General features: G+C 41.3%; 7 protein-coding genes across 8 annotated transcripts; 1 reads left to right on the forward strand and 6 right to left on the reverse strand.

Annotated features, from left to right (window-relative positions):
* Positions 1-12,223: 12,223 nt before the first annotated feature.
* LOC121775912 (TNF receptor-associated factor homolog 1a-like) lies at positions 12,224-18,043 on the reverse strand. Of its 2 annotated transcripts, none has more exons than XM_042173000.1 (10): positions 17,892-18,043; positions 17,411-17,567; positions 16,681-16,792; positions 15,944-16,032; positions 15,792-15,860; positions 15,586-15,715; positions 14,508-14,666; positions 13,512-13,860; positions 13,142-13,254; positions 12,224-12,679 (listed from the first exon to the last, which is right to left on the reverse strand). In XM_042173000.1, exons 2-10 carry the CDS (start codon positions 17,523-17,525, stop codon positions 12,550-12,552), a joined length of 1,266 nt encoding a protein of 421 aa, XP_042028934.1. In that variant the 5' UTR covers positions 17,526-17,567; positions 17,892-18,043; the 3' UTR covers positions 12,224-12,549. The 2 variants fall into 2 exon arrangements, with proteins under 2 accessions (XP_042028934.1, XP_042028935.1); XM_042173001.1 differs by lacking the exon at positions 17,892-18,043 and adding an exon at positions 17,699-17,864.
* A 2,271-nt stretch (positions 18,044-20,314) lies between these two features.
* On the forward strand, positions 20,315-20,728 carry LOC121776861. Its single transcript, XM_042174016.1, has one exon. It carries the CDS (start codon positions 20,315-20,317, stop codon positions 20,726-20,728), a length of 414 nt encoding a protein of 137 aa, XP_042029950.1.
* Positions 20,729-21,184: 456 nt separating this feature from the next.
* LOC121776862 lies at positions 21,185-22,264 on the reverse strand. The gene is made up of 3 exons (XM_042174018.1): positions 21,971-22,264; positions 21,454-21,909; positions 21,185-21,373 (listed from the first exon to the last, which is right to left on the reverse strand). The coding sequence occupies exons 1-3, from the start codon at positions 22,262-22,264 to the stop codon at positions 21,185-21,187; spliced, it is 939 nt and encodes a 312-aa protein (XP_042029952.1).
* A 250-nt stretch (positions 22,265-22,514) lies between these two features.
* LOC121776863 lies at positions 22,515-23,245 on the reverse strand. The gene is made up of 2 exons (XM_042174019.1): positions 22,628-23,245; positions 22,515-22,535 (listed from the first exon to the last, which is right to left on the reverse strand). The coding sequence occupies exons 1-2, from the start codon at positions 23,243-23,245 to the stop codon at positions 22,515-22,517; spliced, it is 639 nt and encodes a 212-aa protein (XP_042029953.1).
* Positions 23,246-34,441: 11,196 nt separating this feature from the next.
* LOC121777913 (enoyl-CoA delta isomerase 2, peroxisomal-like) lies at positions 34,442-35,508 on the reverse strand. Its single transcript, XM_042175245.1, has one exon. It carries the CDS (start codon positions 35,437-35,439, stop codon positions 34,696-34,698), a length of 744 nt encoding a protein of 247 aa, XP_042031179.1. The 5' UTR covers positions 35,440-35,508; the 3' UTR covers positions 34,442-34,695.
* Positions 35,509-42,550: 7,042 nt separating this feature from the next.
* LOC121776864 lies at positions 42,551-43,372 on the reverse strand. The gene has a single exon (XM_042174020.1). The coding sequence runs from the start codon at positions 43,370-43,372 to the stop codon at positions 42,551-42,553; it is 822 nt and encodes a 273-aa protein (XP_042029954.1).
* A 13,189-nt stretch (positions 43,373-56,561) lies between these two features.
* LOC121776865 lies at positions 56,562-57,476 on the reverse strand. Its single transcript, XM_042174021.1, has one exon. The coding sequence runs from the start codon at positions 57,474-57,476 to the stop codon at positions 56,562-56,564; it is 915 nt and encodes a 304-aa protein (XP_042029955.1).
* Between the last annotated feature and the right edge of the window lie 14,048 nt (positions 57,477-71,524).

Consider the following 71,524-nt stretch of genomic DNA (forward strand, 5'->3'; position numbering starts at 1 on the left):
TCCTAAATATATCCAAGAATCTCGAGATTTGTGCGTCTGTCTTCTTCTTCTGCACACATTGAGGATAGGGAATCCTCACGTCAGTGGGAGTGTGAGCTGCTGCAGGTGGTGTAGGTAGAGTTGTGGCCACGTTCTCCTTAGGTGGGGAAGTAATATGTACTATCTCGGTCTCAACTTCCTCGACTAACTCCTCCTCTTCAGGTCCCTTTTCTGTTACTCTATCCTCTGATGGCATTGCAGGTCCATCATAACTTTTTCCACTCCTCAACTGCACAGCTTTGCAATCTTTGGGATTTATAATGGTGTTCGAAGGGAACTTTCCCGGTTGAGTAATAGTACTCACAGTCTGGGAAATCTGGCTGATCTGTGTGTCAATGTTCTTCAAATGAGTGGCCATACTCTGCACATCTGTCTCAACCTTCTCCATTCTTTGGTTGTTCTGTTCCATGAGCTTGTTGGACTGTAGCATGAAAGACTTGAGTATGTCTTCCGTGGTCATCTTCTTCGGATCATCAACCACTCCATTGGTAACCGTGAACCCCGGGGGTGGTTGCAGAGCATTATTGGGGTTCCCATAAGAGAGATTGGGATGCCCCCTGTTCCCAAACTGATTATATCCTCCACCCTGGAAGTTGGGACGTTGGTTATTGTAGTACCGGTTGTTGCCCCCTTGATTCACATAGCTAACGTCCTCCATATTTCCTTGGGGCTCTTGAGTCGGTTGCCCCATTGCCATGCAGTCAAACTTCATAGTCAGCGCATCCAGCTTGTCAGATAGGGCGCTCGTAGGATCATGATCTGTAGTAGACGCTACCCTATGCACCTTACTCCTTTCATTGCTCCATCCTTCGTCATTAGATGCAAGTTCCTCTATTACTTCCATGGCTACATTTACTCATTTCTTGAGAAAATTACCGCCTGAGCTCAAGTTCAACTCCCTTTGTGCTTCAGGCACACATCCCTTGAAAAATGTAATAACTTGGACTGTCGGGGTTAACCCATGGTTGGGACACCGTTTCATCAAAGATTTTAACCTCCCCCATGCATCTCTGATATTTTCTGTAGGAGTCATCTGAAATGCAATGATCTCGTGTTGTCTCTTTATAGCTTCACTAGGGGGGTAGAATTTCTCCAAAAAATTTTCCACCATAGCATCCCATGTTCTTATCGATTCGGGCTCCAAACTATCCAACCAATCCTTTGCTGAATCCTCTAAAGAGAAAGGAAACAGCCTTAGTCGAACCTGCTCATCTGTCACTCCATTCATCTTTGTTGTGTTGCAAATCTGGATGAACTTGGTGATATGCTTGTTAGGGTCGTCAGTGGATTTGCCCCTTAAAGCAATGTTCTCCGCCATTTGGATTAGTCCGCTTTTCAGCTCAAAAGTATTAGCCGCGATGTTGCTATGGACAGTGGGATTCGCCTGGCCTTGGTATACATATTGATTCTGCACAGGCACAGGTGGTCCACGGTTGACCTGTTGACGCAACTCCTCCAGCTGTCGTAGAAGCTCAGCATAATTGGGAGGAGGAGGTGGTGGACCGTTGTTGCCCCCTTCGTACTCCATCAGACTAGGAGAGACGGGATCAAACAGAAGATGGTCCTGAAGTGGTGATCGGATGGGTGAAACGTCCCTTTGAACTGAGGATGCTCCTATGTGGTTAGGTGACGAAGCTTGAATTTGCTGTGTGAGTCTCCTATAGGCGTTCCTCTTCCGATTCGTTGCTTCAATCTCCGGATCGAAAGGTTCTAGAGGCAAGCCTTTAGAACGTGTGTGCATACACCTGAACAAGAAACACAAATGTGAGAACTCAAAAGAATAAAATTTAAAGTTAAACAGTGAAGTCTGAAGTAGTAATCTTGATTATTATCACGATATCAAGCTATATAACACAAAATTGTCCCCGGCAACGGCGCCAAAAACTTGACTCAACTTTATTTTACCCAAATAATACCCGCAAGTGTACGGGGTTATCGTAGCAAATAGCAAGCAAGAGTATATCGTATCCCACGGAGACAATTAAATGTAAACCTAAGTACCACGAACAAATTTCAACTACTATCCAGACAATCAGAAATTTGGTTTTGAAACTAACAACTACTAAAAGCATGTAAATTCGGAGAATAAAATAGAACACTTAAACACGAAAGCAATTAAGAAAGATGTGTAAGATGGTGGAGAAATATGCAGAATTCAACGATCCGATGCACAACTCATAGCCTAACCCAATTGAAATCGATTTACCATTTAAAGTCTCTAGAATTATTGAAACAATCACAGTTGTAGATTAAACCCCCTCCCGAGGTGAGAAACCTGTAGATTAAGTGTAATAATTGAAGTCCCCTTCTAATTCTTAGACCTAACTCCCAATGGATCGATAAGATAACGGATTCCACTCAAAACCTCAACGCTCCCGAGTTCTATTGAATTAAGGTGTGAATTACTCTTCTTTCAAGATTAATTATTTCATCTCCCGATTACTCTAAGAAATCCTATACTCCCAATTGGTGATCAAGCAATTGTTAGGAAAAGCACAAGAATAAATCAAATAATTACAAGAGCAAGATAAAAACGAAATCAATTGGATTGAAACTATAAATCAATGCATCTTCACCAAGAATCCCACATAAAGTGTTTAGTTACTCATGTTCAAGGTAGAAAACAAATAAAAACTAAAGAACACAACGGAATTCATGATACAGATTACAATTGGCGGAGGAATCGAAGCTTGAATCTTCAATCTTCTTCCAAGAGTGTTTCCGAGAGAGAAAGAGTGTATTTTCGCCGCTGCTGTTCCCCCCTCGAGTGCCCTAGCTCTTGCCTCTTTATTTTCTTTCAAAAATCGCGTCTGGAGACTTTAAAAATCGTCAGTTCATCGGACCCGGCCGGGTGGAATTATTGTACAGCAAATTCACCCGGCCGGGTGAAACTCTGTGGAGTCTCCGCCTTATAAAGTTTCCACCCGGCCGGGTAGAATTATTACAAAGGAAATTCACCCGGACGGGTCACTATCACCCGGCAGTTTCTGGTCTTTAACAGGCTTATCTCTTCCACCCGGCCGGGTGGCTTTTCAGCCACATATACTCACCCGACCGGGTGGACCTATTTTTGTTCCAATTTCCCCTATTTTTGCCTGAAACACTCAACAAACACGTGAACTCCGAAACATAGAGTAATTGGCTGGAAATAACACTTTTGAGCACAAAAACTCAACAATTAGGCGCATCAACATACCAATCACGACACTATAAATACGAGTTTGTCAGAGATCCCATTGTTTAACTTGAGGGGAGTGTTAGAAGAAATCAAGGAAGATATGCAAAGATTATGGAATCAATTATAATTATTCTTTCCTGATTTATAGCTAGGGTAAATCATATCATATCATACCATATGTAAATATTTCTCAGCCTATTTAGGTTTGTAATTCCCTTCTCTGTAAATACACTTGAATGAATATATGAAACCCTTTCTCAACAAGTACAACACATAGGTTTATATGCACTCGAGAGGGGACCCTTTGCGAGGGCTTGAGTCTTACGAACTTAAGGAGTTAGAATCTAATCTATTGGATGGAGACTTTGATAGTTAGAGTCTAATCTACTGAATAGGTGTACTCGAGAGATGACTTATTCTAGAATCGCGACTTTCCTAATAATCCTAGAGACACATAAAGGTAAAGGTTCTGTGAGATTACTCATCACTAGGTTGTAGTTGTTGGATCCTAAAGTTTTACATTCATTCGTCTGCTTTGTATTTTATTGGTTTTTATACTTTCTTTTATTTGTTTATATTTTTCTAGTTTAATTAATCAAACACAAAACTCCGTGTTTCTAAATAGTATATGACGCTTAGTATATGATAGTCAGTTGCAATCTTAATCCATGTGTTCGATATTATGGTACTGACCTTTAGCTATGCTAGATCAACCATGTAAACTTGCAGGTATTTTTAGTGCTAATAAATAGTGCATCAGTGACAAAGTTGTTATAAAGCTTTTAGTTACTTTGTGTTTTAATGTCGCGGAATTGTATGTACGTAGTTAATGAGAGAATAACTTTAAAATTAAATTAAGTCGTTACTTTTATTGAATCCTTAATTTCAGGTTATATAGTTTCTATTCTGTCGTGATTTTGGAGTATTAATTAATAATTTATTTAATCACTAGAGGGGGTGAGTAGAAGTGACTAAGACAAAATTGTGACGGGTAAAGTGAAGAGACGAATGTGGCTGGCAGCCGAGTGCTGCGATGGAAGAGGGGGGAGAAAGAGAAACAAGGAAGAAACGATGGCAGTGGCGTGAGGGCTAAGGAGAAGGTACACCGATGGAAGCACGTAAGGCCAGGCCTTAGATGAGATTGATTGGTGCTAAAACCAAAAACTTTGGCCACCATGGCCAATCTCAATGCTAGTCTCTGCTCTAGATGGCATGAAGTTTGAACTTTGTATACACTACGGATCTAGGTGAGATTTACTTGAAGAATTCCTTTTTTTGTTCTAGTTCAATCATGCATACCAAACATAATTTGAATACATAAAAATATGGATGTGAAACACATTCAAGACCTAGAAAACACGAAGTGTTAAAGATTATTTTCATTGTGAAAACGACCAAAATTTTTGTTGCAAAAGTAAAATATATAAACATGTGCAGAGAGTCACAGAACTCCAGCTTCGACAATAAAAATAATAATGTTAATAAATAGATAAAGAAAAAAATAAATTTTCATTAATTAATATTCATGTATTAGCATCAATTTTGATTATATATAGCCAAAAGCCCCAAATGCACACAGTTCCCCCACATCGAAATAAAGTAATAGTTTTGAACCTTAGAGCTTAGGAACATCCACCCCAAACACTACAAACCAATAGCCCCGTTACAAGCCTTAAAGCCCTTCAGGAGCCGCACGTGAGATCTGAGTCCGAAGCATCCGTGGTTCAGTATATTGAGAGAAAACAGTCCTAACATCCCCGGTAAGGAATGAGTGACTGAGCGAATCCGGTGTTTGGCCGCGAGTTTGGGTGATCTTGACGAGCAGATATACTGACAGGGAAGGAAAGGGGGCGGCAGAAGTTCAAGGCTGTCTAAGGCCGGATTGCACCTGACCCTAAGGGGAGGGATGGTTGAAAATATAGCCCCGATCAATGTGTTTAAGTGTTTTCGTGTCTGTTTATGTGTGTTGTCGTTGTTTGTGTTTTTCTTTGCGTCAAAGTTTAGAGTCTAGTTTAGGATAGAGTCGGTCAGGGGTGTAACCAGGCTAGAATTCGACTTATTTCTTTTTGTTTGTTCTTCACTCTTGAGGACAAGCATGTGGTAAGTGTGAGCAATTTGATAAGTCGCATTCTAGGCCTTGGTTACTGGTCAGTATACGTGCATAATTGGAATATATCTGCAAAACAGTTGCTAAAGTGTGCAGGAAAAAGGTTCTAGTCAGTGTGAAGAGGTTCGGATAACTCAGGTGAAAAGAGCGCCAGAAGGGTGCAATACTGATAAGGATGCATGCCAAAAAAGGCTCGAGCTGGAGAAGAAGGATTGCTGGGAAGGATCAGCCACAAACAAGGGCAAAAGAGTCATTTCACGAAGAGAGTCTACCCTAAAAGTCAAGGGCAGGCCTCCCTATAAAAGGAAGCCACTTTGAGAGAAAAGAGGAGATCGAACTTCCACACTTAGTTAGAATTTCTCTCGATAGATCAGTTCCTTCAGCATCGTCCTACATCTTCTCATTCCTCGCCACAGCCATGGTCACCTGAAGTTCCATCAGTCTGCCGGAGATTCGCCTTCCGTCATTCCAGCCAGTTGTTTCCGTAGTAGTAGCAATTTCATCGCCCGGAGTGGCAAAAACAATCTTTATTTGCTTTCTTAGTTAATCTTTACTTGTTTCCTTACGTTGGATCTGTTGCACTTTCAGTTTCCGTTTGCTTTAGAAGAGTTTCGTTTAGATCCAAACGCCTTTTATGCAATGAAGTTGTTTTTATGCATTTCTTTCGGTTCGATTCTGTTTCATTCTGCCTAGGTAGCTTAGATCTAGCTGTTGCGGTAATTTCTAAGTGTTAAAAGCATGATTTCATTTGGAGTTGTTCGATCTGTGTTTGTTAGTTAAGTTGCTGCCTAGATCTAATTTCTGAAGTGTTTAAGTGCGAGATCGGATTTACGTGATTCTGCCACCTTGCATGTCATCCAGTATGTGTGGATCTTGATTTCGCCTGTTTCATCTTCTAATTTTCTGGTGTTAATTTGAGGATCTGAATTGTGAAGTTGTTAATCTGCAAATGTTATTCATGGAATCTGAGTTTGTTTGATTTCTGCATATTTGTTGAAGACGATAACATCCACATCTAAGTTTGGGACCACTTTTACTTTTTTAGTTACTTTTTGCTTTTGTCCTTTGCTTTTCATGTTGGTACCCTACAGACCTGACAGTGCAGACTCCTAACTACCTCTTATTCTCTATTATTCCGTTTAGCCTTTTATAGTAACCACCTACTTTCCACATGTCTCTGAAACACTTTGTTCCCCACTCTCACATACACAGCCACACGTCAATCATTTTCACACCTACTAGTGAGTAGAGTACCACCTTAAATTCCCACCTAGATAGGATCTCAACCCAAAGCGTGGTAGCTAACCAAACCCTTCCAGAATATCACCACAATTACCAAAACGCATCATCTCTGTGGGATTCGACCCTTACCTCCACTATACTAATCAGTAGAAGTGGGTTGAGGAATTTCTTTGATGGCCAGGTTTAGGCTTAGCTGGGGTTTCTATCCTGATCAGTAGGATACATCCTCGCTTTACACGACACCTGCACACCTGTTTCCATTCACTTAAACAACCCGATCTTGCGTCTGGTACAACTCTACTTGGACTTCAACTTGTTGGGGCAGTCAAATTCAGCCGTTCGGACATCGATGACAGAACTTTACCTCCTTTGGTACGCCAAGCGCGGGAGGAAAGTACATCTGGGTTTCTGGACAGCTTATCAGTGCCATCTCATTGCCACCCATCCCGCGAGAAATCTCTCCATCTGCCATATCTTGGGAGCATTCGTAAGGAACAACATCACTATCTCGGAGGCCGAAGGCTTATCTCCCTTGATCATGGTGGACCCTCCTAGCCCGTTTGATACGTACTTTTCGTCCGCACGAACACTGTCTATATCAGGGAAGGTGCCTCGCATTTTTACGCGATGGGTGAGGAGGCTATCCCGGCTGGAAGAGTTCCAGCAAGCCAGAGCACGCAAGCTCAAGCGCAGAGGCAAGAGAATTTGGAGAGGGCAGTGGCAGAGCTAGCAGATGAGAACCGGCAAGCCAGGGCGGAGTTGACTCACCTGAAAAATGTGATGGAACGTATTCTGAAGGAGTTAGTGGCAGGAAAGATAGTTCGCGGAGATGGTACAAGCGGCCATGGAGGTCGGAATGATGAACCGCAGGTAACCGAGAGAGAAGGGGAAAAGCTAGAAGAGGAAGGTGACAATGAACCGGCAGAATCTGAGGAAAACCAATCTGATACCGAGGAAGAGGAACCAGAAGAACGACCTGCACCCAGTCCTGCCCCGCGGAGGAGCAGGAGAAACATGTGACCACACCACTGACCAGTTAGTTTTCTTTTTCTTTTGAGTTTCATTTTTCTTATTTCATTTGTGTTCTGTTGTTTTTAAGTAGAGTAAATTTGTGTAGTATATGTGCAAACCTCATTCATAACCATTAGCCTATTCAATAGTCTAAGTGTGAGAAGTAAAAGGTTTGCTACTTTGGCTCATGTGTTTATGTTGTTTTCTTTTCGTGTGCATGTTAACTCACACTTAGCCTACTGCGTAGCCTAAGTGTGAGGAGTTTATGTATATATGTGTTGTTTTCGTTGAGCTCTGTTTAGGTTTACAACTCTCCCACTTAGCCTATTGCATAGTCTAAGTGTGAGAAGTTTTTAGCATAAGCACGTGTTGTTCATGTTTTGGTATGTCTGTGTGTTAGCCATACTAGCCATTCCTTTTTTCCACTTCACAGCCTTATTCGAGGGCAGACACTTGTGAAGTGGGAGGGGGGTGCAATTGCCAGTATGACAGGTATACATGTGTAGTCTGTGTTTTTGTTTGTGTTAGTGTTTTTCTAGGTCTAGTTTTTTTTGTTATACTATTGATTGGGCTTAAAACTCAACTGGTTCGAACTGGCGGTAAGGGGAATTGAGAGAGATAAGACATGCTGGACAATGGAAACCACCCCCCTTAGTATCTCCTAGTCAGTGTAGATGATGCAAGTATGAGAGAAAAACTCATCCTTAGAGCCAGACACAAAAGCCCTCTTACAAGGTGAGTTATAAGCCTAGTGGAACCACTTTCCACCAAACTAGAAAAGAAAAGAGTGGTTGCCACAGGATGCCTAGGGTAAGGTGACCGCGTGTAGCAAGACCTGAAGGCAGTAGGAAACCCCCCTCCAAAAAAAAACCACCCTTAGAACCCTTTTTCTAGCCATATCTACACCCATATATAACCCCCTAGCCGCTGGGACTGTGTGTGCGCGAGGCATAAGGCAACTGACCAGAAGGACATACAAGAAGAAAACCAACTGGAGAAATAAAACAAGAGGCAAGGCGGAAAATGACCAGGAAGAATTCCAGGTCCCAAAAAAATAAGAAGGAATAAGGGTGGCGAAGCCACAGAAAGAATGTTGAAGAAAATGCTCGAAAACACTTGACCACAAAAAATGAGAAGGAATAAAGGTGGCAAAGCCACAAGAAAGCTACTGACCAGTTGGAGGCCAAAACCAGGAAGCGCCCAGCCGAAGGAAGCAACAGCCAAAAGCCCCAAATGCACACAGTTCCCCCACATCGAAATAAAGTAATAGTTTTGAACCTTAGAGTCTTAGGAACATCCACCCCAAACACTACAAACCAATAGCCCCGTTACAAGCCTTAAAGCCCTTCAGGAGCCGCACGTGAGATATGAGTCCGAAGCATCCGTGGTTCAGTATATTGAGAGAAAACAGTCCTAACATCCCCGGTGAGGAATGAGTGACTGAGCGAATCCGGTGTTTGGCCGCGAGTTTGGGTGATCTTGACGAGCAGATATACTGACTGGGAAGGAAAGAGGGCGGCAGAAGTTCAAGGCTGTCTAAGGCCGGATTGCACCTGATCCCAAGGGGAGGGATGGTTGAAAATATAGCCCGATCAATGTGTTTAAGTATTTTCGTGTCTGTTTATGTGTGTTGTCGTTGTTCTAGTTTAGGATAGAGTCGGTCAGGGGTGTAACCAGGCTAGAATTCGACTTATTTCTTTTTGTTTGTTCTTCACTCTTGAGGACAAGCATGTGGTAAGTGTGAGCAGTTTGATAAGTCGCATTCTAGGCCTTGGTTACTGGTCAGTATACGTGCATAATTGGAATATATCTGCAAAACAGTTGCTAAAGTGTGCAGGAAAAAGGTTCTAGTCAGTGTGAAGAGGTTCGGATAACTCAGGTGAAAAGAGCGCCAGAAGGGTGCAATACTGATAAGGATGCATGCCAAAAAAGGCTCGAGCTGGAGAAGAAGGATTGCTGGGAAGGATCAGCCACAAACAAGGGCAAAAGAGTCATTTCACGAAGAGAGTCTACCCTAAAAGTCAAGGGCTAGCCTCCCTATAAAAAGAAGCCACTTTGAGAGAAAAGAGGAGATCGAACTTCCACACTTAGTTAGAATTTCTCTCGGTAGATCAGTTCCTTCAGCATCATCCTACATCTTCTCATTCCTCGGCACAGCCATGGTCACCTGAAGTTCCATCAGTCTGCCGGAGATTCGCCTTCCGTCATTCCAGCCAGTTGTTTCCGTAGTAGTAGCAATTTCATCGCCCGGAGTGGCAAAAACAATCTTTATTTGCTTTCTTAGTTAATCTTTACTTGTTTCCTTACGTTGGATCTGTTGCACTTTCAGTTTCCGTTTGCTTTTGAAGAGTTTCGTTTAGATCCAAACACCTTTTATGCAATGAAGTTGTTTTTATGCATTTCTTTCGGTTCGATTATGTTTCATTCTGCCTAGGTAGCTTAGATCTAGCTGTTGCGGTAATTCTAAGTGTTAAAAGCATGATTTCATTTGGAGTTGTTCGATCTGTGTTTGTTAGTTAAGTTGTTGCCTAGATCTAATTTCTGAAGTGTTTAAGTGCGAGATCGGATTTACGTGATTCTGCCACCTTGCATGTCATCCAGTATGTGTAGATCTTGATTTCGCATGTTTCATCTTCAAATTTTCTGGTGTTAATTTGAGGATCTGAATTGTGAAGTTGTTAATCTGCAAATGTTATTCATGGAATCTGAGTTTGTTTGATTTCTGCATATTTGTTGAAGACGATAACATCCACATCTAAGTTTGGGACCACTTTTACTTTTTTAGTTACTTTTTGCTTTTGTCTTTTGCTTTTCATGCTGGTACCCTACAGACCTGACAGTGTAGACTCCTAACTACCTCTTATTCTCTGTTATTCCGTTTAGCCTTTTATAGTAACCACCTACTTTCCACATGTCTCTGAAACACTTTGTTCCCCACTCTCACATACACAGCCACACGTCGATCATTTTCACACCTACTAGTCAGTAGAGTAGCACCTTAAATTCGCGCCTAGATAGGATCTCAACCCAAAGCGTGGTAGCTAACCAAACACTTCCAGAATATCACCACAATTACCAAAACGCATCATCTCTGTGGGATTCGACCCTTACCTCCACTATACTAATCAGTAGAAGTAGGTCGAGGAATTTCTTTGATGGTCAGGTTTAGGCTTAGCTGGGGTTTCTATCCTGATCAGTAGGATATATCCTCGCTTTACACGACACCTGCACACCTGTTTTCGCTCATCATAAAGTAAGAGAAAATAATTATGTTATATTTTTCCAATAAAGGAAATGGTTCCCTTTAGGCGGGATATCCCCAAAAGAAATGCGAGTCGCATGGTAGAACATATGGAGCACATATGCTAAGACTTCAACTAGGGAAAGAAATCATTTTCCAACTAGATTAGGATGGTGAGTATAAGTAATTATGTTATTTTGCATGAAAAAATGAAAAAAGAAAAAGTAAATGGTTCACTTTAGGTTGGATATCCCCAGAAGGATTACAATTCTTTTATGGTAGGACAGATGGAGTACATGTTTAGAGACTACAATGAGTGAAAGAAATCATTTTTAACTGGATTAGGATGGTGAGTATACATACTCCATCCGTCCCTATGTGTCACACTTTTCTATTTTTGTTCGTCCCTTATTAATTGTCCAACGTCAGCGGCTCTTCATAGGTATTCTTTCTCTGCCCTGCCCCGCTAGTTTTCTTGCCCTTCCCCCTTTCCATGACTTGTTGAGTTGTTGTCGTCTCCATTGTACTGATTTCATTGTCATCAGTGTTTGCCCCTTCCCACTCAAAAAACTATCGTTCGACTCCGTTATCAGATGAGGTGAAACAATATATAGAGAGTCGGTTTCCTAGTCCATCGGGCTACTCTGGACCTAGTTACTATTGAAGGTGCAATTGTTCATCTCGTGGTGTGGATCAAGGTTCTTGAAGAGGTTATGCAAACCCATTAAATTTTTTAATGTGAAAATGATATGGATTGAAAGGGATATGAAGTAAAAGAATGGGAAAACGTTAAAATAAAGGTGTATCAATTTTTAAGTTCGAATAAAAAAAATGAAAAATCTCACCCACCACCCTAAACCCCCCCCCCCTGCCTATAGCGGCTTGCACCCCCATAATGGCGTCTCCAGCAGTCACCCCTCTCCTGCAGCTTGTCGTGATGCCCCTCCCCAGTCGTAGGTGGAGCCCATCATTGGCCCGTTCCGAACCCCCACAACGAGGACGGCCAGTGTGCCTCTGTTGGCGTAGCAGCTCCCCCTCAAATGTCTCACGCTGAATACTCATAATCAAAACATACAAGTATCCTTTTCACATTAAAAAGTACTCCCTTTCTTTAAATTCGACCATCAAAAGTAAGGCAATCAAACATAAATATAATTAGACAAAAAAAGAGCTCAACAATAATTAGCCCGAATTAACAAGTTGAATTACGCCCATAATTCATTATACAAAGTCAGCAAATTTCCTTCTTTAAAGCGTTCGCATGTTTTCACAAAAATAATTAAAATGGAAATTTCTATGATTGATTCAATCATAAGACATACTACAATATGAGATAAATAAAATGGAATTTGTTTATGATTGATTTAATCATAAGATTAAAACTGAGACAGATAATCGCAAGTTATAATGTAAATTTGGCATGACATAAAAAACCAAGATATATTGTCATGTGCCTAGTTTTCAAAAAAAAGGCAACGGAACAAGAGATAAAATTAAACATGGTAACATGATAACCGAACAATCCCTAAGTTGACACATATAACAATGATATACTAAATTACGACTGAGTTATTTAGTTTGGTACGAGGTTGTCGCGTGGAATAAATCGAAAGATTATAGAATTAACTGCCATTCCAAGTCTTCAATAAAACCAAAATTACTTCATGCATGCAGTTTGCCATGAGCTTCCCCCAGCATCACCAAGTATAACTTAACAAACCTGTTTCTTCTTTACTTCTTTTTCTTATCAACTCCTCGCCTGGATTTTCGCTCTGTTTCACCAAGACATGCCTCCTCTTCACGGATGAGTTCTTCTTGCTTCTTCAAGACAACATCCTCTTGGTATGCAGCCTCAATATTACTGTAATAGCAACAACAAGAGCAAACAATTATCAAACGAAACAGCAATAACACTTAAACATTAACATAAAGTAAAAAGTAGGAGACGAATTGCAAACTAGTCATTGGGCAAGTATGAAGTAATGAAGGAGCAAACAATATATTTTGAGAATAAAAAAAGTAAACACCAGCAGGAAAATGGGGAACTTTTTACTCGGTGCAGGAAAAAATTCTTAAGAGTAAACTATCCATTTAAAACCTCCAATATTCCTCCCCCTCATTCTTTTTACAGAGAAGAGGCAGGTATATGCACCAGTAATATGAATAAAACAACAGCTTCTCTCAAGTCGCAAGTAAAGTTGTTGAAAAGACAAATCATTGTGTGTTAAAATCTACTCAAGCATATAGCTTCAATAAAATATCAGATGTTTTTAGAGCCATAAGCTCCTAATCTTATGTATGAGTGCATAATCAAGTTGTTTACCTGAATATGCGGGATAAGACAAATATCTCAATAGTTTGGCGACCGCATTCAGTAAGTCTCCTCTCATCACGTTCAATAGAATATTTGTTGAACTCCTCTCCTACAATCCCATCCTAAAACAACAGAATCTAAATAAGAAATTGTAACAAAAATAGGTCGTGGAAGATATATATCCAAAACAATTTTCAAAACCAAATGGAAGGAGAAAAAAAGTATTAACAACAAAAATAATTGACGGGATCATGGATGGTGGTCATAAAATTGATTTTCCCAACATTCAGAATAGTAGCAGCTATAAATAAAGCAACTCACTGAAACAAATTAAGAAATGGCTACAGAAACACATATAGTCTGACAATAAAAACCAGACCTTAGTACGGTTTTGGGGATCCTTCTCATCCCTTGGAGGCAAACGTTCCGTAGCAACCCACTCAAGCAATAGCAATACATCATCAGCCAAAATGAATGTATCATTCTCAATGCCAACTATAGGAATTGGTAATTCTTCTGCCTCTAAATACTTGCTACTACTCTTCTTACCCTTATTCTGACCTTCAAGAGCTTTCAAACCACTATACAAAGTATCCAAGACAAGTGTAGATGTCACCTCCTTTTCTATGAAAAATTGCTTCACAACAACTTTCAGAATGGACTTTGACTTCTCTCGTGACATACGGCGTCGGTCACTTTGGTCCATACCCAACCAGAAAGCACAGAAACTGAAAATTGATGGGAAGATGTAAATACTTCGCTGGTATCACACCACTGGTTAGCGATCAAGTAAAAAGAAAACAGCTCGCAGAAATTGTCAAATACAGGAACAAAATACTATGAGATATCAGTTTCAGAAAAAAATTATTGCAAGGATACTAAAGCTGTCATCCACTCTAGGGGATATATAATTAAGAAATACATGGGATTTTCATTCAACCTTAACATAGTACTTTTAGTTCAATGGCCTTACAGGGATCTTTACCTACAAAAGCAAAGGATATCCACTTGTTCTCGACAGCCAAATTTTCATTTGCATATGAGAATACATGTCATGCACAGACGACTCAATTCTGAATGGATATTGGATACACCTTTTCAAGCATCTACTAGAAAAGAATACACTTCAAAAAATATGTTGGTGCCTGACGATATAAATCAAGCCCGATTAAGTACTGTATTAGATTTGATGAGAAATAATATTTCAAGCTGCCATTCAACAAATCTACAATGCCATTATAGAATGATCAAGGTAAATGATGCAAAGTACTGCTTTTGAATAAAAAAGAAGCTTAATTAAAGAATATTTAAAACAGTGTGTTCACAGAAAAGAAGAGTATGATGAATAGTAGAATCAGAAACATGCAAACAATACCTAGACCATTTAGCTTTATCCTCTAATAGCTTTCCGAGTTTTGTCCTACGTTCTTCCACAAAACACCGACAAATCTGTTCAACGTTCTTTAAATAAACTGTTATAAGTTCTCTCCGATATTGACAGTCAAGGCAACGAAAAGGTCGATCTAGTCTTCCCCTGCAAGTAGCATTAAGGTTTACAGTGGAAATGATTAACCAAGTTATGCTGATAAGTTCAAGGGCGTTCACATATGCATGCAAGAAAAGAAGATAAAAGCAAGTAACTAGTCATCATGTTCTTTACATAAGTCTAAATTTTATTTGAAAGCTTTTTGAGTAATAACAAAATACTGGCTTTACACCATAATACCATATCCACTTCTATTGTTTCAATTGTATTCTTTGCAAAAGTCCAAAGTTTATTTGAAAACTTTTTTGCAAAAAACAAAATACTGGCTTTACACGAAGAAAAAGATATTTGGAACTCCCTTAGTCACGGCTAAGATGACATATTTCTTAGTCGGCACGGAATTTTAGGAGTGGTTGGTTAGTACTTTGTTTAATTGGAGAGAGAAAAGGTGGGTGTAAGTATTAAATGGAGAGAAAAAGAGAGTTGGATATTTTAATTGGATAGAGAAAAAGTGGTTGGGTGTATTCATTAGAGAGAGTTGTTTTATTGTTTCTAAAAATAGAACTGTGTCATCCTATTTGTAACAAACTAAAAAGAAAAGTGTATCATCTTAGCTTGAACTGAGGGAGTAATATTTAACTTACAGCTAAACCAAGAAGAAGGCAAGGAAGATTAGCTAGCTTAATATAGACATCATAGTTTAGTGTGATTTATCAAAGGAAATGCTCATATGGATAGTGAGAATTGCATAGTGATATTTCATTTTCCAAATAGCCTGACTTTTTTTAAGACAATCAAATCCTTGTGCTTTCAGAGAAGCAAAGTTCAAGAGACTGTCATATTAAGCATAAACACAAAAGGCTCTCATTCACAGAACATGAACAGATCGACTTTCATCTCTTGATTTCTTACTAATAAAAAATCTATGATGTAACAAATATTGACAAACGAGATATGGATATTATACCTGATAACCTGAACTTGAGCTTTAATTATCAAAACATCAGCATCAATAAACCCATCCTGCACCTTTGATAGCTCCATAAATTTCTTCCATCCCCAGTCATGTTCCTTCTTCCAAAAATGATGCAACGTATCTTCAAGTTTTGATCAAATGCGTCAATTTTAAGGTTTTGGTGGTAGAGATATAAATTATAATAATTGAATAAATACCAGAATATCTAGACTTTTTTGGATCTTTATTCACAACAGAAATTGTGAACTGGGCAAAATGACTCCACCCTGTTCATAGATGAAACCAAGTCATGCAAGTTGCAAATCAACAAACTAATGTTTCTATGCATTACCACAGTAAAGTGGTATACCTGGAAGAAGCTTGTCATGATTTGCAACACAAAGAAACAAAGAGAGGTGATTGCAGACATCACAGCCATGTGGATAAATCAAAATATACCTATCAAACAAAGAGAGGCATAATAGATTAGTTTGCAGATCAACATTCCTAAATGGATAGTAAATGACTAGGAATAATGCAAAATAAATGGGTTGATCAAGCAAAGTATAAGGTTATTTACTTAGGACCAGGTTGATTCAATTTAATAAGGATAATTACCTAGGACCAAGTCGATTCAATTTAATTTTTTGAGTGAATATTTACTAGTACTAATTTAATTTTGAAGAAGCATTACCGATGGAAAAAGCCAAACCCATACTCATATCTGCTAAAGCCTCTGGAAACACATTTGAACTCCAAAAAGGAGTTTAAAATTATAGTCTATAAATAAAGAAACACACAAAGAATCCAGATATATAGCTCCCTCTTTAATTTACTATACCAAACCAGGCTAGAAGTCTATAAAGGACACCAACTAAGTTTACTGACATAAACAAAGGTCAGATGCCTCATAATGGATTACTATAATTCACGTTGCATAAAAATAAATTTTTTTGCATTAAAGGTTAAAATCAAATCTGGTCAACAAAATCAGCTTAAATAATAATGTCATAACAATGACTCCGAAGTCAGCAGGTCAGATAATACAGCTGACTGAGAATCTTTACGCACTGCAATGGCAGAAGGAAAATTGACAGGAGACCATACCATTTGTAGCCTCCAACTTCAAATGCATTGCTACGAAGTTCTCTTTTGTTGATTTGAGAAAATTTATAAATCTTCCATGTATACATTCCAAATAAGTCGGATGGCTTTGGACCTGCAGCATAATAGTGACAAAATAAATGTTGCAAGGTTAGAGACTTTTGTTTGAACAAATGATAAAGATGATATCAATATCCAAAAAACAAAAGTTCAATAGATCGCAGTTTTATAAACAGCTCAAATTGTGCGGTTCAAAATCTAAAAGGAATGCTGCGTGCTTTTTAGCAAGAGAATTCTCCACACCAGGTTGAGTTAAACTTAGAAACCAAGAACATTTCCAAAGCTTTCGGAGAAAGAAATACCACCTTAACCTAGGCATAATGTTAATTTGAGATCAGTAGTATATGTTACTCCCAGATCCACAAAAATTGGAATTTCTCTTGTACAAAAAGATGTATATAATTTTGGATTCATCTTCCTTACATCTATGATGTAACTTTAGTTGCAACATATTTTCTCTCAATGATTCATTAAAGGTCTCCTTCAATCCCTGAGCTTAATCAAATGAATAGAATTCGGAAACGAATATCGAGATGTTGCAGACAGATATCGAACAGAATTTGCAATATTCAACCAATATCATGCATTTCCTATGCATCAATTGCCATGAGCACACAAGGAAGATGATGAATTCAGGTTGCCAGGAAATATACAACAGAAATAAATGGCACACCTCCATCATCGTCACTGTCCCAGTAAGAGGGCGAAGTTGATAGACTCCCATTTTCAACCTGCTCTAAAGACAATGATCTTCCAGCTCCAGCCTCCTTAATTGCAACTCCAGCCATTTCCCCCAATCCGTATTATCCACCACACTTCCTCTGTATCACCTGCTTTGATTGTATCAATTGACAAGTCACCAGATGATTATACATAATCAAATACGCATTATAGAAACATTGAATTACAGTAATCAAACAAATAAATACAACGATCAATCCATCAGAAATACGAGAATTACAGTAATCAAACAACGATCAAACCAAAATTACAACGATAAATTCCAGCCCTTAATATCCTCATAAAGTCGAAAAAAACAGATCAGATTAGGCAAGTCTCGATAAAACCTAATTCCTACAGTCCAGAAACAGTAAGAAGAATCGATAAAATCAGCCCAAACAATATCCATTTTTGAAGACACTAGTGAATGTTACCAATCAATAAAAAAATGCAGCAGCAGCATACGAGGAGCAGCGGAGGAAATTTTTTTTTATTAGTCCATATTTATAGAGGTCGATTTGTATGTACGGAGTAGTATATTTTGGAATTTGGAGTAGGGTTTACACTGATTTTATGCACAGCAAGCCCATCTATATGCCATGATGTGAGTAATATAAGTCTAATATAATATGGAAAGTATAGACATCTAATATATTGAAATTTTCTTCACTTTTTGCCTTTATTTCTTTCATGTAAAATTTTGAGGCATATAAAATTACGGTTCTGTTCTTCTGCTTTATTTTATATTTTAAAATTTTCTTTACTTTTTTATATACTATTCAAAATTGAAATTAATTAATATATATACTAACAAACTTACTAAATTTAATCTTTTGTTAGTAGTATATTAGTTTATTAATTACATCTATATTTTATTTTAATAGCAAACAAAAAAATTATGTTTAACTTTGTTAGCATGTATCCGAACAAAGTTTGGAATTAAATAAATTAGTATACGTTTAAATTATGTTAACTTTCTTATCATATTTATTGATTAATTTTAATTTATAGTAATACTTTTAATAGTATATATAAAAATTAAATAAATATTAAAAATAGAAAATAAAACAGTGGAAGAAAACTCTAATTTTATACGCATCAAATTAAAATTTCAAATGAAAGAAATAAAGGCTAAATAATTGAGTAAATTTTCCATATATTAGGTGTATATAGTTTCCATATTCTATATGATTATTGATGTAAAAAACTATTAGTTGGGCGTACCATGTCATATTGCCAATTTGGTGTGTCTAGACTAGGGAATATTTTCTCAAAGTTCTTATCGTGAATTACAATCTCTACAATCTCTCTCCTCATTACCGTGAAACATAGGCCTGTCAAATTGGGTACCCGCGGATACCCGATCTGAAAATTTCAGGTACCCGATCCCGAATTTCTCAAAATCTAATACCTGATACCCGATCCGAAAATGATTTCGGGTACCTAGATACCCGACTCAGGTATCCAGTCCCGATTTTGAATTTTAATTTTAATTTTAATTTTATTTTTTTAACAAAATTAACTACAAACTTTTAGAAACACAAACTTGTAATAGTTAGAATTTGATACAAACTTGAATTAGTTCGATTAAGAGAAAAAAAACTACTACAAATTTTTAGAAATAAAAAATTCATAAGTTATAGCATCCATCATTCATCAATAATAAACATCACAATTCATATAAACCCTAAATGTGACTTAAGAGTGAAAGATTTAGGGACTAGATTTAATTATTTAATTTTTTAAATAATAGAATTAATACATAATTTATTAAATTTAATTTTTTTTAAAAAAAATCATGTAATTCGGGTAATTTGGGTATACCCGATCGGGTATCGGGTTATCCGATATCTGATAATTCAGATATCCTATACCCGAACCCGATCCCAAAACTCGAAAAATCGGATATCGGATATCCAATTACCCAATATTTCAGGTTCGGATATTGGGTATCCAATACCCGATATCCATTTTGACACCCCTAGTGAAACACATTCAAGATTCATAATTACATAGTAATTTATAATACATTATATAAATGGTAGGTAATATATCATTGAATAAAGTAATAATTGCCTTAAAAATCACCAACTTTGCCCGAATTCCGTTTTTTTCCACGACCTTTAAAATTGGCGTATAAAGTCACCAACTTTGTCGGGTCGCTGGTATTTCCCAAATTGAACCGACCCTGTATTTTTCGGCAACTAAAAATCCTATGTGGCATGCCTGAATGTTGACGTGTCTGGTATAAAAAAATCTTGAAACGACGTCGTTTCTTAAGGATAAAACGACGTCGTTTCATCCACTAACATGCAAAATTAGGTTAAAATATTCACTACAATTCAACCCCAAATCAAACACTCAAAGTCCCTCTCGCGATTCATCCACCCGCACCCATTGTCGATTCTCAGAATCAAATCGCGATTCATCCTACAAATCTGCTGCAATCCCGATTGTCCTTGAAATCCCTTAACAAAGTAAGAGCATAGTTTCATTTTAGGGTTCGATTTAGGGTTCAATTTTAGGCTTCGATCATTTTGTTGAAGATGCGATTGATTTCGTTGGCTTTAGGGTTCGATTTAGGTTTCAATTTTAGGGTTTACTTGTATTACCGGGTTTAGCGTTCAATTTTGAATACGCGATTTTGTGGTTCCCGATTTGTAGTTGGATTGGGCGATTTCGAATGTGCAATTGGCAATGTGTATTTAGGGTTAATGACTGTTGACATCCCGGATGTTAAGTTTGCAATTTAGACTTGTATCGGTGTTAGGGTGTTGTATAAATGTTGAGCTTGCAATTTAGACTTGTATTGGTTGAATGGACTAGTATGAATGTTCAAATGCGATTTTTTCGCAGGATGTCCACTTCTTCCCAGAATTCGAGCAGAACTTGGCCGAGGTTTGAGGCAGTCGTCTGTGATCACGGTCTTGAAGCTGATGTGGTGACATCCAATACGGATGCCAATCTCGGACGACGCTTCTATCGTTGCCAAGTCTGGAAGGAGGACGATTGCAAATTCTTTCGTTGGATTGATCCATCATTGTCACCGAATCAAGAGTACTTCTTTAAAAATTTGAAGCTGGATAGGGACAACGTGCAAAGAACATTGAGAGATAGAGTTGCTAAGCAGGATGCACTTGACGAGAGCGTCCGTTCTAAAACCGCCGAAGTTGAAGCACTCCAAGGTGTTGTCGCAGATTTGCATCGTCAAAATCGGAACCTAAAGGTTGTCATTTGCATTTTATGTATCGTCATTTGGATATTGTCGTAGCTTAACTAATAGAACTCCAATGTAATAGTACATGCAAGTTGAACTCAAGTGTAATACACTACGGAACCAAGAATATTGTAGTGATTTTTCCCCTATGAATACATTGAGTTATTGAGTTCAAAAACAGCTTATTTAACATTTGCATCATACATCACTTTTGGATCGCTCCTTGTTCTCCATCTTTCTCTATGGTTAAAGTGCATAAAATTTGAAGCTATAAGCATTAGGAACTTGTAATGGATGGAACCTGTAACAACACACATGTTGTACACATAATAGTTTCGATGCAAGAACACACAAGGTGAAATCATAATATTTTTCTGCCTCAAAATAACATACACGGTTTACACATAATAGTCTGGTGTCCACAAAAAACCATTGTTTTCATCCAAATACAACTACTTCCCAAATCGAAAAACATTGTTTTCTTCCTAATTCAAATACTTCAACCAGCTTTCAACCATTGTTGGTGTTGCTTTCTTGCGTGGGGACTGAGCCATCAACAACTCCAAGGCCTCCTCCATGGCCTCCAGTACGGCCTCCATCACGGGTTCCACGACCTCCCCTTCTTCCAGATCTCCCTGTTATTGCGATGGTACCACTTTCTGCATTGAATGGTGTCTTCCGAGGCCTTCCCATTTTAGCCTACAAGTTGAGTACATTGCAATGTTAGTAAAAATTGGAACAAAATAGAGCGTACATTGATTACAACTAGAGTGTAATACCTTTGGCTCTGGTAAAACTTCAACTGGATCGTTCTTGCAAGTTCTGGAGTTGTGACCTTCTTGTAAACACTTCTGGCATGTCATCACACAAATTTTCCTCATTCTATTGGGTCTGACTGGATCCTTCTCGAATGGGTCCCTCATTCGCACCTTCTTGGGCCTACCAGGCATCTTCTTCACAGGTGGAGGTACAACCGGGTACCCCTCAGCATGAGGCCAGAGCTTCTCCCCATTTAATGCTGGCAACCCATATCCATAGGCAGACTTGTACTTGCTCAAGGAGAAGTACCCATGTACATAATCATCCACATTCTGCTTGAGGAAATGAATAGCAACGCATGCATGGAGACAAGGGATGCCAGTCAAATCCCATTTCCTACACCCACATTGCCTTAATGAAGGAGTCACTAACCTATCGTCAAAGTGACTAACTTCAAATTTCCCCCTCCCCCCCAACTGCAGGAATGGTAGTACAGTTTCTACTTTCATAGACCATAGCTTCAATTTTCTTCCTCACCTTTGGACACACATTTGAATTTATCCTAGCACTCTCCATGTCTAAACTCTTTCTGTATAGCCTCTCCATCAGTTTGGTTCTCATTTCATCTAGCATGTCTAACACATGTTTACTCCTTGCCTCAAGAATGTAGGCATTGAAGCATTCACACCCATTGTTCAGAATGGTATCAGAGCAGTTGTCAGGAGTTAGAAATGCCTTACAGAATCTGCTTGGGTTCTTGTCCATTAAGTCTGCATATGCCTGTCCATCTTCCTTCTCGAGCTCTCTGCAAGTAATCTCATAATCTTCCATGTAAGTACTTCTAACAAGCTTCTAGAAAAGCTGCTTCAAAAGTGGACCTTTGTGAGTTTTTTTCCAGTTTGCATAGATATGTCGTGCACAGTTTCTATGCTCAGCCAGTGGAAGTAGACTCTGTACAACAATTTTAAGTCCCTATCAACCAACATTGTTAGTGTCAACATAACAAATTATACTGCATTTTCACAAATTATACTGCAGTTTCAAGAGTGTCAACATAACAAAGCCCACAACAAATCACAAATTAGACTGTATTTTCAAGTCCCTATCAAGCATAATTCAAAAGTGTCAACAGAACAAAGCCCACAACAAAACACAAATTAGACTGCGTAACAGATATGTGAGTATATTATATACCTTTTGATGATCACTGATAATTGTAATGCCTAGTCCTTCACCCAATGTCAACTCCTCAATCAGAATTTTAATAAACCTAGTCCAGCATAATTCATTCTCAGCTTCAACCACAGCCCAAGCAATGGGGTACATTTGATTGTTTCCATCAGTCCCTACGACAGTGAGCAATATCCCACCAAGATATGTCTTGTGGAAAGCCCCATCTAGACCAATTACAGGTCTACATCCTTCCTTGAATTCCTTTCTCAGGCCACTGAAACCGATGTACATAGCCTTGAAAACAGCACCAACATCTACATGTAGTTCAAACCTCCCTTCTCTGTCAGACTTACTCAACTCCAGAATGTAGCTCCTCATTTTTGCATAATGAGCTTCAACCGTTCCCCTCAGCATGCCAATTGCCTTTCTCTTGGAGTGGTATAACCTCCATTTGGTTGCTTCAAATGCAAACCATTGCATCAAGTCCTTCCCCAACTCCTTACAGCTGAGCTCTGGCCTAAGTCTAAACACATGCAAGTATTTTCTGGCAATCCAATTTGAGGTCACAATCTTGTTTCTCATAGCCCTAGGACATGTGTGCTCTGGTTCAAGTTTCTTTATCACTACAGAACCATTCATCTTCACTATACTCCCAGAACAGAACCACTTGCAAGGACTCTTGCAAGCTGCCTCAAACGCCTTTCTACTTGCCCTTTTGAAGTGTATCTCCCAACTATTCTCTTGCAAGGACTCTTGCAAGCTGCCTCAAACGCCTTTCTACTTGCCCTTTTGAAGTGTATCTCCCAACTATTCTCCACTGCATTGTCTGTCAGAGCATCCCTTGCTTGAAAACCATCAACAAATCTCATTCCAATGCACAATTTCAAATTCTTATGATCACGCCGTGGATCATACATCACTTTACCATGCCTTTCCAACCTTCTTCTCCCTTCATCCTGAGAATCAGTTGAACTAGAGTATATGTCACCTTCTTCAGAATTCTCATCCTCAGACACATAGTCACTTTTCTTCCCTCCACTGACCAGGCCATAGAAGATGTCATCCGTAACAACAAACTCTGTTTCTTTCTTTTCTTTTGCCTTCTTCCTCCCCTGTATATATTCCCCATCCTCAGACACTAACTCCTCAGCATCCATGTCATCATCAGTTTCATCATCCTCAGAAGATGGTATATAACTCCCATCATCCTCACTGTCATGTCCCATACCCACTCCCATATTTTGATCAGCCATATCTCCCACACTCTCATCAGTTCTAGCTCTCTTTTCCACAGACACATTTAGAGCTCCCACATCATCACCCAGATCCTCAGCATTGTTATCCTTGCCTCCCACATCATCCCCCAAAACATCAACATCAGAATTCCTATTTGCCTCATCCTCCACAACACCCTCTCCCACATCTTTATCCATATAATACCTACCTCCCACATCATCACCCACACTCTTTCCAAACTCCTTAGCTGCAGAATTCCTATCCCCCATCCTCTCACCCACACTTTCAACCACTGACTTCTGGGAAGACTGGAACAAACTCTTCTTGATACTACTTTCAACACTTTTCTCCACAACATCTTTGGTAGAAACTGACTTCAACTTGCCAGCCTTTGAAGTTGTTTGCTTTCTACGCCTTGTGGTAGACATGCTCTTATTCACAGACTCAACATTACTCCTTTCCACTGACTCCAACTCAACCACTCGACTCCTTACAGCTCCATCACCCATAGTGTCCCCCCCACCCACGGATTGATCTTCATCAATCTGCTCTAGTCCACCCTTCTTCCCACCTACAATATACACATCACATATTTGATGCTTCACTGTGGTCAGAAACTTCAGCATTAACATCACCTCTGCGCCACCCTTGATGTTAATAAACTCCATTCCCCATTTCTTTTAAGCATAGTCTATCCCAGCTATCAAACCCTAGTTTGTTCAGTTCATCGACTAAGTCGAAGTAACCAAATCTATCTAGTTCAAACCCACTACCTTCCCACATTTCCCCACCTATGTATTTCTCACAAATCCTCCCATCAGGAATGAAATTCCCCCATGGTAAATACGAAGCACAAAAGGTTTGTTCGGATTCGGCTTGTCTGGCCAGAATCCCAGCCACATCTTCATGTTTAGGGTTTAGGAAGCCTTACACACAACTCGTGCCCGTCCGTCGCCGTTGAGGACGCCAATGGACTCGTCGTTGTTGTCGATTAGGCCGTCATCGTCGCTCGGTCGTCGATTAGGCTGGTCGATTGTCGATTAGGTTTAGGAAATTTGGGGGCGATTTGGGGGTGGATTGGGGGTGGGTGGGGTGGGTTTTTAGGTTTTGTAATTTTAATTTTGAAAATTTATTTATTTTTATTGCACAGTCAATTATGCTTGACCATGTTAGCCGCCACGAGACGCCACATCAACAAAGTACGACACGTCAGCTCGCTCTTTCGCCGGAAAAACCGTCGTGGGAAATCGGCGACTAAATGCAAAGTTGGTGACTTTATACGCCAATTTTAAAGGTCGTGGGAAAAACCGGAATTCGGGCAAAGTTGGTGACTTTTAAGGCAGTTATCCCTTGAATAAAATCATCAAGTATTCAAGTCATTACCGTGAATTGTAAAATACTCATCGGTTCCTATTAAACTAAAAACCCAGCCCTAAGCCCAATTGCAAAAACAAAAGAACACAAAAAAATAGCATTGCTACATCTCGTTTTATCTTTTCTTTCATCCCTTTCTTCTTCCTTCCCTATTGCCCATCATCCTCAACTATAATCAAATTAATTCAATACAAATTAGTAAAATTAAAATAACATTAGCGTTTTAAGATAGGATGAATCGTAGGGCACAATTCCGGACGCCGTGGGGTCAGGGGCTGTAGGGAGGAGTTTTTGCCGGCAGTTCTCCAAGGATGGCGGTGGGGTCGGGCCACCCGACCCCACCTGCCCCCGCCGCTTGCTATTATTACTATTATTTATGTTGGCTTGTAAGAGTCTCCACTATAAGGCGGACACTCCAATAGCCCCGCCCACTTCTTTGTCCATAGCCCCAATTTTATTGTCCATAGCCGCAAAAATTTGTTTCCGCCACTATGGTGGACACTTCCAATATCCCCAAATTTTATAACTAATTTTTATTTTAATGTTTTAGTTTATTTTAAATCAATTATAATTAAAATTATCGGAATGTAAATAATTAGAAAACGAGATAATTGGGATCGAATATTCGTAAACAATTGGAACCAAATAAAAAAGATGTATAAATTTCTATCTCCAAAAACGTGCAATACCCCTCTTTCTCTCTCCAAAAGCGTGACTACCTACTCCTCCTTCCTTCCTTCTTTCTCCTTCCTCCTTCTTCCTTCTCCAATCTCCCTCTCCCTTACTAAAAATTGTCGAAATTTTTTTTAAAAAAATAATAATTCGAAGGGGGCGGCCGGCGCGCCTATAGGCGCGGTGATCGGGGACCGGCGCGTCGTTGCACAAAACACGCCGAAGGGCTGTCCGCCCCGGAAAATTCATCCGCCTCGGGGCGGACGTCCTCCAAACTATAACTCGGCGGGGCAGCGGCGGGAAGGGGGCGGCCGGCGCGCCGTCCCCATAGTGGACACCCTAATGTTCAGACACCAATGAATGAAAGAAATGTTAACTATAGTGCATGTTTTGAGAGTACAATAAATAAAATAAATCTGTTTCCAAGTGGATAAAGAGTAAAGACGATGAGTATATTGAGGGATATGATTGTTGAAATATATTGACATTATCATTTTGATTTGTACTCTAGTATCCAGCTTAGTTATCCTATGTAAAATTAGTCCAGATTAGCAAGTTTAATTACGCCAATAATTCGCTATACAAAGCCATCAATATCATTCTTCTTCAAAGTAGTGTTAGCTTAGTTAAAATGAGATAAACTAAAAAGGAATTTATCTATAAGGGCATCAGCAGTGGGGCGCCCTAAGGCGCGCCACGTCATCAGTTTTATCCTCCTACCTCCCCACCTGCAGTGGAGCGCCGTAAGGCGCGCCCTATGGCACGTCACATCATCATTTTTTTAATATTTACAAAATCCATACGAATTTAAAAAAACTAATAAATTAAAATACGAATTTCAAAAACTTCATTTCATTTAATAAAAATTAATACATTACAATGCGAATTAAATAAAACGCAAACTCAGCGACGGCGGTTACGAGCCCACACTTCTTCAATCATGTCGCTCATGAGCTGCGCATGATCCTGTTGGTTGCGCATTGAGGCCTGTCTAGATAGAACCTCATTGAAGCCTAACGGTAACCCTCTATCGGGTGTCTCAGTCGACCTGCCGGACGAGCTAGATACACGGTCATCTTCATTCCAATCGGTGATGCTTCCGCCTTCATTCTCGACTATGATGTTGTGCATGATTATGCACGCATATATGACATCGGCGATGACTTCCTTGTACCAGGAACGAGTCGGCCCTTTCACAATTGCCCACCGTGATTGGAGCACACCAAATGCTCGCTCGACATCCTTCCGCGCCGACTCCTGCTTTTGCGCAAATAAAACCCTCTTCTCACCAATTGGACAGCTGATCGTCTTTAGGAAAACTGGCCACAGTGGGTAGATGCCATCGGCCAAGTAGTACCCCATATGGTATTGGCGTCTGTTGGCAGTGAACTCGATGGCCGGGCCGTTGCCGTTACATTGCTCGGTGAAGAGGGTGGACGAGTTGAGGACGTTAATGTCGTTGTTCGACCCGGATACGCCGAAGTAAGCATGCCAGATCCAGAGTCGATGGTTAGCGACGGCTTCGAGGATCATCGTCGGGTGGCTTCCCTTGTATCCACTTGTGAATTGGCCTCTCCACGCCGTCGGACAATTCTTCCAATGCCAGTGCATACAGTCGATGCTCCCGAGCATCCCAGGAAACCCGTGCCTCGTCTCGTGCATCTGCATCAGACCCTGGCAATCAGTGGTAGTCGGCTTGCGCAAATATGTGTCGCCATAGGCCTCTACATCCCCCGACAAAAGCGCTTCAGACACTCGCGACCTGTAGAATCCCCGCAGTGGAGGTACTCGTCAAAAAGGTCCGCCGTGGTGCCGTATGCCAACTGACGAATAGCAGTCGTGCACTTTTGCAATGGTGTAAGGCCGGGTTTGCCGATGCCTTCCTCCCGAAACGTGAAGTATTCATCACGTGAAGATAATGTCCGAACAATGCTGAGAAAAAGGTACCGCGACATTCTAAACCGGCGGCGGAAAACAGTCGGGCCCCATCGTGGTTGATCGGCAAAATAGTCTTCAACCAGACGTCTGTGAGCTTCCGGGTGGTCACGTCGGACATACGTCCTATGTCGAATAGGCCTATGGACTTGCTCAGCCGCCTCCTCCTCGCGCTGCACTCCCGCATAGCATGCCGCCATGGCCTCTTCAACGGCTGCATCTAATGCTTCTGACGTCGAACTACCGGACTCAGACGAACTAGAACTATTGGTGTCGTCGCCGAGATTCATTTTATTTGGATGTTGAGAGAGAATATGTAAAGAGATAGTCGATATGTCCGTATGTACAAATGAATGAGAAACGAGATTTAAATAGAAAATAAAAAATGCGTGCCATCGTCCGCGTAGCCCACAGTGGGGCGGACGATGGCGCGGCCGATGGCCTATCGTCCGCGGCCATCGTCCGTGCTATACTCCGCGCCCTTAGTATAGGGCGCGACGATCGTCCGCGGCCTATGTCACGCACCCGCAATGGGGCGGACGATGGCGGGCGCGGACGATGCGAGCCATCGGGCGTGCCATCGTCCGCTCCATTGCGGATGGCCTAATTGAATTAAATTAATCAGAGAGGTGAAGATAAGATAAGTAATTATGAGAATCTTTAACATTGTGTAGACCGGTCAAGATATGGGCCAATTTTATTTTAAAAATCAATACTATTACGAATAACCCCCTAAGACACGATATTAGAGTCATAGACTAAATTACGATTGAGTTATTGTTTGGTAAGGGATTGTGGCGTAGGATAAATCGAAAGAATTATAGTACTAATAATAACGTGTATTCTTCGGCTCCATCTACTAATAATCGTCTTATTTTGCTATTTTCATTCATCTGTCTTATTTTACTATTTTCATTCATCAAAAAATAAATGTCTTATTTTGCCGGTCCACTAATAATCATCTTATTTTGCAATTTCATCCATCTGTCTTATTTTGCTATTTTCATTCATCAACCAATAAATATCTTATTTATTATTATACTACTTTTTATAATGAAATCTCATATTCCACTAACTTTACTTCATTCACATTTCACTATAAAAGTAGAGTAAATGCCAAAATTGGTCCTACACATCTGACCTTTTACGATTTTGATCCTACACATTATAATTTGAATGGACGGATCCGTTAAATATTAATAGTCAATGATTTTTAATTGAATTTTGACTCATATACAACCTTTAAGTATGATTATTAACTCCTAAATTATATACTACTTAATATTCTTTAAGTTATAAATTGAACTGCTGTAAATTTCCACGAAGGATTTCAGTATAACCTCCCCCGTCACATTAATCACAATCGAGCAACCGATTATAGGGCAAATCAGCTCCACCCTAGACGTGCACAAACCGAACCGGACCGCCGATTAACCGGCGGTTCACAAACTGGAATCGGATGGCGGTTCGACTGTTCAAGCGGGCCGGTTCAGGTTCAAAAAAGTGTGAACCGCAACCGGCGGTTCAGCGGTTCCAACGGTAGGATTCCGACTAGAGCGTAGGTTTTCAGGCTAGGTGTGCAGAAAAACCGGCGGTTTACGTCAGAAAATGGCGGTTTCTGACGTAAACCGTCGGTTTGAACTGCCGGTTTCCGACGGTTCAGCACCTTTTTCAGGTGGCAGTGTATAGGCATGAAAATCGGTCAGAAACCGCCGGTTTTCGGCCAGAGTACCGGCGGTTTCCGTCAGAAACCGTGGACTGAACCGCCGGTTCAGGTGGTAAACCGGTCGAAATTTGAATTTTTTTTTATTTCTTCCAATTTTACTCATATAAATACCCCACTTCCCTATCATTTTTACTCACCCCATTCTTGTCTTAACAAGGATTTCCTTCTCAATCCCAATTTCTCTATTCTCTATCCTCATTCTCTCTAATTGCTCAAGTTGTTTACTACTGTATTTGTTGTTGCGTTCGTAATTTACCATTTATTCAATACTCCATATTCCATACTACTTTCATTTTGCAGTATGTCTTCTTCTCGTGGTGGACCGGGACGTGGTGATCGGGGCAAAGGAATTGCCCAAGATCAAAGTAGTCGTCCCCAAAGATCAAAGCGACCTAGTCGTCGAGAAGTTATGGAAGAGGTTTCCCGAGTGGCGGCTGAACGCATGCAAGTAAGTTCTAAAAAATTAAATTATTTTTACAATTCATAATTTCATAAGGTTGAGTTTTTAAATTTTTTTTTTGTGTTCCTAATTAAAACTTCAACTTATATAATATTTATAAATAGAAGAAGATCATAGGATGACCATGTTACTCGCTGAAATGCATCAAGGTGGGGAGGGGCGGTGGTAGTTCCCAATAACAACATGACAAGTACGACGTGTCTATATAGTCGGACTCGGACAACAATGATGATAGATCTCATTCTCATATTCCATCTAGCACCGGCGGAAATGAGGACATGCCTCCCCCTCCACCCACTAAAAAAGCATTGAAATATGATATTTTTGTTAAACACTACAAGAAGGTCCCGGTGGTAATTCCAAGTCCTAATGATCAGCTCTCTCAAGAAGAGACATCGGCATTTCATGCATATTGTAACTATTGTGATAAAGTCTACAAATTTGCGAGTGGTGGGGGATATGACACCCTCCGTCGTCATTTGGTGACAAATCATCCGGTAGAATGTGGCACTGCCTATACCCAAACCCAACTAAACTTCCAACCCGGTGGCTCAGGTTCGTCAGGTACGCCTCTTTTTAAATTTGATCCTAAAAAATTTTGCTGACGTTATGACTAGATGAGCTGCAATGAAACATTTTCCATTTAATGTTTATGATGACAAAAAATTTGAGGTTACTATGCAAAGTGGTTTGAACGTAGCTGTCAAAAGAGTAGGTCGAATGACCGTTCAACAATCTACCGTTCGACAATGTTTGGAGAAAAACGTTGAATCATCTCGTTATTTACTCAACTTGGGACACAAAGTGAACATTTGCTCAGATGTATGGACTGATTGTTTTAATAGACATTCATACATGGGCATTACGGTTCACTTTGTGGATAATAGTTGGACTTTGAACAAGCGTTTGATTGGTTTTAGAGAATTTGAGACACCACACATTGCACCCAAAATTGCTTATTTAATTATTCAAGTTTTGAATGAATTTCAATTATGCAATAAGATATTTTCTGTTGGTTTTGATAATGCAACTGCTAACACTGCAAGTATTAATGACTTGATTGCGGCTTGTGCTCCGGTTATTGGTGGTAAGTATTTTCATCAAAGATGCATATGTCATATTTTGAATTTATGTGTACAAGATGCGCTTGAATTATGGCAAAATCATGTTAGTCCAATTAGAACTGCAGTTAGATTAATCCATCAAAAGCCGCCTATTGGCAAAACTTGGAAGAAGTATTGCTATCAAAAGAAGGTAAGATATACGAATTTTACCATGGATGTGTCTCATAGATGGAATTCGACATATGATTGTCTGAATTCTACTTTGACGCATAAAGATTCTTTGTGTGATTTTTTAGAACCTATCCCGTTTCTGATTTATATCTGTCGCATAGTTGTTGGGATCATAGCGTGACTTTATTTAAATTGTTCAAATATTTCAAAAATGCAACTGTTGAATTATCGGGTGTTTATTATTGCACCGCTGTTCGTGTTTTAGAGCATTGCATGTATATATCACTTGGTTTTAAAATTGCGATGAAAAATGCTTCCTCTTCTCCTGAATTGATGTGTGTTTTATATTATATGATTGAAAAATGACTTAAGTATTTCAGTGAGATTCCAACGGTGTTTTTGATTGCAAAGGTCTTGGATCCAAAATGGAAATTAGCCGGTACCCCAGGATTTTATATTTTTATTATAACAATTTGAGTTCTATTGATCTTGTTCCACTTCAAGCATTGCACGCGGATACCAATGACCAATGGGGAGTAAACCTAATCAAAACATTTCAAATAAACCTCCCGGACCGGTCAATTATCCAACAAACCTTCGAGTTTAACTTGCGTGCTCTCTACACCGAATATGAAACGTATAACAGTACCACCAAGTCAGAAGACCGGCGGTTTTGAACCGCCGCCGGAACCGGAACCGCCAGGGACCTTGGCGGGCCGGTTCAGGTTCAAGGAAATCTTGAACCGTGAACCGCCGGTTCCGAACAGGAACCGGCGGTTTTCGAACTGTGTGCATGCCTACTCTACCCCCTGCAAAATGTAGAAATTGCCCCTTCCCTCGATGTAGACGTCATCCATGAAATTCAAGTTGGAATTGAGCTCGCAGGTGGTGTTTAGCGATCTGATTCCCTTTAAATCGTCGCAGGTGAGGGGCAGCGGGTGCAACGGCGGAGGAGTGTAGCTGCCGCCGCAGAAGAGTTTGGGGGAGCAGGAGTAGTCGAGGATGGAGAAATCGGTGGCGCAAGAGGCAAGTGCGGGTGGAGTGGAAGCAGCAACAAAGAAGAGGGGGAAGATAAGCGAGGGGAATAGGGCACCCATGAGAGTTCATAATCACTTAATTATTAAGTCACTAAGAACTGGGGCTCTTCTTTTTTTTTCACTCACGCTGAGAGATGAGAGTAAAGGAGATGAATGTATAATTTTTTCATTTTATTTAGAAAAAATAATTTTATTTTTGAAATAATTAAGAATTATCATTAAAATGATTAAATGAGTCAAAATCCAATTAAAAATCGTTGACTGTTAAAATTAACGAATCCGTCCATTTTGGACTAATTGTGATACGAGTTGAAATGTATGGGACGAAACAATTCAAAACATAATATTTAGGACTAAAATCGTAAAATGGTCATATGCTTAGGACCAATATTGACCTTTACTCATAAAAGTATAAAAATATGACTTACTCTGTCCATCAATTAATAGCCCTATTTTGCCTTTTCATTCGCCCACTATTAAATATCTCATTTTTTTTACTATATTTGGTAATGGATCTCACATTCATTAACTTTATTTCACTCACATTTAACTGTAAAATCAATGTACTCCATCCATACATCCTCTAAAAATAAAAACTCTTTTCTTTTTAGTATATTCCCTAAAATAAAAACTTTCTATTTAAAGAAATTTCTTTCTTTCTAAGACCCATTTTTCACTATCACACTTTTCTTTTTATCTCTCTCTTACTTTACCATTTTTGCATTAAAGCTCGTGTCATTTTTAAAAATCATATTTTTAGGAGATAGATGGAGGATGAAAGTAGGACACATATTCCAGTTCTACTTTTTTATTTTGATTTTATGACTCGTTACTAAAATTAAAAATATTTTTATTTCATTTACTTTTTTCACTTCACACACAAAATAAAACTGTACAAAATTCTGTCCACCCAAAAAAGACTCCATCTTTTATGAAATGGAGGAAGTACTTCTTAAAACTCGTGTCCAAGTAGGGGTGGGAAAAATCATGGGCGAATCTAGCCTATTAGGTGGTGGGGCAAATGCCCCTCCTCAATTCTTGTTAGCCTTTATAAATTTGTTATAAATTTTTAAATACATGTTCAAAATTGCACTTATTGCCCCTGCTCAAATATAAAATTTTTTCCTATATATCATTTTGCCCCTCTTACAATAAAATCCTGGACACGCCCCTAGGAAAAATACCGACATACCAAAATACCGGACTTACCGTACCAAAAAATACCCAAAATACCGATTTTTCGGTATACCGTAATTTTTGGTACGGTAACGGTATCAAATATCCTATACCGCGGTATACCGTGGTATACCAAATCTTCAGTATATACCGTACATGCGTTATACCGAGGTATACCGAATCTTTGGTATATACCGTACATGTGCACGAATGATTGGCCTAGGAGATAAGTTCAGTTTATATAAGGATCCAACTGATGATGATCTTGAGTTATATAAAGAAATGACGAAATTTGAGAAAAAATAAGTTGTGTTACTTTAATTTATTATGTTTCTTTGCCTTATATACTGTATAATAATTTTTTTTTATTTTGTAAATGCAAACATGAGTCGAGTATTGATCACTTGAAATTTTATTTTAAATATTTTGGGTATATGTTTGATTGTTTTGGATTTGAATTTATTTTATTATTTTAGACTTTTTTTCAAATAGTAGAACACTTGAAAATATTATTTTATATATTATTGGATATAAAATTATAATAAATTTTTTTATAACAGACATAATGGTATTACAGTACGTCGTATTGTATTTCGGTATATCATAAAAGTACGGTATACCGTAATACGGTACGGTATATCGCAATAACGGTATGATAATGGTATTGAAACTTATCATACCAAACTTTCGGTATACCGAAAATTCAGTAAAATATCAGTATGAAATTTTGTCATACCACTACATTCATTACGATATGCGGTATAACACTCTCGATACGGTATACCGTAGCGATTTACCCTAACTTCAACCAAAGTTGACAATCTTGATCTTGTATTGATGTATTAAAGATAAAGATATTATCTAGCCCCACCGTATTGATGTACCGAAGGAGGGAGTGTATTAATCCAAAAAGATATGGATCAAAGATAAAGATATTATGTAGCCCCACCGTATTTATTTTTCAGAGTCAGCATGGGCAAAATATATCGTACTCCCCTAGGCAAATGAGGAATTAATATATTCGTGTTGAATTGCATAATACATAATCCAAAAACAACGCTTTGAAAATACAAAAGTGCAGAAACAAGACCAATCCGTAAATCAAAACAAAATCCAGTATACTTTTTCAAATCCGACTCCAGAATCAGTCGATTCAAAATGAATAATACTATAATTCTGCTGATTAAGTCAATAATCAACAAATTGATTTCACGAAATTCTTATGATTGTTTACCTTGTCAAAGCTTAGATGGAAACACAGTCTTCTCTTCCAATCCTAACAAACCGCAAACATCTGGATACAGAGACTTCCTAATCTCCGCGTACGCTTCGCCGCTCCACTCCTTCTTCCCCAATTCCTCCGCCGTCTGCACCGCCGCAGCCGCCACCTCCTCCACGGAATCGTACGCCGCATCGACGATCCCCATCCGCACCGCCGCATCGGCCCCGATCTTCGCCGCGCGGAGCGCCAATTCCCGCCTCGCTGCGCTGGAGCCTACTTTCCCCTTGATCAGAGCCGTGAAGTAATCCGGCAGGCTCATGCCGATATCGAGCTCGCTCAGATACAGCACCGCTCTCGATTTCGTCATCACGACGTAGTCGTGGCTAATCGCGAGGATCAGCCCCGCCGCCGCCGCGTGTCCGGTCACGGCGGCGACGGTCGGCATAGGGAGGGAGAGGAGGTCGGAGACGACGCCTCGGAACAGATTCACCATGTTGATGACCTCCGCCGCCGCCGCGTCGGCGGCGGTGGAAGCAGCGGCGACGGCCTGCGCGTGGCGGAGGTCGAAGCCGTTGGAGAAGAATCGGCCTTCGGCTTGAGTGACGAGCGCCGATCCGGGGACGGCTTGCGATCTGACTTCGGATAGCGCCGCGCGGATGGCGGCGATGAGCGTAGGGTTGAGGCGGTGCTCCTGGTCTTTCTTGGAGGCGCCGGTTAGCGTGAGGAAGAAAATACTTCCACGCTTCTCTAACGTACACATGCTGTGCGTAGGATAAAGGAAGGATAGGGAATTGGAAATGAACAAACTTTGGTGAATTAGGTGACTTACACGTTTTATAGACAATAGAAGTCATATTTATTAATTAGAAGTCATATTTATTAATTATGGGCACAAATTTTAAGTGGCCGAGGGAGGAAAAATCCACTAAATAAAAAATAGAATTCTTATTCCACTAATTTTTTTAAATTTATTTTTATTATATTTCTTAAAATCTATAATCAGTTAGGGTATCCACTATGGGGAGCCCGCGGCGCGGAAGGCGGGCGGGCTATAGTGGAGAGGTTGTCTGCCCGCGGGGCGGACACCGAAATGGGGGCGGTAGGGGGCGGACGAGCTTCAGCCGACTCCGGGGCGAGGACGCGGCTATAGGCGTGGCGCCTATAGTGGCGGCACTGACCGCCGCGGCTATAGCCGATTTTAAATTTTTTTTTTTTACATTTCAATTCACCTATAAATACACCCCACTTCATTCATTATTTTCACACCATTCCAACTCTACATCTATAAAAAATTCTCTCACTACAATTTGGGGTCGGAAATGAACAATTTGTGGAGAGACAACTGGAATGCTCTGATTCAACAGGTGCAACACCAGGCCGCCCAGGAGGAAGCGGCCCGTTTGGCGGAGGAGGCGGAGAATGCGGAGGATGCGATCCCTCGTGCCATTACTCATCGGCGGACAATCCCACGAGACCACGTCGGTGCGCACCAGCGTTTAATGGATGATTACTTTGTGGATAACCCTCGTTATCCACCCGAGATATTCCGCCGGAGATTCAGGATGTCGCGACGGCTGTTCAACTATATAGCGACGAATTTGGCGGAGCGTTACCGGTGCTTCACCCTCCGGCGTGATGCGGCTGGCCGGATCGGGCTGTCTACGCACAGAAGTGCACCGCTGCAATCCGACAGCTTGCCTACGCCGGACCAGCGGACATGTTCGATGAATACCTACAGATGGGTGAGACGACTGGCCTCACGATGCTTAGGCAGTTCTGTAAGGGGATCCGGGAAATTTTCGGTGGGGAGTTTCTACGGAAGCCCAACCCGGATGAGTGTCAGCGCCTACTGGATATGCACGGTTCGATGCACGGGTTCCCAGGAATGTTAGGAAGCATCGATTGCATGCATTGGGAGTGGAGGAACTGCCCTGTGGCATGGAAAGGCCAGTTCACTACTGGATTCAAAAGCAAACATCCAACGATGATTCTGGAAGCCGTTGCGGACTACCGTCTGCGGATCTGGCATGCATATTTCGGTGTGGCAGGTTCGAACAACGACATCAATGTTATCCAGTCATCGCCGCTCTTCAACGAGGAGTGCCGGGGGGAGGGTCCAGAAATCAGCTTCGTAGCCAACGGTACGCAGTACATTAGGGCCTACTATTTGGCAAATGTGATATATCCGCGGTTGCCCGTATTCGTGAAGACTGTCCGCCAACCGGTTGGACCTAAGAAATAATATTTTGCGCGCAAACAAGAGAGTGCTAGGAAGGATGTTGAGCGGGCTTTTGGTGTCCTCCAATCGCGGTGGGCTATTATACGGTGTCCGGCACGAGTTTGGCACGAAGATGATGTCGCGAATATTATGTTAGCTTGTATCATATTGCATAATATGATAATAGAAGATGAAGGCTTTGCGGCAGAGCGATGGGCGCCGGAAGACGGCGCAAGTACAAGTCACGGTGTTGCCTCCGCGCCGATCCAGATGGGCGTACCACAGAGCAATGAATATTTGATCCAACGCTTCGCTGATATGCGCAGGACCACATCACATAACACACTGCAGGCCAATTTGATTGAAGAAGTGTGGGCACGTAGGAGAGGTGGTGGCGCAGTGTAAACATGTTAGTGATTTGTACTAGATTAAATGTAGTGTGTAGTTTTAATTTTAATTTAGTGTGTAATTTTAATTTTAATTATAATTTAAATTATAATTATAATTTTAATTTTAATTTTAATTTTAATTTTAATTCTAATTCTAATTCTAATTCTACTTCTACTTCGTATAGTCGTGTTCTTCTAATTACGTATAGCCTGATAAATTTGTTCATAATTACTTGAAACATTATAAAATGAAAGTTGATTATAAAATTTGGGGGCTATTGGAGGTGTCCACTATAGTGGTGGACATAAAATTTTGGGGCTATGGACAATAAAACTGGGGCTATGGATAAAAATTGGGGCGGGACTATCGCGCGTGTCCGCTTTAGAGTGGATCCTCTTAAAGTTAAAGTTAAAGTTAAAGTTAAAGTTAAAGTTAAAGTTAAAGTTAAAGTGTGATAATATTTAAAGGGTTGAGTAAAATCCAAAACAAAAATGATTTCTAAATGTAAATTAAAATCGAAAAGACGGTGTAATGAAGACGTCACGTCAAATTGTGCATTAAAAATAGAAAAGTCGGACCATGATCTAGGTCCATGTCATTTTATAAAAAAATAGGAAAAATAGGAAAACAGTATCTTCTCTTGTGGTTGACCAAATGAAAACCGAGACCACTTGGTCTCTTTCTTTCTTCCATACATTTATCAATGGGAGTTGTCAATTTTAACACAATTTTATTGGTGCTTAATTATTTTTTTATATTTATTTATTTTTAATATATTATGTTGAAAAGGTTAAAAACTATAAAATTTATAATTTTTCTGTGTCTATAAATAAATATTAATTTTACTATATTTTTATATAATTTATTTCTTTTGTTAGTAATTCATTTTATTTATCATTCACTTCGTCTCTCAAAAGCATAAATATTTAGTTCAGTATTAGTTTAATGTATAATTGGTAAAGTAAGAGAGAGATAGAAAGAAAAAGTTTTTAAAGTTTTATTACTGAACAATGAGTTTCATCTCATTATATAGAAAGAAGTTTCCAAAATTAGAAAAGTTCGTATTTTTCAGGAAGAGACTAAAAAGAATAGCATTCATACTTTTCATAGTAGAAAGTACAATTTTTTAGTACTATCAATTATTTATCCTTAATTTTGATCACAACACAATTAATGAAGTAATAAAGATGTAAAAAGAAAAAGTAATTTATAGTATTGTTAGTGAAGAATAGGTCTCACATTATTAGAGAAAAAAGAGTTTCTAAATTTAGGAAGTGCATATTCTTATGAGACAGATTAAAAAAAAGAGTGCATACTCCTGTGGGACGGAGTGAATAGTTCTCCCTCCGTCCCATAAAAGATGACACACTTGTGTAATGGCACGAGATTTTAGGAGATGTTGTTTTGTGGGTTGAGTGAAGAGAGAAAATATTATATTTATATTAATGCGAGAGATAACTTTTACCAAAAAGGAAATGTGACACCTTTTGTGTGACAAACTAAAAAGAAAAGTGTGTCATCTATTATGGGACGGGGGAGTATATAATTGTATGGTTGGGTTGTTATTGATAAATCACTATTGGGCCGGAGTACATTAAATCAATGGGTGCCTTCACATGTGCATTTTGAGAATGGAACGAAAAGAGGAATTAAGGACTTAAGCGAACGAGATGGGCTTTCGAGCTAAAGTGTTTTCAAGAGCTTTCGTTTTAATATATCGGTTTGAGCATCATGTTATGTGTGATTGATTTATTATATTTATTCCAATGATGAGGCGAGATATGTGATCAAAGTGAAAGTGTTGTTGTGCATGTTATGTGGTGCTATGTGTTGATTTATTGAGTGATATTATAAATTGCTTGGCTTTATTGATGTGATGTGAATTGATGCTCGACCTTGACAGAAAAGTGATTTTTGTTTCAAATACATTTTTGAGGAAAATAAAGTTTGCAAAGGGAATGTCATGCCATGTTTTTATTTTGAGAAATGCCTATCTGTTTGTTTAGCAAGGAAGTTGTCCCTACTAGACCTAATGAAATCGAATTCGGGTCTGACTAGGGAGTGAGTCCCTACTCAGGCTAGTGTACACCATTGGGGATCGTGAGTCGTCTTTTGGGTCGGCCGGTCCGGTGATCGAGTTGTCGCCATACTCTCGTTTGACATGATGTTGTTGATGTTGATGAGTTTGATGTTGAGATTGTTTTTTTTAATCAAAAGTGCCCTTTATGGGCGGGGGGTTTAGGCAAACCCCCGCCTATGAATAAGATCAAAAATATAATGTTCCAACACGTGATCTTAGCCCAAAAGTGACTAAGATCCAAACAAGAACATGAAAATGCAAAGTAGAGGTCCCACAAGCCGGGATCCTCCATGCTATCAAGAGAAAAAATGACTAAATACACAAAAGGAAGATACGAATATAGATCAAAATCAACCCACATCTCTACGTCAGAAACGGAAGTTAGGATATCCCAGCTGGTCCATCCTAACTAGCGCCTTCAGGTACCGAGGCGCAGAGATTGGATCGTAGTACGTGAGGGTGGGGGTCTGGGCCCCCTACCTGCTAGAAAGTCGACAACCCGGTTCCCTTCTCTGTAGATGTGTGAGAATCGAACATGCCGCTGAGCTGTCATACTCCGGATCAAAGCCATGTGATGTCTAAGATCCGCAGATCCAAGCTGTCCAGATTACAACAAGGTAACCAGAGCCGCTGAGTCTAGCTCTATCAAAATATGAGTCGAGAGCTCCATAGCCATCTCCAAACCCAAAATCAGAGCCAAAAGCTCCGCCTCAAAGCTCGATGATGCAGCATCGGGGAGCAGAAGGCCCGCAGAAGGACTCCATCAGAACCTCGAACCAATCCTCCCTCCCCCGCCTCCAGTGTCGATGTAGAGAAGGTACCGTCAGTATTCAGCTTCACCCAAGGGGCATCAGGGGGATGCCAAAGGACTATGGGCTACTGCAGAACATGCTATCTGGGGGAGAAAGGCATGAAATCAACCGACAGCGAACATCCCCTCCAATGAGTCGGGGTGATCCTGCCGGCCAGAACAAGCACGTACCGCTATGCTTGCAGTCGTTCCTCTCTGTCCAAAGAAACCAAGCAATCAAACAGGGAACAAGAAAACTAATATGCTTGGTGGGAGCCCTCTGGAAAGAGGACCTTCACCAGTGACCTAGTCTAAGTGCAATATCAGTGCTCGTGTGAATCAATGTGTGCGAGGAGGGAAACCAGGCATCGAAATACTCCCATGCAGAAACCGCAGACTGACTCGAAAAAAGGACATGACTGAGAGACTCGGCCGAAGGAGACCGACAACACTGACACCTAGACGCTAACTCAATCCCCCTCTTCTGCAACTTCTCATCCACCGGCAGCCTACCAAACAGTAACCTCCAAATGAACACCGAGATGGTAGGAGTCAGCCTCTGATTCCAAATAAGGCCAAAAATCTCCCTCTTCGGCAATCTAGTCCGGATGCTCTCCCAGGCTGAGGTCACAGAGAACTCGCTATGGCTAGTCAGACTCCACCGCCTCACATCCTTCGCCCCTAACTCGATCGGCGTGGCTCTGATCTGGTCTATCACATCGGGAGGTACGCCAAACCTGAAAGACAAACTATGCAGCATATCCTCATCCCATGCATGCTCATGCCAATATGATGCAACGGCCTGGGATTGAGGAGGGTCATTTCCCGGGACGCACAGACTCCGGATGGGGCTAGCCCCAAGCCAGACATCATCCCAGAAGTTGATCTTCCCTTCACCCAAGGACCAACGAATATAATCATGCATGTATGACCAAATACGACGCAAACGGCGCCAAGTAGGACTATCATGCGACCAACAAGGAGATGTATGCAAATGACAAGTGAGGATATTGTACTTCTGGGTCATGAACTGTGCCCAGAGAGAGTCCTGAGCGAGAAGTCTCCACCACAGCTTGAACCCAAAAGCCACTGCCATTTCCCTGAAGCGGCGAATACCCTAACCACCCTCATCAAACGGCAAGCAAATCTGTCTCCATGAGATCCAGTGTAACTTCCTCTTCTTTCCAATTGTACCCCAAAAGTATCTAGCAAGGATCCGCTCCAACTCGTCCAGAAAACCAAGCAGAGGGCTCATGACCTGTAAGATGTGTAGCGGGATGGCTGCTAACGTGCTTTTAATCAAAGCCAGACGACCCCCAAAAGCAAGATGTCAGTGTGACCAACTGTGGATCCTGCCCATCAGCTTCTTCCTTAGGGGCAAGAGATGATCTGCCCTCCTCGCTCCTCGGAAAATCGGGACCCCTAAGTATGTGAAAGGCATCACCCCTCTCTGGAATCCTCCTACCTCTTCCACAATGTCTGCGAACTCCATGTGCTCGTCCACCAAGTAGAACTGTGTTTTCCCATTGTTCACCATCTGACCAGACACGACTATGTAGTGATCCAGGCATCCCACCAACTTCTCCACTACCTCCCTGTGAGCTCTCGAGAAAATGATGATGTCATCCGCATATGAGAGATGAGTGATAACTGGGGCCTTTTTCCGGCATCTATAGACCATCTCTCGATCCCCCTTAATTAGTCTATCAAGACATCTCGAGAGGTAATCTGCCGCTAACACAAAGAGGGAAGGCGAAAAGGGGGTCCCCTTGTCTGAGCTCCTTGGAGGACTGAAAGAAGCCTGCCAGACTGTTGTTCACCAGGACAGAGAACCAACATGACGAGATGCATCTACTAATCATACCCACCCAAGCTGGTGCGAATCCCATCCTTTCCAAGACCTTGAGCAAAAACGGCCACTGGACTCTATCATACGCCTTTGCCATATCCAGCTTGAGAGCCAGATTGGGAGATCTCCCTCTACTCGAGAGCTCCTTCCCCAGGTCATGTATCAACTCTTGAGCCAGAAGATAATTGTCACTGAGTAGGCGGCACTTGATGAACCCACTCTGATTCGGTGCGATGACAAGGGGAAGTAAGGGGGCAAGTCTCGAAGCAAGAATCTTTGTGATGATCTTGTTCGTAACATTGCAGAGGCTGATCGGTCTATAATCCCCCCATGTGACCGGATTAGGCTTCTTCGGAATGAGAATGATCATGGTCGTTGTGAAGCTTCGGGGCATGAACGCCCCACTAAAGAAGTCTCCAACGGCTGTAATCACATCACCCCCCACAATGTCCCAGCAGTGCTGAAAGAACAACGAAGTGAACCCATCTGGCCTGGACACACTATCACCATTGATTCCAAAAACTGCGTCCCTAACCTCCTTCTCCTATGGTAGTGCACACAGTGCCTCCTGATCGACTGAATCTGGCAGTGTATGGATAAGAGACAAATCGGGCTGTGCAAGGTCCCCGACATTAGATGTCAAAAGCTGCTGAAAGAAGGCGGCCGCCGACTCCCTGATTTCTGTCTCTTCCGTCAGTGGCTGTCCTCCAACCTCAACCATGTGCATCCTTGACTTAACTCTCTTCTGTCTAACCCAACCATGAAAGAATTTGGAGTTCCTTTCTTCGTCAGTAGCCCATCTAATAGTCGCCTTCTGCCTCCAAAATTCTTCCTCCATCTTGGCCGTGACGATAAGCTTCGCAGACACTCTATTGAACTCAGCTCTATGCGCTAGCGTCGGGTCACTATCGAATAAGATCTGGGCCTCAAGAACTGTCTGCTCTTCATCCTTTAGGTTCTGGAGGATGTTGCCAAACACCTCTCTGTTCCAAACCTTTAAGAACTTCTTGATCCTGATAAGCTTGAGTTGGAGGTTCATCATGCCACTGTATCCTGTTTCTGCCTCCCAGACTCTGGCGATCTCACCCCTAAACGTCTCATGTCTCACCCACATATTCTGAAATCTGAAAGCCGGTTTCGTGGTCTGGACAGAAAACTGACATCTCACCAGCAGAGGCGTGTGATCCAAGCTAAATCTCACCAAATGTGTCACCCTGGTCGTCGCAAAAACTGATGTCCAATGCTCTCCAATCAAGATGCAGTACAACCTCTCCCAAAGTCCCCCTCTGTGCCACCTAAAGATCGGTCCATCAAATCCTGGGTCAATCTGCTGGCAGTCGGCAATAGCATCCGCGAATTCCATCATGTCTTTGTGTCTGTCTGTATCACTCCCTTATCTCATCCTCATTGGTCAGGACCATGTTGAAATCTCCTCCCACTAGCCACGGCCTGCCCTCCACAGCCAGAGAGATGTCCCCTAGCTTTTCCCAAAGTGCATGTCTCGTCTCTCTCCTATGTCGCCTGATAAGTCGTATTCTAGGCCTAGGTTACTGGTCAGTATGATGTGCGTAATTGAATTATATCTGCAAAAACTAGTTGCTTAAGCGTGCAGGGTAAGCATTCTAGCCAGTAGGCAGAGTTTCAGACACTTCAAGTGAAAAGGGCGTCAGGACGATTACGTACTGACCAGTATACATGCAAATATGGCTCGAGATGGAGGAGGAGGATAGCTGGGACTGCTCAATCACAATTAAGGGCAAAGAAGTCATCTCACCGCAAGGTCTTACCCTAAAAATCAAGGGTAAGCCTCCCTATAAAAGGAAGCCACTTGGAGAGAGGAATGGAATCGAATCATCATCATCACTCTTAGGTAGAATTCTCTCGGAGTTCAGTCCTTCAGCCCAGTCCAGAATCTCGTTTCTCGCCACTGCCATGGTCACTTGAAGATTTAGATGTTCCCGGAATTCCAGATAGTTCGTTCCAGCCAGCAGAACCGTAGTTAGAGATATCATCGCCCGGAGTGGCAAAATACTTTTACTCGCTTTCGTAGTTTAATTCGCTTGCTTTCTTTACGTTGGATCTTTTGTTGCTTTTGGATATTTTCTGTTTTGAAGTACTTGTGGAAGATCCGAACGTGTTTATGCTATGAAGTTGATTTCCGTTTCGTATATTGTGTCATTTTCTTTTCCTTTCTATTCCGCCTAGTTAGCTCAGATCTAAGATTCCTTGGTGTTTTAAGTGCTGAAACTTTCCTTTCTTTGTTTCCATCAAAATTCCTTTAGTTAAGTGTGGAACTGTTGATCGTGAGTGAATCGCTGCATGTGAAGTCTTGTTTGAGTTCGTTTTCATCTTCCTGCTGATCAGTATGCGGAGTTGCATTTTCTGTGCTTGATTTAAGATTTGGTGTTCGTATTTGTGGATCTGTGTTCGCGAATTGATAAACTGTGTTTCCGTGTTGAATCTGGAATTGTTTTCTGATTTCAGTTTGTGTTGCTGAAGAAGATGATGTCCCTGTCAAATGTTGGGGACCACTTGCTTTTTAGATGCTTTTGCTTTTTTTTACTTTTTGTCCTTTGCTTTTCGTTATAACCTGCAGATCTGTCAGCCCAGTCACCTTGACTACCACTACCCTCTGAATATTTTGTCTAGCCCAAAATAGAATCCCATACCTTCCAAATATTTCCTGTTACAAAAATATCTCCCTATTTCCACGTACACAGCTGCACCCCTACACTCCTTTCCCCATTCTAGTCAGTAGGAAATTACCTGTAAGTTCTTGCCTAGGTAGAGACTCAACCCGAGCGTGGTAGCTAACCAAACCATCCAGAATATCACCACAATAGTTTTAACGCACCATCTCTGTGGGATTCGACCCTTACCACCACTATACTGATCAGTAGAAGTGGGTTGAGGAATTTTTGAAACCAGGGTCTAGGCTTAGTTAGGATCTCTATCCTGACCAGTAGGATATATCCTTGCTTGAACGACACCTAAGCACCCTGAGAAATCCATCGTTTCAAATGGCGCCGTTGCCGGGGATGGATGGCGTTACTAGTTACTTTTGTGTGTGATACTTTGGCGTATATATTGTGCATAATCTTCTTTTCCTTTTCTTTCCATTTCAGTTTATGAGAAGCAGTTCGGCTCCTGACCAGGGGAGACCGAAGATACTTCAGCGAGGATCTATACTCGTAACCACTCGTTCTGGCTTGTCGACCACCTTGTCTGACCTAGGGACGAGTAGTGACGAGGAGAAGGGCACCATAGAGGGACCGATACCAGAAGAGATACCACTGTTGGAAGGCAACCCAAGGGAAATGGCCAACCAGGGAGATGAGGACCCGGAGATCGGGACGCTGAACGCGCATACTGAAGGAGAGCCCCCGCAAGCCATAGTCGTTACTCCAGGCCAAACCGCCTGCGATGTGAAGCCTCATGTGATCGCAATCCTGCCTACATACTGTGGGAAGAGCTATGAAGGGCCGTATGAGTTTCTTCATGAGTTTTGCAAAATTTGTAGGGCGCAGAGGAGACCGGCAGGAGCGACGGAGGATGATTATAGGTTGAAGGATTTGCCATTTGTGCTAAAAGAGGAAGCTAACACCTGGTTCATGCGCCTGCCCCCCAACTCCATCGAGACTTGGGCCGATTTCAAGTCAGCATTTCTGGGCGAGTTTTTTCCGTCATCCAAGACAAGCGCGCTGAAGAGGGAAATAACTAATGTGAAGCAAGGGTATGATGAGCCCTTGAGTGATTATTGGGCAAGATACATGGGTCTTTTGGAATCGTGTCCCAACCATCGCATGGCGGACATTGAAGTACATCATACTTTCTACGAAGGCATGAACGCGGTAACCAAGGACCTGGCAAATTCATCGTCGGGAGGAAGCTTCACGCAATTGCGGGTTAGCGAAGCAAAGAGAGTCCTAAGGAAGCTACTGAATGCAAAGAAAGAGTATGATCATTCAAGGGAAGGATATAACCGAGAGCGGGCTGTTGCTGCCTCGGTTACTGATCAGGAAAATACACTGGAGCAGAAAATGGATTTGAAAATGGATGAGCTGAAGAAGTCACTTCTGAGTGCGATCGAGAAGAGCACTCCACCACCTCCCCCAACTGGGAATTACAAGGGTGCAGAGCAGGGAAATCAAGGACCGAACTATGATCAGCCTAATGACTTCGGGAATATGGAGCAAGTTAATGCTGCGGGGTACTTCAACTCTAGTGGGCATTGGATTCAAGGTAGGCAACGGGATGCACCATGGAGGGATCATCCAAACTTCCGATGGGGTGACGGGAGCCAAAATCAGAACCAAGGTCAGAGCCAGTATAACCCCCATCCGAACCAAAACCCTAACCGTGGACCAGCGAACCCAGACTACCTGCCCAACTGGTCAGGAAGAAACCAACATTCCCAAAACCAAAACCCACAGAACCCGAACCCTGTCTATGTGCCACCCCACCAGAGAAACTTCCAAAACTTCCAAAATCAGCCAAACCCAGGACCCCAAAACCATCAGAACCAAAATCAATTCCAAGGCCAACACCAGAATCAATATCCTCAAGATCAGTACACCCCTCCTGCCCAGTATAACCAATACCCGCCTAATCAAGGCCAGCAAACCTCCCAGAACTATCAACACCAAGGGCCAAGTCAATTCCAAAACTCGAGCAGGTCAAGGAGATCCGTTGAAGACATGATGGGTGAAATGCTAGCATCACAACAGAGCATCAAAGGAGAATTGCAATCCCATAATGAGGTCGTGCAGGGGATGCAAAACGCCCAGAATGAACATAAGGCGAACATGGATATGATGAATAGGCAGTTAGCTCAACTGGCCAGTTCGGTGGGTGATTTGAGGGGAAATGCAGGGAAACTCCCATCTACAGTCCAAATGCCCGAAAAGGCAAATGTGAGTAAGGTTACGTTGAGGTCGGGAACCACTTATGACGCGCCTCAACCGAAACAAACTGGTGGAGGATCTAATGGAACGAAGATAGGAGGTGATACCATTTCAGTGGATGAATTAGGGAGAACTATGCCTCGGATGAAGGATCCATTCTTCTTGGATGATACACCAAGTTTACGAGGTGAACCCGACACCCTACTGACCAGGAAGAAACCCCCTCAAGAGGTAGAACCCAGAATGGAGGCCCAGACCCAGGAACTACCCAAGAAAAAACTCCAAGAAGGTTGCTGAAGAACCAGTAGAGGAAAAAAAAGAGGAGAAACCGTTCCCATTCCGATTTGTTACAAAGAGGAAGAAAGAGAACCCGGTTGACTACTTGTCGATTTTTGGGAAGTTGGATGTCACCATACCATTCCTCCAAGCCGTGAAGCTACCCCCTCTCGGGAAATTCATTAAGGACTTCATAGCCGGGAGAGCCCAGAAGGATGGCAAGATTATGGTGGAAGGAATAGCGTCAGCAATAGTGCAAGAGAAGTTACCACCCAAGAGAGCCGATCCAGGTATGTTCACTTTGCCTATAACTATAGGAGATGTGAAGGTCAAACATGCAATGTGTGATTTGGGGGCGTCCATAAATGTTATGCCATTGTCTATCTATAACCGATTGAAGGGAGTTAGATTGTCTAATACTAGGGTGTTGATCCAACTGGCTGATAGGTCGTGCATAAGTCCTGAGGGAGTTTTAGAAAACGTGTTAGTAAGAGTGCATGATTTTACCTATCCTGCTGATTTTTATGTGATCAAAATGAGTGAGCATGAAGCTAGGGAATCTAGTGGAGTGTTGTTAGGAAGGCCGTTTTTTAGAACGGCTAAGACAATAGTAGACATGGCCGAGGGGACAATTTGCATTGATTTCCATGGAGAGAAATTTACTTTTGATATCAATGAAGCCATGAAGAAACCGATTGATTCTGAAAATTTGTGTTATGTTGACGTGATTGACCCCCTTGTCCAAGATTTTCTTGAGACCGAACTATTGCAGGAGAAACTCCAAGCATTAGATGCTTATGAGCAGGCTGACGTCGAAGCCGCTGCATGGTGTGAAATGATCAGTAGCCAAGGGTTGACTGATGAAGAAATAGAAGTAGCAATCAAGGGATTCTGTCAGGAATCGGAGTTTACTGGAGCCGCAGGGGGTCAGCTACCAGCCAGTATAGAAGAACCATCGAAGGGAGGTTTAGAAAAAGAAGGAGAGATTGAGAAAAACCCTCTACCCGAAGACACACTTCCACCTCAAGTTGAGCTGAAGAAGTTGCCACCAAATTTGAAGTATGCCTTCCTTGGAGAGGAGAACTCTTATCCAGTGATCATCAGTAGCAGCCTCACGAAAGAACAAGAGGCTAGGCTACTGACCGTGCTGAGCAAGAACAAGAAGGCAATTGGATGGAGTCTTACAGATTTAGTGGGGATTAGCCCCGACGTCTGCATGCACCACATTAGGTTGGAGGAAGGAGCGAAGGCACATCGAGATGCTCAAAGGAAGGTAAACCCTAACATGCGAGAAGAGATATTGAAGGAGATCTTGAAGTTGTTGTCACTAGGGATTATCTATTCAGTACCGGATAGTGAGTGGGTCAGCCCGATCCACATGGTCCCAAAGAAGTCGGGCATCCAAGTAGTTCAGAATGAGAGGAATGAACTGATCCCAACGAGGCTAGTCACGGGTTGGCGAATGTGCATCGATTACCGTAAGCTGAACCATGCGACCAGGAAGGACCATTTTCCCTTGCCGTTCATCGACCAAATGTTGGAGAGATTAGCTGGGAAGAAGTTTTTCTGCTTTCTAGATGGGTACAGCGGGTATTTCCAAATTTACGTAGATCCTGAGGACCAGGACAAGACCACTTTCACTTGCCCGTTTGGAACCTATGCATACCGTCGCATGCCCTTCGGCCTGTGCAACGCTCCAGGTACGTTTCAACGATGTATGATGAGCATATTTTCTGATTTGATTGAGGATTGCATAGAGATATTCATGGACGATTTTACGGTTTACGGAGACTCGTTCGACTCTTGCCTTCACCATTTAGATATAGTTTTGGAGAGATGTCAAGCAAAGAGTTTGGTTTTGAACTTCGAAAAGTGCCATTTTATGGTCGCCGAAAGGATAGTTTTAGGACACGTGGTCTCAGAGAGAGGTATCCAAGTGGATCGAGCCAAGGTAGATGTTATATCCAAATTACCATTCCCTACTGATCAGAAGGGAATAAGGGGTTTTCTGGGGCACGCCGGATTTTATCGAAGATTTATCAAGGATTTCTCCAAGATCGCCCAGCCCCTTACTAGATTACTTCAGAATGACGTGGAATTCATCTTTGATGAGCAATGCAAGGCTGCTTTCAACCTTCTCAAGGAAAAGTTGATATCCGCACCTATCATAAGGGCTCCTGACTGGAACCATCCGTTCGAAGTAATGTGCGACGCCAGCGATTTTGCGGTAGGAGCCGTGCTGGGTCAGAAGATCGACGGGAAGAGGTACGTAATTTTTTATGCGTCCAAGACTTTAAATCAAGCCCAGCGGAATTACGATACCACTGAAAAGGAGATGCTGGCAGTGGTGTATTCTTTCGAGAAGTTCAGGCCATATTTGTTGGGATCTAAGGTCATAGTGTATACTGACCATGCAGCGATTAAGTATCTGATTGCCAAGAAGGAATCCAAACCACGCTTGATCCGATGGGTACTCTTGCTACAAGAATTTGACTGGGAGGTAGAAGATAAGCGAGGAGTCGAGAACAAAGTGGCGGACTATTTGAGCAGAATAGTGCAAGATGGAAACGGTGACGAAGTGCATGATAAATTTCCAGAGGAACATTTGTGTGAGGTGATTTTTGTGCCCAGAAAGATTGATTGGGAAGAAGTGTTCAAGCTTACTGGTCAGAATGATACAGCAAAAGGAAAAGAGAATGTGGGGCAAGAGCCTTGGTACGCGGACCTGGCCAACTACCTGGTAACTGGAGAGCTTCCAGAAGTGCCAAGTGTTACCAAAGCCCAAAGAATGAAGATCAAGAGTGAAGCGAAATACTACTTTTGGGACGACCCCTATTTGTGGAGGATAGGGTCCGATCAAGTGATAAGGAGGTGCATTCCTGACTGGGATCAGCGGGATGTTTTGACCCACTACCATTCGTTAGCATGCGGAGGACATTTCGGGTCCAAGAAGACGGCTAGGAAAATTTTGGATAGCGGCTTTTATTGGCCAACCCTCAACAAAGATACGTACGAGTTTTGCAGAAGTTGTGAGCGTTGCCAACTGACCGGTGGAATATCTGCCCGGGATGAAATGCCACAGGTACCCGTAATAATTTGCGAGTTATTCGACATATGGGGAATGGATTTCATGGGGCCTTTCCCTTCATCCTATGGGAATCTGTATATCCTAGTTGCTGTAGACTACGTCTCCAAATGGGTGGAAGCCAAGGCCACAGGCACGTGTGAAGCCAAGGAAGTGGCCAAATTCTTAAAGAGTCATATCTTCAGCCGATTCGGTGTGCCCAGGACGATCATATCCGATCAAGGTACACACTTCTGTAATCGCACAGTTGAAGCTTTAATGAAGAAATACAGTGTGCACCATAGACTATCCAGCCCTTACCATCCGCAAGCAAATGGTCAAGCAGAAATCTCTAACCGCGAAATAAAGAAAATTTTGGAGAAGACGGTGAACACTTCTAGGAAGGATTGGAGTGTAAGGTTAGAGGATGCTCTCTGGGCGTATCGAACAGCCTACAAGACTCCCATAGGCATGTCCCCTTACCGGATTGTCTTTGGAAAGATGTGCCATTTACCAGTTGGAATCGAGCATCGAGCATACTGGGCAGTACAGAAAGTGAATATGGATGCTACAGCCTGTGAAGAGGAAAGGAAGCTGCAACTGCAGGAGCTTGAGGAACTTAGATTGGAGTCATTCGATTCCACCATGTGGTACAAAGAACGAACTAAATTATGGCATGATCGAAATCTGAGGACTAAGGAGCTCCATGTTGGCCAGAAAGTACTACTCTTCCAGTCAAGATTGAAGCTTATGCCAGGGAAACTCAAGTCCAAATGGACAGGACCTTACATCATAACTGCACTCCGGTCCAACGGGGCAGTAGAAATTTCAGGGAGTTTTTCTAACTCTGAACCTTTCATAGTAAATGGGCATAGGTTGAAAATATTCAGGGATAATAGCGAGGTGGGTGTAGTGGATGAAATTCCACTACAGCCACTTACATCGGTTTCATACTGATCAGTAAGATAGGAATTTGGAATTCCGCACGGCCAGTTTCCCTTTGAGAATAGTATGCATATACTGGCCAAGTTGAATTCCAAATTACCTAAGAAAGTTGTAAATATTGTAAATACGTAATTAATATTTGCACGCTAGATAATTCCTAAAAATCCAAAAAAATATTTTCGGGCCTTAATTTTAATTTGAAGTGCGCATTGACCAAAGGATTGCTTATCTGGTGCTATTTCAAAATGTTATTTAAGTGCCCATTTAAATTAGTCTCCTTTTTTAGGCAAGTAGAGGAGGAATTATGGAAAGGACGAAAATTTGAATTAAAGCTTGTGCAGCTTTTGCAGGGTGACAGCAAGAGAAATGGCGCGTGAGCAGAGGGAAAAGACGCGCGGACCAATCAGAGGCCAGCAACCTCAACCGCCCTTCCCGTCTGAAACGTCGCGACCGGCTACCCCTGATAACCGGTTACAACCACCTGCAACTGCTCTCTCTCACCCGAATTAAACTTACCGTCCCAACACTTTTCCCTCAAAAACCCTCATTTTCAATTCGCTTTCAAGAAATCCTTGTCCATCTCTCTCGCGGAAACATCATTCTCAACCCTCAACCCTACCTTTTCACCACTAAATCGCAGATTTCCACTCATGGGGAAGAAAGCTTTCGCCCGGAAAATCAAACCGCGCCGCCAAGAAACCCAGGAGGCACAACCACAGCAAAATCCACCGCCACCAGCACCGACCGCTCAGCCACCACCTATGATTTCCATGGATGCCATGATGGCATTTCTTCGTCAAAGCACCCTGAGAAATCCATCGTTTCAAATGGCACCAGTATGATGAGTATGTGTATATGTGTAGTTTTTGTGTTCGTGCTTGTGTTAGTGTCCTGTTAGGTTTAGTTTTTTTTTATTTTGTGTGTTGATTGGGCTTAAAACTCAACCGTCTTGAGCTGACGGTGAAGGGAACTGAGGGAGATAAGACGTGCTGGAAAACCGAAACCACCCTCCCTAGTACCTCCTAGTCAGGATAGATGATGTGAGTATGAGAGAAAAGCCCATACTTAGAGCCAAGCGCGAAAGCCCTCTTAAAATGTGAGTTATAAGCTTTAAGTGGAACCACTTTCCACATATATGGAAAAGAAAGAGAGGCTGCCACAAATTGCCTAGGATGAAGTGACCACGGGTAGCAAAGACTGAAGGCAGTAGGAAACCCCCCATCTGAAAAAAAAAAAAAAAAAAAAAAAAAAAAACCACCCTTAGAACCTTTTTTCCTAACTCTTTTACCCAGATAAATACCCCTAGCCACTGGGACTGTGTGTGTGCAAAGCGTGAGGCGAATGAAGCCTACTGGCCAGAAAGATGTACAAGGAAGCAGACTCCAGCTGGGCAAGAAGGTTCGGAAGAAAATCGATCAGGGAGTTATCCCGGGTCCACAAAAAGAAAAAAAAAAGGGAGAAGAAGAAGGAATAAGGGTGGCGAAGCCACAAAAAAAGAAAAAAAAAGAGAGAAGATTGTGGAGAAAAATGGTCAGAAACTTGACCACAAAAAAAGAGAAGGAATAAGGATGGCAAAGCCACAAGATGATACTGAACAGTTGGAGACCCAAGCCAGAAGCGCCAGCTAAAAAGCAACTGATCAAAAGCCTACAGCACACAGTTCTCCCGCATTAATAAAATAGAAATTTTGAAAACTTAGAGCCTTAGGAACATCTACCCCAAAACGCTGCAACCCAATAGCCCCATTACAAGCCTTTAAGTCCTTCAGTAGCTGCACGTAAGATCTAAGTCCGAAGCAAGCGTGGTTGAGCATATTGAGAGAATGCGGTCCTAACATTCCTGGTGAGGTATGAGAGACCGAGTGAATCTAGTGTTTGGCCGAGAGTTTGGGCGATCTTGACAAACGGATGTACTGACCAGGAAGGAATGGGGGGTGGCAGGAGTTCAAGGCTGTCTAAGGCCGGATTGCACCAGATCCCGAGGTAAGGGATGGTTGAAAATATAGCCCAAATCTTTGTGTTTCGGTTTTATTTGTGTTTGTGTGTTTGTGTGTCTTTTTCTGTGTTTGCCCAAGTGTTTTTCTTTGCGTCGAGTCTAGTTTAGGTAGAGTCGGTCAGGGGAGTAACCAGGCTAGAATTCGACTTATTCGTTTTTGTTTGTTCTTCACGCTTGAGGACAAGCATGTGGTAAGTGTGAGCAGTTTGATAAGTCGTATTCTAGGCTTAGGTTACTGGTCAGTATGATGTGCGTAATTGAATTATATCTGCAAAAACTAGTTGCTTAAGCGTGCAGGGTAAGCATTCTAGCCAGTAGGCAGAGTTTCAGACACTTCAAGTGAAAAGGGCGTCAGGACGATTACGTACTGACCAGTATACATGCAAATATGGCTCGAGATGGAGAATGAGGATAGCTGGGACTGCTCAATCACAATTAAGGGCAAAGAAGTCATCTCACCGCAAGGTCTTACCCTAAAAATCAAGGGTAAGCCTCCCTATAAAAGGAAGCCACTTGGAGAGAGGAATGGAATCGAATCATCATCATCACTCTTAGGTAGAATTCTCTCGGAGTTCAGTCCTTCAGCCCAGTCTAGAATCTCGTTTCTCGCCACTGCCATGGTCACTTGAAGATTTAGATGTTCCCGGAATTCCAGATAGTTCGTTCCAGCCAGCAGAACCGTAGTTAGAGATATCATCGCCCGGAGTGGCAAAACACTTTTACTCGCTTTCGTAGTTTAATTCGCTTGCTTTCTTTACGTTGGATCTTTTGTTGCTTTTGGATATTTTCTGTTTTGAAGTACTTGTGGAAGATCCGAACGTGTTTATGATATGAAGTTGATTTCTGTTTCGTATATTGTGTCATTTTCTTTTCCTTTCTATTCCGCCTAGTTAGCTCAGATCTAAGATTCCTTGGTGTTTTAAGTGCTGAAACTTTCCTTTCTTTGTTTCCATCAAAATTCCTTTAGTTAAGTGTGGAACTGTTGATCGTGAGTGAATCGCTGCATGTGAAGTCTTGTTTGAGTTCGTTTTCGTCTTCCTGCTGATCAGTATGCGGAGTTGCATTTTCTGTGCTTGATTTAAGATTTGGTGTTCGTATTTGTGGATCTGTGTTCGCGAATTGATAAACTGTGTTTCCGTGTTGAATCTGGAATTGTTTTCTGATTTCAGTTTGTGTTGCTGAAGAAGATGATGTCCCTGTCAAATGTTGGGGACCACTTGCTTTTTAGATGCTTTTGCTTTTTTTTACTTTTTGTCCTTTGCTTTTCGTTATAACCTGCAGATCTGTCAGCCCAGTCACCTTGACTACCACTACCCTCTGAATATTTTGTCTAGCCCAAAATAGAATCCCGTACCTTCCAAATATTTCCTGTTACAAAAATGTCTCCCTATTTCCACGTACACAGCTACACCCCTACACTCCTTTCCCCATTCTAGTCAGTAGGAAATTACCTTTAAGTTCTTGCCTAGGTAGAGACTCAACCCGAGCGTGGTAGCTAACCAAACCATCCAGAATATCACCACAATAGTTTTAACGCACCATCTCTGTGGGATTCGACCCTTACCACCACTATACTGATCAGTAGAAGTGGGTTGAGGAATTTTTGAAACCAGGGTCTAGGCTTAGTTAGGATCTCTATCCTGACCAGTAGGATATATCCTTGCTTGAACGACACCTAAGCACCCTGAGAAATCCATCGTTTCAAATGGCGCCGTTGCCTGGGATGGATGGCGTTACTAGTTACTTTTGTGTGTGATACTTTGGCGTATATATTGTGCATAATCTTCTTTTCCTTTTCTTTCCATTTCAGTTTATGAGAAGCAGTTCGGCTCCTGACCAGGGGAGACCGAAGATACTTCAGCGAGGATCTATACTCGTAACCACTCGTTCTGGCTTGTCGACCACCTTGTCTGACCTAGGGACGAGTAGTGACAAGGAGAAGGGCACCATAGAGGGACCGATACCAGAAGAGATACCACTGTTGGAAGGCAACCCAAGGGAAATGGCCAACCAGGGAGATGAGGACCCGGAGATCGGGACGCTGAACGCGCATACTGAAGGAGAGCCCCCGCAAGCCATAGTCGTTACTCCAGGCCAAACCGCCTGCGATGTGAAGCCTCATGTGATCGCAATCCTGCCTACATACTGTGGGAAGAGCTATGAAGGGCCGTATGAGTTTCTTCATGAGTTTTGAGGAATTCGACCCTTACCACCACTATACTGATCAGTAGAAGTGGGTTGAGGAATTTTTGAAACCAGGGTCTAGGCTTAGTTAGGATCTCTATCCTGACCAGTAGGATATATCCTTGCTTGAACGACACCTAAGCACCCTGAGAAATCCATCGTTTCATCGCCCATAGACTATGGTGATATAGATCGGGAAGGGGAGGACTGCCGCAGAGACCTTAACATGTAAGGCCTGTCTGGAATCATCAACCACATCCACTGTCCAATCCTCATGGGCAAGAATCCAAATATGGCCACTCTCATTGGCTCCCACAAACCGAAGGCCCTGGAAGTTCCTCCCTAATGCTGGTGGTAGCCTCTGTGGTTCAATCACTACTGCAAACAAAATCTTGTGTTCCCGAATCAGGTATCTCAGATGTCGCTTAGTGCGGGCATTCGCCACACCCTGCGCGTTCCAAACTAGGAACTAGCTCGTCATGAGGAAACAAGTCAGAGAGTGATCGAGGTAGAAACCCCCACTTTCTTCATCGGTGCTTTAATCATAGGACGACGATCCCCATCGCCGGGCTTCCATTTTTAGAAGCCCCAATTCGTACCCCTTTGTCTTTCTAGCCTCATGAATGATCTGATCGTCCGCGGTCCCATCGTGCAAAATCAAGGCCCTGGCCGACTCTGTCTCGGGATCCTCATCCTCCAAGATATCAAAACTGTTGCTATGAACTCCGAGTCCCATATAAGCCTCCAGGTCAGTTATTCGGTTCCCTCTAATGATGGGTGAGAGAGATCTCGTTCTGCTATGTGGCTCCCCCCATTATCAGTCTCAAACTCCGAGCCCTCGGTCTCTGACAAGGCTCGGCCCTCAACCTCCTCTAGCCTCCTCAATCTTCTTTTCTCCCTATATCTGGCTCTACTCTCTTGACTTTTTTTCTTCTTTTTCTTGCCCTTTTCAGAAGGGTGCTGATCAAGCATGCCCGAATTTGGAGCAGAAATAGGTTCTCGAATCTGTAGGCTGGTATCAATGGTGTTGTCGTTTCGGCGTGCTACAACCCTGTACTCATACCTTGAATACCGAAAGCCCTTTGTGCCACTGATTCCCTCATATATGTGCATTTCTTTCCCACACAGTTCCATCCTGAAACTGCCTTTGTCTGCCCGTCAAGCAGCTTTCCCCGAGGCTGGTCCCCCTAATCTCCTCTCATCTCATTTTGCTTTTGTGATGCTGATCTAGAAAAATCCTTCTTTGGTGGTGTCGGCCTCTTCCCAAATGCATAACAGTGTTCCTCTGAGTGGCCAACATGTTTGCAGGCCGAACAGTACTGTGGTATTTTATCCCATTTAACCTGCAGAGTCACATCCTTTCCCCCAATTCGAAGCATGTATTTATCTGGAACAGGCTTTGAGATATCTATTTCAATGCAAATGCGTGCATATGACAATCGTGCACGTGTGATAGTGGCATGATCAAGCTGAATGGGCTCACCGAACAATTTACCAATGGAAAATAACATGGATTCTTCAAACAGATGTATAGGTAGTGCATGCAAATTACACCAAACAACAGCAATGGGAGTCTCAAAATAAAGGTCAAAATCAGCGGTCCACTTAAACATTCTCATCGGATGATGCTCAACAAACCAAGTATTATTGTTACTAGCTCCACATAAGATTTTCACATAGTCATCAATCTCAGATAAGGTGATGAGGATATGCTTAGCATTAATAAAATTCCAATTTAGCGTACCTTTCAGTTTGAAGTTAGATAGGGCCTTGCGAATCAAGTGGGGGGCTGGGATGGAGTGTGAGAATTTTCCAATCAGGGCGAGCCCCATGCGACCTGCAAGTTCAGTATTATCAGTGTCAGGTATATTAAGGCAAGGAATACCGTCTTCCTGGGATGTCGTGCCCCTTTGCTTCACTTTATTGGGATCCAGAATGAAAGGTTCATTCGATATCCTTGGCTGCCCACCCTTAATTACGTCCGCCATGGTCTCGTTTGCCTTAATCAAAGGGGTTGACGTATCTTTACCAGATCCCTTCGCAGTACGAGATGGACCTTCCTGACTAGATCCTTGTATCAAAGAATGATGCATCATAGCCATCCATTCCGGGGAGGGTGTGGGGAAGGTGTCGGTCTTTTTGGATTTGTGTTTTTGGTTAGAGGATTTTGGATTGAGTGTGGTCTTGGGTGGCCGAGAGGGCCGGGGAGTATTAGGCTTGTGTGGAAATTTTTTTGTGAGGGAAGAGTCAGAAGAAGGTAAGAAAAGATGGGCGGCTTTGAGGGTGAATTTGGGTTTCGGTTGTTTGGATGATGTATGGAAAGAAGAAGGGTTAATATTTAGGGCTTCTTGGGTGTGACTTTTTCGAAAATCACGCAACTTTAATTTAGGAGCCGTTTTGGCGGTGGGGGCGTTTCTTGCCCCCAGGATGGATGCTAGGATCAACTCAATCTTTTCCCACGTGCCAAAATGTCTTTCAATTTAATCCGAGCCCGCCACGGTTGATATGGCACGGCTGATCTCAAAATTTGCTATCTTCCTTTCTCTAATTGTAGAACACGTGATTCTTCCAAGTCAAAAGTTGCATGTATTTCGTGCTCAAAAGAGGTGGTAATCAACGAAGCCTCCAACTCACATGAGGTATCGCAATGATCAGCGACGACCACTCTCCTTTCTTCCTCCAACGCTACCGTCGACTCAGCCTCCAAATCAATGGCCAAGCCTGAGGATTGATGAATCTCGACAGCACGAGCCGCCGCCGCTTTGGCAAACCGGGAGACTCCTTCCCCGACGACTTCTACATCAGCACCAGTCAGCGGCGGATGCCTCTCCCCCTCCTCCGCCAAGCCATCGCCTCGATCGTCTCCCCCAACGTGAGGGTCAGCCATGACGCGCCCTAGACTGGTAGGGTTAGCCGCCAAGAAACCCTAGCCACCACAACCCCCAAGTCTCCAATTCCGGTAACCTCTGACCTCTTCCCACCAATCAACGCCGAACACAATCGACACAGACCTGGAAAACCACCGCCACCTAATTTGCGGCAAAAGAAAGGACGAAAAAACCGAAAATCCTAAGGAACCTAATTTGCGCCGCCACCTACAGCCACCGCCACAGACCGCCGCCGACCAAGCCCCACCCACCGCCCGACCCAGCAGGACCTCTCCGACACAACCACGGCCCCACCTCGCCGGAGAAGACGTCCAGCGATCAGAAAATGATCAACCACGATCAAACCACACTAGAAACGGAAAAACGATGGGAAACCCCTAAAACCTAAGCAAAACAAAAAATAAAAATGGTAGAAATCAAGAACAAGACACGAGGAATCCAATGAAACAAACTAGAACAAATTCCGACGGGTAAAACTCAAGAAATAAGTGATTTTTGCATGACACAAAACCGAAAGCCTTGGTTTGTCGTCGTTTTACTTCCTTCCATATTGTTTTTTGATGTTGAGATTGTTGATGATATTGAGGTTGTTGAGATGATGATATTGATGATTGCTTAGTAGGGAGTGAGTCCCTACTATGAGTTTAATCGAATTGGGGTCCTAACAAGGGTGCATCCCTACTCGGACTAGTGTACACGATGAGGACCGTGAGTCATCGAACGGGTTGGCCGGTTTTCGTGTTCGTGGAAATGGCCACCTTACACGGCACTCTAAAGAACATATATGACAGTTTCTTAAATAACTCAAGGAAAAATGGTTGTGTTTTGAAATGATGAGGAAATGGATTTGAGGATGAGATGAAAGTTTGTGTTTGAGATATTTTTAGTGTCTCGGGCCTTTTCAAAGTTAAAACCCCAAGGTTACTCAACGGCGGCATGACATAACTGTTTTTATAAAATTGTTTAATATGTTGTGTCTTCATACATAGCATTATTCTACTCTCGAAATGCTTCTGCTAAATATTGTTTCTTTTGAGTTCGTGTATTGTTGAGATATTTTTATTTGGAGTTGTTGATTGTTGAAATGATACTCTGATTTTATTCGAGCTATTCCCGTTTGTTTCGAGCTATGGTCGAGTTATGTTGTATCCCCTTTCTTCCCCGCTTTTTTAATCCTCCCCTAGTCGCGATCAACCGTGTTTTCTATCCTTAGAAAATGTCAGCGTGACAGTAAATATATGTACGAACATAATTATCTCACCACAATGACTAATTGGAAATTAGTCTTTATGAGAAAATAAAACTGAATGATTGCATTCTTTGTTTTATAGTCATAAATTCTAAGAGTTCGTTATTTAACCATTGTTGTGATCTCTAGAAATACTTTCTTTGGAAATCCAAAAGTATTTCTAATTTTAATAGTTAACTTGGAAGTACCTTTTAATGTTATTAGAGTTTTGAAAGTTTTGCAAATCACCACTCCTTTCGTTATAGGGTGTGAGCCCTTTTAACTCTATCGAACATTACCTTAATTCCATTTATGAATATTCTATGAGACAAAATTTAGCTCCCACTTTTAAAAGTAGAAGATTAGAAGTCTCAATATTCTTTAAGCTATTAAAACAATTTAAACATTGTCTGGAGTTAAATTCATCATAGTTTAATAAAACGAGCTATGAAGCTCTTATTAAACACTTAGAATTTAATTATTCCTTAAGAAAAGCTCCCACTATTTTAATTATCACTTCCACAACAAAATAAATAAAATACTAACTATTCAAATAGTTAACTCTTGGCTTGGAACATTAAAATAAATTTTAATGTGCACACTATATTTACTATAAAAGAATTTTTAGTATTTATAATAAATACGTATCTTGTGACTAGTTGAATTAATTCACTTGTCTTGTAATCAATTATTGTGATCATTTTTCTTATATCTTTATTTGAACAAACGCGATCATAAGATCATTTTATTTTGCTTTGAATCCATGTCGAACATGAATGTTCTATTGATTCATTGACAAAATAATGGTTAAAAACTTAAGGATTAACGAAACTTAATAATCAACATAACTAGAAGTAAAACTTCTTAATAATTGAATCAACAAGTATAACCACAAGTAAACACTTTGATATTAAACCTCGTTTCATTCGATGTCATAAATAATTGGATAATCAAAATTCATTTTTCTAATAATGCAAGCATTATAAAACGACATTGATAATCCAAAACGACAATTGATAATCTAGGAATATAATTCCACATCAATTATCACATATGATATAAAAAACAAACAATATATAAATATAAAAAACACAAAATTCAACAAACGTAAATAAATGCAAAAATAAACTTTTCTGACTTGAACATGATCATCTCAAAGGACCACCCCTTTTCCTCATCTCTGTTTGAGCACTCACAAGCTTGTTATAAAGCTGCAGAATTGAAAACGTTTTGTCGCTAAACAAAATTTCATCTCTGACTTCATTAAAGCTATCTGGAAGCCCATCAAGGATCATTATCTTATGGGTTTCTGGGTCAACTTTCCCCCCGATAAGAGAAGTTCATGAAAGTATCCATGCATGACTAAGACATACTTGCCCACGTCTTGGCCCTCTTCCAATACCTCACGCCTTAAATACTTCATAGCAAGTCCAGCTCTTGCCTTGGAGGACACTTCTTCAAACCACTTGGGCTTGTTGATCAATGGCCTATTATTGTGTTCGTCAAAGCTCTCAAGGGCATTGCCAATAGCGGCCGACAGGAACCCATTGATATGACAATCCGCGGTATGCCACCGAGCGTGTAATTCCTTGTCCTCACCTTGTAGATGGAATGTGGGAGGACGGTCCACACTTAGAACCAACTTCGAGTCATTGACCAAGAGATCAACATCAAGTTTACTTATCCATCCCTTATACAATTCAGAGTCATGCTTCCTCGAACTAAGTATTGCATAATAAACATCCAGTATCAATCATCTTTCGTTCAATCTGAGAACAAACACCAACAATATAAACATGTAAAATTTAGAATTGCAAATAACCACAAAACAATTCATCCATTTTACATCCACAAAAATCAAGCACAAACGTTCTTCAACGAGGAAGCCATGTCATATTCATGCAAGAAAAACATAAGTTTTACTGGCCACAATGTCGATAGATAGTCCAGAGACCATAAGAAAGGCATGGCTAACTAACATTGCTAAAGCGTTTTAACCATAAAATTAGGCACTAAGGATTCATCACTTGTGCGTGAACTCCTCTAAAGAAAGGTCGAACCGGATAAGCACCTCCTCCTATAGCTCTCTCTAAGCATTATTAAAATACAAGTCCTTATAATTTCACAGAAATATTGCTCCGGTAAAGACCAGTCGCGATGTTACTGAAAAACTAATTTTACTATTTTAATAACCTTTATCTAGAGAAATATAAACATACAAACTGGTAATGTTCCCCTCGTAAAGACAGGTCGGTCACTACTTCGTACTTAGATCAATTTTATGGAGGTCATATACAAACGTGTTGTAATTATCGCTTCATATTTTCGAGTTGGTGGTTTTAACAGTTTAATTATCACTTAAGCAGATTAGGCAGGCATCCACATTCAAAGTATAATTAAACATGTACTAGCTATGCATGTAATGCAACAAGTACATAGGCGATGCTCGAGTTAAACTAGATTTTAACAAATAAAATCATAACTCAAATTAAATATCCATCAATCATCATTAAAACATGTAAACACTTACAAATAGTTCACATAACCATAATGACGAAACTTGATTATTTAATTAAACATCTAATATATAGATAGAATTAGAATTCTACCTTCACATAAACAAGATTATCTAGACATTAAGTCTAATATCAAATAACCATACATTATTAATTAAAACAACGTATCTTGATTATTAGAACTACCTTTTAATATATATTTAGGATTTACTTAGACAGAATTAATCCATCATTATCCTAAAATTAATATCTAGGTGTATATCATAAAAGATTAGCTAAGTCTTAATTTAAAATGCTCACTTGGATATAAAAATCTGCATTTATCCAATTAAGACTAAATCCATTTAAAACACACCAATTAAGTTCGAGAATCAAAATTCTCATAGCTTTCATAAAATCACATGATAAGAAGAAACTTATTACATCTTTAACTTATAACGATGTTTTCTAGATAAATAAAATTCACCTTCATCAAAGATTAAAGACAAATTTCAACTTGAACAAATAATTAAGGATTTTAATAGCAAAATTAATGCTATATGAATTTATCATACCTTTAAATCAATTTGATGTTATCTAGATGAAACAAATTCACCTTCATCAAAATTAAAGATAAAATTCAAATTTTAAACTAGGAATTGAATTCCAATTAAAATCCAATTAATCATTTCAAGCTTTAGTAATTGAGGATTTTAATAGCATGTTAATGCCAAAAGAACTTCTCCCTTCTTTAATTAAATTGACGTTATCTAGATGAAATAAAATTCACCTTACATCACTCTCCACGCCAAATGAACTTCTCCCTTCTTTAACTAAATTGAAGTTATCTAGATGAAACAAAATTCACCTTACATTACTCTCCACTAACTTTTTCAACTCACTTTCTATTACATTTCTTAAAATCCATGTCCGGTCAAAGTGTAACAATATTTAAGGAACGAATGGAGTATTAAATAGGTAAATTTTATTTTGACAACAAAAATTAAAGATTTTAACAAAAATATGATCACTTTTTGGAATAAAACATATATTAATTCTAAAATTATGAACTTTAGCCAAATTCTATTATTTCTTATAAATTTTAAAATTGGCGCAAAAATATCACAAATTTTATATTTCGTTTACTATTTCCAACATGATTCGGATACGATATTTTCAGAAAAATCTTATACAACATGGGTAACCTTGAAACATTTATGATATTTTAGACCACTTAAAAAGTTCATCCCAGATAAGATAATAAAGCACACATTGAACCACATTGATTTAGTTGGGTCAAGTAGGATAAAAATATACTTATTATGTTAGTCGGCTATAGTAATTGACCTGCCATGGAAAATAATAAAATTTATGGTATTTAAAATTAATTTTGAAATTCTTAAAAATACTAGTAAAATTTGTCAAAAATTTATAATTTTATAAACCAATTTCTTGATAAAAAAATTACTACTAGTACTACTCCACTAAGAGCATTTACTATAAGGGTCGTCCGGCAGGCCGTGCCACCGCCGTGCAGCTTGGCAGTGAGGATGACCCTATTGCAAGCGCCAAGCCATTATAGGGGATGATTAAGGCGCTGATAGATCGGCCAACGACCGCTCGGCGCCTATTGCGCATCTACAAACGCCGAGTGACAATCGTTCGATTTGTAATTATATTTTTTAAATTTTATTATTTCAATTTTATATATACGGTTCATTGCAGTTCATTTTATTCACACCTCCCGTTCTACCGAGTTCAAATTTTTTCATACAGATTTCTCTATATATATAATGAATCACAACAGCGATTCCCCAATACCAACGAGTCAGTGATTCCCCCTGTGCGGGATACAATTTTCCAGCGGCTGCGGTGGGGGCATGGCGGCAGCAGCGGGGGAGGAAATGCGGGATACTGATGAGGGAATGTTGGCGGCGGTTTTGGCTGGTTCCCCGGCGGGAACCCATTTCCTTCCGGCTTCATTTCGGGACCTTGGCCATTCGGAGGAGGCAGCGCTGGGGGGCGGCAGCCCATGGGGCATGGGAGGCAACGTCGGCGGCGGCAATTTCGAGGGCAACGTCGGTGGCAACGCCAGTGCCGGTAGACCGATAACCCCCCATTCGCCTGCCTATCGGCCTAACATGGAGAGATTGGCCGCTTGAGCATATTATTCCACTCCGCCGAGCAATGGGGTCTTCAACAATGACTCTTTTTCACTGGAGGAGTTAGGGCTTTCTCCCTACAAAGAGGAATACCCAGACCCCTTAGCCGGTGGGGAGGGGGACTGGGATGGGAAGGGAAGGGATAGAGGGAAGAGAAGGGGAAAGAAGCTGTCAGCGAGTGACGCAGATGGAGGCGGGGGCGGGCAGTTGGGAGCCTCAAGAGAAGATGATAGTCTACACTTGGAGGAATACACTGCTATTGCGAAGGCATGGGTATTTGTCATAGATGACCCCATTCAAGGGAATAGTCAGCACGTGAAGGGGTTGTGATCTCGTATTCTGGATAGCTACGAGATATGCAAGCCAAAAGGGGCAGAGTTCCACAGTAGCGACAAACTCCGGAAGATATGGGAGCGGATAAGGAGCGTCGTATCTAGGTTTTGCGTCATCTATGAGAACAACTCCTGCTCGATGACCAGCGGCCAGACCAGGACGATGTCAAGAAGTTGTCGTACCAACAGTACTACGAGGCGGGCGTTACTCGCGATTTAAGTACTGAGATGTCTTTCTGGTACTGAAGAATTCCCCCAAATTCGTGCAGGGGACGACTGACGGTTTCCCGAAGCGGATAAGGCTCTATGTCTCCGACAACTATAGCAGCAACGGCGGTTCCGTCAACCTCAGCGAAGATTTTGATGAGGTGTCTCTCTTAATTCCACGCCGTCGACGTCCGATTGGCAACAAAACATCACCATGCTGCCATGGCGACTGCTACCGAGATTATGCAAAATCTCACATCTTTTTGCTACTCAGAATCGAATGGCTAAGTCTCAAGCCTTTTGGAGTATCATGGCGAAGACAATGAAGGAAGGCACATCTGTGCGGGACCATGTCCTCAAGATGATGAGCCACCACAATCATATTGAGGTTTTAAGAGGGACGATTGATCCCGAGTCCCAAGTTACTATAATCCTTCAAAGTCTACCCCTAGCTTTCAGCAGTTCAAGCTCAACTTTGAGATGAACAAAGGAGACACACCTTAGCTGAATTGTTGACTGAACTTCAGTCGGCAGAGGATCTTATGGTCCAAGCTAAGGCGGCGATGGTTAGTTCGACACATCAGTCCTCTGGGCCTAGGCCTGGCGCAGGAACGAAGAAAGTGTCGAACCAGGTTGCCGCTAAGGATGCTAAGGGAAAGAAGAAAATGAAGGTCAACAAGAAGCAAACGGGAAAATGCTTCAAGTGTAGACAAAAGGGGCATTGGAAGCCAGACTGTCCTAGAAAGGGCAAGGCTACAGGTATGCACCTAGCTCCAGTGGTCGAGTTATGTTTGGCTTCGACATCTACTCATACTTGGGTTATTGACACAGGAGCTACTGATTATAATTGTTTTGATCCTGACTTAATGCAGGTGAAAAGACGGCTATATGATCGTGAGATCGAGGTCCAGCTAGGCGACGCTACTAAAGTGGCGGCCGTTGCAGTGGGAAACGTTTATTTGCGTTTTAGTAGTGATAGATTTTTTTATTTTGAAGAATGTTTTATTAATACCTTCTTTTAGAAGAAATTTAATTTCAGTTTCTAAATTGGTTTTTGATGGATATTCGATTTCTTTTAATGACAACTGCGTTATTAAGAAATATGGTTCTTATATCTGTCGTGGTATCATGGAAAACAATATGTACACAATCACATCTACACAATTTAATGATCGCAAATCAGAACTCAATACAACATCGAAAATTTCAAGGAAAATGACAGAACCTTCAAGTTCAATAAACAAAACGTACTTATGGCACCTTAGACTTGGTCATGCCAACGAAAGAATGATCCATTCTCTTGTGGACCAAGACCTTATTAAAGGTCTAGAGAAGGAGCCGTTTCAAACGTGCGAATCCTGCTTAGAAGGCAAGATGACCAAGAGGTCTTTTAGGGCAAAAGGTAATAGGGCCAAGGAAGTACTTGAGCTCGTTCATACCGATGTGTGGACCAATGTCGACCGAGGCAAAAGGTGGTTTTCGATACTTCATCACCTTTATTGATGACTTCCCAAAAATTGGATACGTTTATTTGATGCGCTTTAAGTCTGAATCTTTTGACAAGTTCAAAGAATTCAAGGCATATGTTGAGACGTATCATGGAAATAGTATCAAAAGCCTGTAATCTGATCGCGGAGGCGAATACCTTAGTGCCTAGTTTTTGGACTACTTACCGGTAGCGGAAATTGAATCCCAATTGACTTCGCCGGGCACGCTCCAGCAGAACGGCGTGGCTGAAAGAAGGAATAGGACCTTGTTAAACATAGTCCGATCGATGATGAGTTATGCACGACTACCTATTTCGTTTTGGGGACATGCCTTGCTTTCTGCAAGTCATATTTTAGACAACTTACCGTCAAAATCCGTACATACTACTCCATATGAGTTGTGGACTGGGCGCAAGCCCAATCTAGAACATCTCAAGATTTGGGGTTGCCCGGCTCATGTATTGGAAAAGGATCCAACTAAGCTGGAATCGAGAATGGAGGTATGTGTGTTTTTAGGTTACCCTAGAGGATCGGAAGCTTATGAATTCTATAGTTCCCGAGACAAGAAAGTCATTGTGAGCACTCACGCGACATTCTTGGGGGAAGACTTTGTAATGAATCATAAACCCAGCAGTGAAGTGGCTCTTGACGAGCTAACTTCTATCACAAGTTCCATTAACCAAGAACTCGTAGCAAGTGTACAAACAATTCCCGAAATTTCAACTTCTACTCCAAGTGTTGTAGTGCCGCGTCGCAGTGGGAGGGTCTCACATGAGCCTGAGAGATACATTGGTTTGGGGGAATCTATGGATCACTCATTGGACAACAATGTATTAGATCCCTAGAACTTTGCAGAGGCGCAGGAGGATGTCAATCATTGCGAATGGGTGAAAGCAATAGATTCGGAACTACAATCAATGATAGACAAAGATGTCTACGATTTGTCCATCCTACCCGAAGGCTGTACTGCCATTGGGAGCAAGTGGATATACAAACGTAAGCGTGGACCCGATGGACGAGTTAAAGTCTTTAAGGTGAAACTAGTGGCTAAGGGGTATACCCAAAAGGAGGGTGTCGATTACGACGAGACCTTCTTCCCAGTGGCCATGCTCAAATCGATCCGGATACTTCTGTCTATAGCAGCTTACATGGATTGGAATGTATGGCAGATGGACGTTAAGACTGCGTTCTTGAACAGTAGTCTTGAGGAGACCATCTACATGGAACAACCCGATGGATACGCCGTGAAGGGCAAGAAACACATGGTTTGGAAGCTTAAGAAGGCCATTTATGGCCTCAAGCAAGCATCTAGATCAAGGAACCAGTGTTTCGATCAAACTGTTCATAAGTTTGGATTCGAAAAGTACCCGAATAAAAGCTGCGTGTACAAGAAGGTTGAAAAGGGAAATGTTGTGTTCTTAGTTTTATATGTAGATGACATTCTTCTAATTGGAAACAATAAAAAGATGTTGTCATCAGTACGAACATGGTTGTCAAACCAGTTCGAGATGAAGGATATGGGAGACGCGGGACACATTCTCGGCATCAAGGTTCTTCGGAATCGTGAGAAGAGGACGTTGTGCTTATCTCAAGAACCTTACATCGACACTGTACTTAGTCGCTTTTACATGCAAGATGCCAAGAAAGGTTTCTTACCTTTTAGACATGGCATCCATCTATCTTAAGAGATGTGCCCCTAGACGCCGTCTGAGATAGAAGAGATGAGAATGATACCATATGCTTCGACAGTTGGTAGTCTCATGTATGTTATGCTTTGTACAATGCCTGATATTTGCTTTGTTGTTGGCAAGATATCAGTTGAATCCGGGCCAAGGACATTGGACTACCGTAAAGAACATACTCAAGTACCTTAAACGGACCTTAAACGGACTAAGGATTATGCTCTAGTTTAAAATGCAGCCGAGCTCTGTCCTTTAGGATATACTGGCTCAGATTTTCAAGCTGATCAGGACTCGAGAAAATCTACTTCTGGATATGTGTTCACCTTAGGAGGTAGAGCCGTAATTTGGAAGAGTGTGGAATAGAAATGCATCGCAGACTCTACCATGGAAGTCGAATATGTGGCCACTTCAGAGGCTGCAAAGGAGGCAGTATGTCTCAAGAACTTCCTTATGGACTTAGGTGTGGTTACGAATCTGTCCAAGAGCATCACCATTTATTGTGACAATTCTGGTGCTGTGGCAAACTCGAAAGAACCACGGGCTCACAAAGCGAGCAAACACATAGAAAGGAAGTATCATATCATTAGAGATATAGTGCAGAGAGGAGACATACAAGTGGTCAAGATTGCGTCAGAGAACAACCTGGCAGATCCTTTTACAAAGGCATTGGCGGTGAAACCGTTCGAGCGCCATGTTGAAGGGATGAGAGTTCAACTTGTTCAAGACCTCAACTCACTTTCAGTATAAGTGGGAGAATTAGACGTAGTGCAAATTTATTTTGTATACTCGAAAGCTGTTTTGAGTATAAGTGGGAGATTGTTAGAGTTTGTATACTAGAAATCACCTTTCGAGTGATTGAATACTGTAAAAACTCTTATTTTATTTTCCAATGGATGCAACAGATTATATTTGTCATAATGTTGTTATGTTTTACATTTAATGGATGTTTATTACATGTTTAAATGTATAAGTAACTTAACAAAGTCTAAGTCTTTGTTTTAGTAGACCGGTTGTGGGTGTCGTCCACTTTAAGGTAACACAGTCAGTTCTGAACAAAGGAAAATAAGAATTTCACAACCCAGATAGGCCTAGACTACCTAATGTGAAAGGTTGCGATGTCAGTCCGCATATTTCTAAGCCTTACTGAAAAAAGATGACATTGGTTTGGTAGAGCACTGAATTGGATCTAACAGCGAGACAAGTCTTTATGCTATCTACTCAAAGACGAGGTCTTGATAATTATTTATTTCTTAATCAATGTACGTTAGCATTGAGCATACGGTATTGATTATGCACTACTTTGACTTACCAAATGGTGCGGGTTTTTCACAACCCAATAATTCTGGTATATTGGGTAGTGGTGATTATTATCTAGCGGTGCTAGGATTGCTATTATATTGATTCGTGCGCGAGGTGAGTCTCGTTTGATAACATCCTCAAGAGGAGCTTGAAACAAGGATTTATTATTCGGAACCTAGCTAGTTGGAGTTTGATTAATCTATGAATAATAAATAAGAGTTTCTTGCTAAGTCCACTCTTGGAATTAATAAGATGTTAATTAATTAAGTTCATAGTAGACACTAATTAATTAATGGACGTTTCTATCTTAAGCACATGAAATGAACGACAAACAAATGGAAACCCAGATTACTTATAATTTCGGATTTGGATGGGCAGTGCAATATTACTTCTGTAGTGGCTGCTCGTAATATTCCAATATAATCTTATATTAAAATTTGGGTTCAATTTAATTAGTAAAAAGCTAATTGGCCATATCCAAAACCTTCCATAGATTCCTGACTGGGCCCAATATGTGACTTAATATAAATAGGAGAATAAATTAGACAGAAAATACACTTAATTATACTCATAATTTTCGTCCCCCTTCCTTCTCTGTGAGGGACGATTTTTTCCCTTAAGCTCTTCTCTGTGAGATAGAATTTCTGTCTTCTTTATTTAAGTCCTAGTATTCTGGTGAGATCAGCCCACACTGATATCAGCATACAGTCCATGAACCAGTCAGAAGATCCGTGGTTTAATACTCAAGATCTTCACGTGGAGAAGGCGCTAGCTATCTTCGATTCTTTGAAGAATCCTCAAGGTAAATTGGCTATTCTGTAGAAAGCATGTTTTAGGTTTCAATTATACTTAAAGCATTATTTAATTCAAGTTATGAGCATGATATATGTGATAATTGCGCGAATAGAATTTGTCTAAATAATCTGCTAAATAGATCAGAATTATTATGTAATTGATTTATGTATGCTTCCGCTGCCAACCCCTTCAGAAGTAACATATGGGGATGCCACTGGACGAGGATGAGGACGGTGTTGAGGATGTTGTTAGGATGATGGAGAGGACTCTGACGAGTGAGTCGGGTGGCGTGTTGAAGCTTTCACAAGTTTTTTTTATTGTAGTGTAAATTTTTTTGAATGAAGTATGTTTGAGTTTTTTTTGTTCAATTAATTTCGTAATTATTTTGTTATTAATATGAATTAAAATGGGAGGGTTGTTGGGAAGATTGGTGGGAGGGCGGAAAGCTATTGTACAACTGTGGAAGGGCTTAAGGTATTTTTAGAGGGCTTAATGATATGAAATGAAAATTTTTTGGAAAGGATTTAATGATGTAACACGATAAATTTTTGGAAAAGGATGTGAGAGGGCTAAGACCATCTCCAACCATACATCAAAACTCATTTTTTATGTAGATAATTTCTCCAACCATACACCAAACATAAACTCATTTTTGGGTTTTTCAATGGAATAACACCAGATATGGTGTTTAATGCAAATTTTTTGTGAGACAAATACTCAAAATGGTGTAAAACTTAACTATGGTGTAGATGGTTGGGGTAAAATGACTTTTTAGTCTGACATACTAGAAAATAAGTTTGAGCTTGGCATAAATGGTTGGAGATGAGCTAAGCTTATTATGAACGCTTTTAACATAAATGCGCAACGCCCAAATCTTTTTTTGGATTAGCTTCTGTGTGAGGGATTGGCTCAAGAGTTACTTGTCTCTTCTTTCATATCTAATTTGTGTTGGAATCGTGTTTGGTCAATGAACTTTGACCAATAATAAATGTGATGATGTATTTAATTTTATAAAATTAAATGCAATAGCGACGATCTACTTTCGGAGTATATGACTGCGGTATATTTATTTTCTCTAAACCGATTCTCGGTGAGTGAGAAATTATGAATTAAAGTTTGTCACAGTTATGAGCTGTAAATGAGCTATGAGAGATAACCTTATTAAACATGTATTTAATAAAATGAATTATTACGTGTAATAATTATAGTGGACTAAGATGGGGAGTAGATTCCATGTGTGCACGTTGCCTCGTCACGAGCCGCGAGCCGCGAGCCGTGTACCATGTCTTGTGACCCATGCTCAGTGCACCGTGTCCCGTGACCCGTGCCCCGCGTCCCGTCAGTCGGGTGCCATGTGTCAAAAGGTTCACGATGGACCTGCCACACAACGGGTACTAAAAGGTCCACGACGGATCCCGATAAATAGCGGGTCCCAAACGGTCCACGATGGACCCCAACGGAAAGCGGGTGACAAAAGGTCCCCGATGAACTTGACGCATTGTGTGCCAAAAGGTCCAAGATGAATCTCATCGTGTAGCGTGTCCAGATGCATTCGTCTCCTCTAGCTTCCGTAAC

Source organism: Salvia splendens, chromosome 18, assembly GCF_004379255.2.
Source record: "Salvia splendens isolate huo1 chromosome 18, SspV2, whole genome shotgun sequence".
Lineage (NCBI taxonomy): Eukaryota > Viridiplantae > Streptophyta > Magnoliopsida > Lamiales > Lamiaceae > Salvia > Salvia splendens.

What these genes read in the sequence shown, in the direction of transcription:
- LOC121777913 (XM_042175245.1), bottom strand. Translation starts at nt 35,439, where the DNA reads ATGTGTACGTTAGAGAAGCGTGGAAGTATTTTCTTCCTCACGCTAACC.
- LOC121776863 (XM_042174019.1), bottom strand. Translation starts at nt 23,245, where the DNA reads ATGAATGGTTCTGTAGTGATAAAGAAACTTGAACCAGAGCACACATGT. An exon ending in TTATCAGTGATCATCAAAAG is followed by an intron (nt 22,536 to 22,627) that starts GTATATAATATA and finishes TATGCTTGATAG; the next exon opens with GGACTTGAAAATACAGTCTA.
- LOC121775912 (XM_042173000.1), bottom strand. Translation starts at nt 17,525, where the DNA reads ATGGCTGGAGTTGCAATTAAGGAGGCTGGAGCTGGAAGATCATTGTCT. An exon ending in TCATGACAAGCTTCTTCCAG is followed by an intron (nt 15,861 to 15,943) that starts GTATACCACTTT and finishes ATCTATGAACAG; the next exon opens with GGTGGAGTCATTTTGCCCAG. An exon ending in ATCCCCAAAACCGTACTAAG is followed by an intron (nt 13,255 to 13,511) that starts GTCTGGTTTTTA and finishes CTGTTGTTTTAG; the next exon opens with GATGGGATTGTAGGAGAGGA.
- LOC121776864 (XM_042174020.1), bottom strand. Translation starts at nt 43,372, where the DNA reads ATGATGGAATTCGCGGATGCTATTGCCGACTGCCAGCAGATTGACCCA.
- LOC121776861 (XM_042174016.1), top strand. Translation starts at nt 20,315, where the DNA reads ATGTCCACTTCTTCCCAGAATTCGAGCAGAACTTGGCCGAGGTTTGAG.
- LOC121776865 (XM_042174021.1), bottom strand. Translation starts at nt 57,476, where the DNA reads ATGGCTATGATGCATCATTCTTTGATACAAGGATCTAGTCAGGAAGGT.
- LOC121776862 (XM_042174018.1), bottom strand. Translation starts at nt 22,264, where the DNA reads ATGGAAGATTATGAGATTACTTGCAGAGAGCTCGAGAAGGAAGATGGA. An exon ending in ATTCAAATGTGTGTCCAAAG is followed by an intron (nt 21,910 to 21,970) that starts GTGAGGAAGAAA and finishes CCATTCCTGCAG; the next exon opens with TTGGGGGGGAGGGGGAAATT. An exon ending in AAGTTTTACCAGAGCCAAAG is followed by an intron (nt 21,374 to 21,453) that starts GTATTACACTCT and finishes CTCAACTTGTAG; the next exon opens with GCTAAAATGGGAAGGCCTCG.